Here is a 71,866-nt window from a genome sequence, read left to right on the forward strand (position 1 = left end):
CAGTAACTGATTGAATGCCTCTTAGACAGCATCAAAGTACCCACACATTATAACATTCATGACTACAGAAGTTTTAGTCCAGTTGTAATGATAATCATTTAAGGTTCTGTGTGATACCAGAGACATCCTAAAAACATGTTATCAAATATGTCATTATACACTTGCTGTACTGACCTTTCTTGAGTTTGCGGCACCTGTTTTTTTTTGCCATGTCGCAATTTGGTAAATGTGTGTATGGCTAATTGTGCATCTTGTAACACCTATTTATTCTTTTTAGAAACACACCTTTTTTTCAATATATATTTATATAAATATATATATATATATATATATATATATATATATATATATATATATATATATATATATATATATATATATATATATATATATATATATATATACATATATATATATATATATATGTATATATATATATATATGTGTATATATATATATGTGTATATATATATATATATATATATATATGTGTGTGTGTATGTGTGTGTGTGTGTGTGTGTGCTCATATTTATTCATACCCTTTCATGAAAGAAGAAAAAAAAAGCTGCCTCTAAAATGAGCTGAAATTGACAAAATTAATAATAAATAAAGATTTTATGGAAATCATAACATTATTTTCTCATTCTGATTCAATAGAAATATATATTTTTTAATCAAACAAATAAGATAATTTATTACATATTACATCACTCATAAACTAATATTTTATTGAAATATCCGTTAATGTTTCTGCTCCAGTCAGGTGTTTTCTGTTCCTCTCAGTCAGACTTCTGCACCTGTTGACAGGTATTTTGTCCCACTGTTCAACAGAAAAGTGCTCTAATTTGTCCAGGACCAATTTCTTTGTTTGTGTTTTTTTTTCTTTTCTTTCTTCAGCTCAATTAAATGAAAATACTGTGTATTATATGACCAAATAATATTTTTGCAAATTTTTAGTTATTGTTCCTTTTTCAAGTCTCCAGTTATTTGAGTGACTGTTGTAAATTCAGCCTTTTCTTTAATGAAAGACACATGAGCACAATTGTGTGTGTGTATATATATATATATATATATATATATATATATATATATATATATATATATATATATATATATATATATATACCCTTGCTTTTTGTTTTACTTCCATAATACATAATACAACAAAGCATATAGTTGTATTTCTTTGATAAATTATTTATTGTTAAGTGTATTCGATATGCCTCGCAGCCCCTCCCTTCTGTCTGCAGCGGTGGGCGGGGCGTAAGCGCACATTGTGTTTGGCTGGCTCCGGGGGGGGGGGGGCGTGGGGGTTAGGTGGATTACCGCGGCGGGGTAGCTCGGGAGAAGACCATATCGTAGCCTCAGCGGGTCGGTTTCCACCAGCAGCGGCAGTGAGAAGACGGGGTGATGGCATCTGCTGTACCGAAGATGTCAACGATCACTTTTCTTGTTCGGAGCAACGAAACTGGAGGTTCAGGTTGAGTCAGCCGATTATGTCTGGAGCTGGCGGTGCGGGTGTGCTGAAAAGTTTACCAGAAGTGGGGGTTCAGCTTCATCCACGGCTCTAACATGGTAAATATGCATTCTGTGCTGTTTCAAAGTCAGCAAACGTTTGCAAATAAACGTTAACCACCGTTAGCACTGTTAAAAAAAAAGGAGCGTGTCTGAACTCGTCCACTTTATGGGTGCCGTAACCTCTGTCCACGTCGATGTGAGTTGATTTGCTCGTTAAAAATGCTGATGTTACGGTATCTTAAATCTTGCTTTCCTCTTAACAAACAAACCTCCGGGTTTGTGTTGTCAGATTTTATGTTGTTCCCCCCCATACAACGTATAGTTTAATTGGAGATCCACGTCACACCGCTTTATGGCAACTTTATCCCACCAGAGTTCATAAAACTGATCTCTTATCCTGAAAATGTATTGAATGTGTAAATATTTATATTTTTCTGGTGGGTAAGCAGGAGCATATCGACTTGGCATCGTTCCAGTACTCTCATCACTACATGATCTATATCTTTTTCTCTTATTCTACATTATTTTTCAGTATCCTGCTGTAAACATGACTAATAAAATACTGCTTGCGTGTCCTCTCATACGCTACAAATCTGTAATAGAGTTGGAGAGAGATAAACTAATTATCTGCTGACCAGACAGTGAACTTGTCATAATGCTCCATGTAATTTTGATTCACCGCTCATGCTTCATATTTACAAGAGGATCTAGATGTCTTTAGTCTGTTTGCATTGTAATTTATACTGGCCAACTGGGGAAGGTCACTGGAGGAGCTGGTTTATCCAGTCTCTGCACAGGTGTTTTGGATTTACGCCCCCTTTCTGGGCTTGGTTGTATTTTGTTATATTTTTGTGGTGATTAAATACCAGCTGTTTTCATAGGCTGTGTTTAAGTTCCTGTTGGAAGACGTCGGCTGTCCATTCAGCTTGTGCCTTCCTGTTCTGTGCTGCACAAATGCCACACATGCTATGTTTGTGCCAGTATGTTATACCTCTTTAAGGCTGAGTAACATGAGGTGTTATGACAGTAAGACAGATTCCTCTGTGACCCAGTTTGTCAATCCATGTGTGGAAAAATCAAGCTGATTTTGAAGCTTTGAGTTATGTGACAGCTTTCACAAAGGAGGTGAGGTGCACTGACTGTTGTGCAAAAGTGCAATTTACAGGTGCTATATAGGGTTCCCTCCAAAAAGCCTTTTGACGTGACCGTTTTCTCTCTAAATTTGACTGGATTTGGATGAAACTGTCAGAAATGGCCACAGTCCTTTGAGATATGGGAATGACATTTCTGCCAGCTGACACCCACATACACAACTGTGAGCAGTGTCGCTGAGCAGCAGGCTCAGGTACACGAGGTAACGCGCAGAGGCATTTTTCAACCAATGACACCCTTTATGGGCTGTTGGGAGACTGGAGGCAGACTATCCTGTCCACTCTTGTTAACCTGCATTTGACAAAACTCAGGGGATGCTTGTGATCGGCTGAGCATCATCGCAGCAATGCTTCACATTCACAACTGGGAGCACTTTGCTGCCTTCTTAGTGCAGATGAAGCCTTGCTCAAAGGCATCAAAGCACATAAAATAGCCTAGTAAATAAGCAATGAAGAAGGAGAGGAAACCGTTTACTTAAGTTTGGAGTCACACTGAAGCGTGTACAAATATTTAGTTTTGTTGACCTACATTTTCTGACAGAAAATCCCCAAAAGAGTTTTCTTCAAAGCAGGATTTCTCAAACGTTTGGAGGCACTATCAACTTTTCAATATGGCATGAAATAACTAATAAAATTAACATGTTAATTTTCAGATTAACATGATGAATCCCTAATTTTTTTTTATGAATTGGGAATATATATTTTGATCATCAATTTTGTTTTTGTTATGACATGGCAATACCATGAAATTATTTTAGGACCCCAGTTTGAGAAAGCTAGCATTAAACTTTTAAGCATGACCTAAGACAAAATTTGAAAAAGAATAAATTGATATACACATATATATATTTCGATCCTTGGCTGGGGAGGGGTTTGGTCAGTGGCCTTTCTGTGTGCAGTTTGCATGTTCTCCCCATGTATGCGTGGATTCTCTCTGGGTACTCCGGCTTCCTCCCACCATCCAAATACATGCACATTAGGTCGATTGGTTACTCTAAATTGCCCATAAGAGTGAGTGTGAGCGTCAGTGGTTGTGTGTCTCTGTGTGGCCCTGCGATGGACTGGCGAGCTGTCCAGGGTGTTTGCTGCCTGTCGCCCAAAAGCCAGCTGGGATAGGCTCCAGCTTCCCCGCGACCCTGAATTGGATTAAGCGGTTCAAAAAATGAATGAATGAATATGTATGTATATACATATATATATATATATATATATATATATTAGATAATATGTTAGGGCTGTGACGATATGCTTTTGTCCCGGTTCGATTCTGAGTTTTTAGAAAAAAACAACACAGTAACCAGACCATCATTTTCTGCTGCTATAATGCCCAAGAAGACAAGTAAAAAGATCAATAAAAATAATAAAAATTACCCAAATTTTATAATGGATTATTTTTATTTATTTAAAAAAAAAATCAATTTTAAAATTGTGAAGTAAAGATGCTGATATTTGATTTTTCGATTAAATTTTCCCACCCCTAATATATATTAATATGTTTTTTAAAATATTTGATACCATGTAATAAGTCAAATAACTGTATCATAGTCTTGTGCTTTGCGGTATCCATGCGGTCAAGGAGACAAGTATCAGATGGTTTACAACAGAATTTTGAGCAAAGTTTCTACCATAAAGTGATGCAAAAGGTCTCAGAAACTTCATGTGCGTTTGGTTTTATAGGGTTAATGCATGTGGGATGTTTTTAACATCTGGCTTCTGGTAGTGCTGGTCTAAAACAGTCCATATCAGCTGCTGTAAAGACTTGATATGTGTGTGTATGTGCAGTGTCTCCCACACACTCACGATGAGAGATGCTGAGCTTATCACCACATCAATCAAAAGAGAAAACAACTGATATCGGTGAGATTGATTGATGTGATTTCTAAGAAGTGTAGTTGGGTTCATTTATTCACATACCCAGAAAGGTCAGTCATGTTTATATCCGCAGTGTTAACATGTGTGTGTGAGAGAGCGAGGGAGGTGTATAATTCATTAATCAAGCAGTTGTTACTCTCACTTTTCATGAGATCGCTTTCAAAGATTTCCTTCTCTGTGAGTTGGTTTGTTTGTGTGATGTTGAACAGAAGAAAGGTACACGGAGGATGTGGGGGGGGGGGGGGGGGGGGGGGTTGCTTCCCTCCCTGAGCTCCCAATTCTCTTCCCTGTGGGCAACAACCTGTTTGTTTAACTTCTTGTCCCTGTAAAGCAGAGCTTCAATTCAACTTTGATAGCACATTCACAGGAGGAATTTATTTACTGTAACTATGAATAGCTGGAGTCTCACTCAAGTCAAGTTTGCTCATGCATTTAGTTTGTTTGTGTTGAGAAATGCATCATGGGCAGCTTTTTGAAAGCCCCTCAGCTGTGGATTGTAAAGCACAACAGCAGTACAGATGATCTGATTTAGCATGAATATAATTCTTTCACTTCTCTTTCTCTTTTTATTTACATTCTCTACATTTTTAGCCAATTATTTCTGTTTCTGGAAGAAAGATGCCATTCTGTTTGAGCCTCTGGATGACGGACAGAAAACACCCAATAGACATTCATCTTAAGTATTCCTTAAATATGAATTATTTATGAATTAGGAAGAAAAATGTTGAAGAAACTTAAACCACTTTTCTAAATGTGATGGATGAGAAAATGAGCTATTCTAGCCTAATAAAAGTCTAATTACTCTTGTCAAACAAGCAAAACATTGTTTTATTCCAGCTTCTTATAGGTTGAGTCTTTTTTTGGCTTGATTTACAGTGAAAATTATTTGTTTTTAGCTTTTGTTTTTGTTCTAAACTAAGTATTTCTTTTTTAACTTTTGTTTTCTTTTTCAGGTAGTAATACATTAATCTGTTATTTAAAAAATCAGCTAACTAGTGATAACTGAAGGAACTAGGTGACAAGGAAAAATAATATTCAGCTCTTCAGTCCATGAGAAGAGGGAACTTTCTGCAAGTCTCTCTCATTGACTCGATTACATTACCAGGCTCTGTTTTAAGACTTAAAATTTGACCCTGATAAGGTGACTTATTTAATTTATCAATTAAAATTTTTCTCAAGCTGTTTGATAATCTTTCTGGTTGTTTTCTTTAAACAACATGTTTTCTAACATTATATTATTTAATAGATATAATGGTTAATGAAACTGGTTTGGAGCTTTTTCCCTTCTTTTCAGTGGAAACTAAAGATTTATTTATGGTAAAAATAATTCAGGACTTTATTAAATAACTATTTCAAAGCATTTTGTAAAAAGTGATGACAGATTAAATTTGCAGCCCTGTTTTCCAGTCAAGTTTTTGTGTAGTTTTGAGCTATTAAATAAAAATAAATTGGATTTCAGACTAAATCCATAGCCGTCGCTGCGCAGATGAAGCATTTAACTTTATTTCTCAGAAAAGCACAATTTTCCCAACATGAACAAGAGACCTGAACACAGAAGCAGCTGATTCATAGCAGCAGGTCTGATCAGAGCTTGATGTTTGCTTTGTTTCTAAAAGATACAGAAGAGCTGCTTTTTTGCAGCAGTGGCTAGTTTTATGGTAAAAACGCACTCAAACACACTCATACACACACACACAGAGTCCCCATCGACGCCACAATCCACAGCGATGAGCCGAGCTCCGGCCATTGTTTGGCCATTCAGAGCGAAGAAAGTGGGAGGAGTGGATGTTGCTGAATGGAAGCTGACTGCCCGTCTTGGACTCCCTTCATTGGTGATTACGGTGCGGTGTGAGGCTGGCTCCACTCAATCGCGTCTGTTGTCAGGGCAACCGATGGAATCCGTCTCCATCTATCTGCTGAAATAAATGATGCTTAAAGTTATCAAGAGGAAGGAAGATGTGAGGCGGAGAGGAGAAAGCCCCACCACAAGACACACAGTCTGTGAAATTTAGCTCATTGGCATGTTTCACGTGTATTTACTCGGCTTTATGTCGCCGCCTCGTTCTCGCAGTTCATCCTTCACTCTGTGCTGTTGGATTACTGACTGAGTGGGCTGACAGTGAATAGAAACACACCAGCACTGCTGCTGCGTGTGTGTGAGTAACACGGTGCGGATTAAGGAACACACAAATGCTGCATCCATCAAAGACATCGCATACTGGGCTAACACACACACACAGCTTTTTAGCCCTTAGTCATATGATATAAACCTGATTCATTGCCAGTTTTTACACTTTGTGGGCACATAAATTAAATTTGCTGCACTCAGTCGAGCATTTCATGTTCCAACCGCTCAAAATCAGCAGCGGTCTTCCTGTTTCATCACTGCTGCCTGCTGTAATGACAGCTCAATCAGAAGCACATGGGGTAGAAACTGGAACCCGCAGGTTCATTCACAGACTCAGTGCTCCTTGAAGGTTTGGTTTTGTGACTGGTGGTTGTTACAGTCATTCACTAAGGTAATAACACAGCAACATCTCTGACAAAACAACTCAAACAATACGCATAAAAATGAACTCAGATGCGTTGATGTTAAGATTCATCGGTTTATTTAACGTTAAGCTGGTTGTAATTTGATTCTGGAGAATTCTGGGGATGTGTTTTACATGTGAGCATATTATTCAACCATCCATTTCTTCATGGTTTGAGGGATGTGCTACCCTCAAACCATCCATTTCTTCATGGTTTGAGGGATGTGCTACCCTCAGTTCTCCAACACACTGATATACGTAGGCAGGATGACATTCATATCCAGGTCTTTGCTGCTCAAAATGGGAGAAATTTAGCACATTTATATTAGGGCTGCACTATTAATCGGATTTTGATTGTGATCACAATTTTGGTGCCCAAAATTAAACAAACCTGATTGTCAGCGATATTTACATTCAAAAACGGGAGCTCTGTTGGATCACTCAGGTTCTCAACCAGCAGTCTGCCAACCACCAGGGGGCGAACGCGTTGGTAAAGTTTCATGAAGCTACCTACATACCAAGCGTGCAAATCTTTTACCAGCAGCCAGTTAAGTATTGTTGGATTGGTTGGACATTTGGGGTCCGCATTTTTCCTGTTAGAGGTAAAATGGATTGTTTTGATTGAACAGCTGATCAAGGTGGTAAAAAATACCAACACGTGGCATTAAAATACACAAACCCTGCCATGTGCACAACCTGCCCTGCTGCAGACAAAGTTGCTCATTAAATATGAAATAAGCAGATTCATTGCACAAAAAGCAGACATCGCCGTCCCTTTTGATCCCACCCAGCTTCAGACGAAGCTTCTCGTGGTGGATGTAACGAGTTTTAGACTGATGAGAGCAAGTCATGTCGAGGATAGAAAATACAGCTGCATCAAAACACTAGATAAGAAATATGACATTATTTCTCCAAAGGGGTGTTGCCTGCGCTGTATGAAAAATATTGAGGGCATAACGAGGGAGCGCTAATTTTATATATATATATATATATATATATATATATATATATATATATATATATATATATATATATATATATATATATATATATATATATATATATATAAATGTATATATATAAATGTATTTAAAATACATGTTTTCACAGACACAATGAATGATTGTGATTGATAGTTGTGATTGCAATATTGCTCAAAATAATCGTGATTATTATTTTGGTCATAATCATGCAGCCCTAATTTATATAGATATTTATATCATGAATCCCATTGTAACTATGTTGTTTTAAGCTAACCAGCATCAACTTAATTAGCCTGTTGTAGAGTTTCTCTGGACTCCACACATAACAAGCTTGTTGGATGCTCTCTAAGTTTGCCATGCTCATGAGATTAGCTAATGAAGTTTACATCTCTTCGCGTTGGCGTGCTCTTCATGTGCAGAGCAGATGCGTGACAGCAGAACAGTCTGCCACCGCTGCGCTTCTGGAGGCATGAATGCCGGTTCAATTAAGATTTATTTTAAGTCCATGTAAAACTATTAAATTCTCTGGTGTTTTGAAGCCGTGGTGCCGACAACAAGCTAGTCAGTGTAGAAGAAACACTGAAGTAATAGCTCTTTATTGGTCGACCAGCTCACAGCCAAACAAGAGCAGCATAAATATATGTCCTATATTTAATATGGGCTGAATGTATTCTTAGTAAAACAAATCGGTTATTTCGGTCCTGTCAGATTGAGGAGTTCCTGCCCCACACACACCTACAATTCATAGTTATGTAATTACAAGGAGGGGGGGGGGGGGGCGTTTGAAACATGCCCACACAGTCTGAAAGAGTTGTCACACAACCACATGCAAAGCTACTATGCATGGTGAGTGCTATCACAATAGCTCTGGCTCATTCTCAGGCCAACGTTTCAGTGTCCTCAGCGCTGCTGAGTGTGTTAGTTCATCGCTGTGTGAGTGTGTCTGTGTTTTTAGTTCAGAGCAGGGTTGTGTTCTGAATCAGGCTTCCAGAAATAGTCCCTGCATGGAGGTCTCTTTGCTTTTGACATTTGTTCTCTAAATGCTAACTGAACTGTCTGGATTATTTCAGTGCAAAATATCATTGTTTTTCTTTAGTATTGAAAAATTAAAAAGAATTGTTCTTATGAGATGATTTTAAAACCCTTAATTTGAAGATGTTAGCAAAAATCCTGGACTATTTTCTGTTTTTAAAATGCACCAACCAACCACAAAGTGATGATCATGGGCCGACAAATGGAGGGAAACCTTCATTTTTAACCAAATTACTTACCTAAACAGTTTTTACAGACTAGTCAAACTCTTCCCCATAACAATCGACTCCCCTACTGAAGCTGCCTCCCTCTGCAGGACTGAAGTGGGCTTCACAAAAACTGCTTATCAGACACACACACACAAAAACTAATGAGTTTGAGTCGTTCACCTGATATCAAAACTCCTCAGATACTAATCTAAAGGGATCTGATGGTGTTTCTGAGTGGCATGCCCAGTCCACATACCATCGTGTGGTAACATGCTGTTAGCAGGTCCTCACCGAGAGCCCAAGTTGTTTGGTTCCTCCGGTCAGTGATCTTTTAGTGGCGAAATATTCAGCAGGCAGTCATAATGTTAAGTTTTTAACTAAGATTCTTTATTTGCTGCTACTAATAGCTTAGATAATTCTAGTTTGATGTTTTCTTTTTATTTAGTTTGGTATCTTTTTACAAACAAAGTCATGGAGTTGGACCTAGAGGTGCAGTAGGTGGAAACTGTTTGATAGCAAGATGCTGAATCACATTTAGTATTTAATATTTAATCATCCTTTTAGGTGAGAGGTAGAAAACTATGGAAAACATTGCCTGACAGAACTCAAGGTTTTTAACACACATACGAAGAAATAGTTGAAACTGAAACACATCTGTGGACATTGAATACAGTAATACAAGATCACACCCATGCAACCACACCCTGTACACAGGCAAGCACGCACACATAAACACATTCACTTCAAACTTTCATTTTATCCCTATTCTTATTTTATTTCTTCTTCCATCTTTATACTTGTGCGCCTTCCAACGTTTTGCATTTTATTGTAAACACAGATCTCATTGTATGTTTTTTTAATAGCTGATGGTGAAGCTGGAGCTGAACCAACAATAGTTTGTTTTTCAATCTGTTTGTCCCAGATTTGCCGAGAAACCTCTTACGTGTTGCTTCTAACAATAATACCAGATTTAGCCCCTTTCTTAAAGATGTGCCTGTTAGCTTCCTCTGTAGCCTGAATCACAGTACATGTTATTTAAATACAAAGTTCACACTTTGTGATGAAAGGGATCTTTCTGGGTTCCATTCATTGACATTGCTGCTGCAACCTTTTCCAGTTTGGTTATTCAGACATCACACTGACATGCTCTGTTATAGTCAGAAGAGTAGAAAGCAGTGCGAAATAGGGCTGCTGGTACTCTCCACTGGTGGTGTTGGATAGAATAGTGGGTGTGTTTTTCATTTCCTCTCTTTACTTTATGTTTTAAAGCTGTACTTTACAGAGTGTGGAAGGTGGAGCGGCATGAAAAATTAATCGGTCAAAGTGACGTGCGTCACCAGCTAAAATGAGTACAGCACTCAGGACATGAATGTGTGCTTTACTTCTCCAGGCACTTTTAGTTTATGGCATTAATTTCAATTATAATACAATTCAGCTGTCAAAATGATTTATCTGGTTGGCCTCCTGCAGGTTTTTGTTTACCTGGCAAACAAACTCTGCTCAGTAAATTCAACTCGTTTGGTGACTGGTTGAAACAACTGTCGGACTGGACTTTTACTTTCTGGACCAGGAATTGCCACCTCTGCATAAATATAATATAGTTTAATAACATCTCAGACTACTGCATAACTACCTCTGTACTTACACACTGGGACAACTGTGTGTCTGAACTGGATGTCAGCTGCTGAGAGGAGAAAACAAGCCTTCAAGTCACAGATGAATCCCGCTCTTCCAGTCATGGGATGTTTACATTCCATGTGGAATTGTAGCTTATTTCATTACAACCGCTGCCTACATGTTAGATTTGAGGATGAAACCAAAAAAAAAAACAAAAAAAAAAAACAATCCTCCTTCATAATTCTCATTATGTTTATCTATATCAGATTCCCAATTAATATTTCTGCTTTCTTGTTAGTTTAACATTCTGAATAATCCCTTTAGGAATGGCCTTCAGGATTATTCGAAAAGTCTTCTTGTAATGGATCTGAATGGAAAGCAAACATTTACATCGGGGATTCAGAGAGCTTTGTGAGCAACCTGTACATTGTGATTAAATTTTAAAATGGGCAAACATTCCCGTAAAGGCCACGGTATAAACTCTGACCTTAACTTTTGTGTCTTTTGAAGCCGTGATCCCGTTCTGATGCTCCACCTGTGAAGTTCAAACACTGACCTTAAAGCTTGTTTTAGCAGGTTGGATTTTTTCTTCTCTGCCACTTTCTGTCTCCATCATCGCCTCCTCCGAGCCATCTTTTACTCAAGATTACAGCCTCTCATGTTTGCAACCTCGCTGTTGGACCACTGAACGGAAGCAAAGGCTGCTGGATAATCTTTCCCCGGGAGCAGAGATTTAAATCTCAGATTACAAGAGGAGTAGAGAGAGAAGAGGGGGGATTACAACTTCTTTTTCCCTCATTGCGTCCCAAACTCCATGTGATCTTGTAAAACAGGTCATATACAAACCTACACGTGGCTCAGACTGTGCACAATCTTTCTGACATGCTGGCCAACTCTTGCAGCTTGCGTTGCGAATTTGGTTTTAGTTTGAATGATTTATGGATGTGTGTTGTTGCTGTGTATTTGTTTAGTTGCCAAAACATTAGTTCATGCCAAGCTCCTGTAACGGTAAATGAGTTGCCAACTGGTTTATTGATTTTTCAGCTCGATATCCATCCTCAATTCCCTCTTACTCACCGTGACGTTGTGACCTATCGATCTACAGCACCTGTAGTTCTTCTCTGATGCTGTTTGCCGACCGTTGCAGCGAACTGATTGCCTAACAGTACACATGACCTTTGATTGCTACCGTTTTGTATATCTACATTACGGAAAATGCAGATTTCAGGTCTTCGATGATTCTGGGAATTGTTGAAAATGATTGGCATATTAAATAAATTAGCTTAAACACACCTCTTATGAAATTCCATTAATGCTAATAACACAGAAACATTAATGTAATTGCTAAAAATACATAAGAGCAGATTACTGAAAGAGCAGCTTAACAGTGTATATATTTGATCTGTTGTCTGAACTAAATATGTCTGCTGTCCTGTGTGGATAGTTTCATATTCAGGGTTTAAAATGCCTCGCATTTATCACAGACTTCTCATGATGCTTCTTACCCTGCAGCACAGGAGTCCTGAAGACTAGAGACAAGTACCTTCATCCTCTCTGCATCCACAAGCAAAATAATTATAAAAGTTTATGATTTAGACAGATATGAAGAAATTCAGAGATCACTGTTTTTAGAATTAGGAATGGCAAAAACTCAGACCTGTTAAACATCAACATTTAGCATCATGTGCGGTCTATTTCTCATCCAAATTTTGGCACAGAGGGGGATATTGTTAGTCAGTGGTGCAGAATCATCATCAGGATTTGGCTAAACAAGGACGAATGATGAAGACTCTGCAAGAAATCATTCATGAAAGAACACCAGCCAGATTTCTGAAGACTGAAAAAGTATTTAAAAGGCCAGAAAATGGCGCATTTGTGTGCCCCTCAAAGAGCTGATGTTATAGTTGTTGTGGGTTCTCTAAAGAAACACGTGGTGTCTCTTTGATCGCTCATAGGAAGCTAATTTAGGGTAATTAAGCGATTTCTCTTGTGGCTTTTACTGAAAACACTGAAATACAGGAGAAAATAATTGATCCTGCATCTCTCATTAGTTGTTAATGAAATGCCCGGTTAAATGACGGATAAATAAAAATAAATACTGACTTAGTTTCTAGAACAGCTGCAGTTTCTCTTAACTGCAGATGTCTTTTTTAGATGAATTCAGTACCTTAAGAACAGAGTGTTTCCTCTTATTAGCCTGGCAGCAGCAAGTCCAACGCCATCCGTCCCCTGTGGGGACTATAGTAAGTCATCACAGTTCAAATTTGCTCTAAGAGCTGAGGGAAAAGATTGAGAGCAACAGTCTCAGTCAGCCTCTTGACATGTCCTCTTCCTCCTCATCCCTCCATCTGTGCTTTGTTAATGAGGCTCTTGGGGGTGGTGTTTTCCAAAGCCATGACACTGTGAAGCTTTCAGTGTGTGGACATCTTGGCCTGAGAAACCACTCGGCACTGCTTCAAACTCACTCGGGTTTCATGTCATATCATACAGCACATATTGCACACGCTGCTTACTAAGACTGAGTGAAATGCAGATTTTAAGCTGCTGCTTTATAAAATGCCATCTTCTCCTTTGAAACTGAATACGAGTCTGTTACACATGATAGTTTGGGAAGCAGAGATTCACTCCTTTTATTCTGTTTTATCATGTATAATCCTCTCAAACACCTCACTGTTTTGCCATTTACACATTTAGATTTTTTCCTTCATTCCTTTTTTATTTGGATGTACTTAGAAATAACTTGCAGCAGTCTAGATAGCCAAACAAGCCTCTTCGTCTTCATTAAACTCTTATAAATGACGCATGTATTCAGTCGAGTTAATAGATTTGCAGCAAAGAAGTAATCCAGATGTGCCCGTTTGATTAGTTAATTTAACATCATGGTGAAAACAGCAGCGATTTGTCTCAATAAAACACTTTTAATGTATCACAGCAGACATAAGCAGTGAACTGTCAACAGTTTGACATCATCTTTTGCTCAAGGATATGTTGCACAATATGTCCGTGGCACTTGGTAAAGAACATAGACATGTCTTACTCTGCCTGCTATGAGTTCAGGGAATCTGGGTGTGAGCGGACTGTTCAGACTTGAAGTGGCTTACCAGTCTGTGTTGAGTGGGACTTATGACACATTGTTTACTTTTCCTCAGCCCCACCTGAAGTCTGGTCTCATCGCACAGCTGCATGTGTATGCACTTATATGGACATAATTGAGGGTGGAACCCTACGGCATATTTTTAAGAGTCATTTATAGGTTTAAGACACATAAAATGATTGAGGAGTGAGACCAAAACTTTATAGTATATTGTGCAGATTTGGTTCAATTAAGATATTTCACTTTTTTCTAATGGCAATAAATTGCCACATTTCCAAGGATTTTACAGCCCATAGCATCTGTTTTATTAGAGCCTCACATCGGTTACGTAATCCTTCCCTCAACAAATGCTTCAATGAATAACAAAAGGTTTAATTTTACCTCATTTAAAGGTCATTATGAATTCCTGAATACTGCTTTTTTTTTCTAACCCGCCTCCCATTTCTTGTCTGTTTTATGGCTGTTTTGCTCTGTGCTAATTCCCCGCGTAATTCTCTGGTGAGTCTCTGGAGCCCCATGGGGAGTTGTGCCTGTCTGCCAGCTCCTCTTCACCACAGGAGGCTCTTCTCTCTGGTTACAGATTTATGGCTCATTCACCCTCCAGTCAAGACACTCTCCAGTCTAGTTCACACGAACCAAATGTCTTTTCTCGCCTGAAACTGTTCCTTTTTGGTCGTAGGTGAGCTGGATTTTTTTGCTTGTTTTTAAATCTCTCCGTGATTTGTTGGTTGTTTAGAAATAGCAGTGGTTGGAAGAACGTGTTTGTTTGGATCTTCTAGCACTAAAAACAAAAACTAAGTTCCTGTATTTAATGGTTGATAAATGCAACATGATCATTCTGTAAATCATTTGTTGAAATTTAAACATAAATCATGATGAATCTGGGAGATTTTCTGTTGTTTTTCCAGGAAAAACTTGTTTTACTTTTAAAAAAAAAAAAAACCTTCAAATCACAGCAAACAAAAAGCAAATCCACTATTAACAGAGCTGGAGTTTCATCCTTCTGAAGACAGAAGAAAATACACACACAGTGTGTTTATTAGACTATCAAGTCAAATGAATGATGCACAGCCCTGTGAAAACGCAGTGTGAGGCTGTTTCATCTATTATTAATTCAGAACAACTATACTTTTGTTCCCATTTCTGTTTGATATTTTCCCTTAATGGCTTTAGTAATTTCCCAGCACAAATAGTTTCCTGTGTTTTCATACAATTTTCAGTGATTTCTTACTTTTGTGTTGAATAGATATGAATCCTGATGCAGGTGCAGAGGTTGGTGTAACCTCTGCCTTCTCCTGTGGCAGCATGATGCATTCGGGCTTAGTGTACGAGCTTTCTCTGAAACCCTCAGGAAGTACAGTCATAAATAAGCAGTGATATGTTGTATTCTCAGGGCTGCTGGAACAGCGTGGCCTTGGCAAATCAAAACTGGGTTTGCTGTATTAAACCTTTCTAAAAGTATGTAAATTGTGACTGAGAATAAATCAGTATTTGTCCAGTGAGGTGTTTTTTTTTATCTCCTGCCTGGCGATAAATCAAGATTGTAGGAGGAGGTCAACATGATGAACATGACAGGAGCTGGTCCTTTGTTTTCAGTGTTGTTGTAAAGTATCACATGGTCATTGTGGCTAAGTACAGGAGAGAACACTTAAAATCAAAATTATTCATTGAGGCGATCATGCAGCTATGGGGATAACCGTGTTAGTCAGTCGGATGGTCAGCATCCCCAAAGAATTTCAGCTTTTTATGGTCGACATGGGACGTTCCACACACACACCTTTATTTCTCTGTTGCATTGTTTTGTTTGTTTGTGAAAAATATTCACGGTTACTTTTAGTTTTATAATTTGATTCTCCTAAAAAAAAAACTAAATTCAGAGCAAATGAGAAAAAATAGCATGATCTGCTTACCTGCACATATGTTCATACAGGACATCCTGACAGAGCTGAAGGGATGGATTATATCAAATTAACATTCAGCTTGTGTATTTTAAAACTGGCAAGCTTCTGGTTCTTCTATTTTAAGCTTCGATGTTGTTGCCATGGTTACTTTGCAGCTGTATCTTCTGGAGTTAGGATTTTCAAGGTCTCTCCATCATGAAAGTACTGATCTCCACCTCCGGCCGTGTATGAGACAGTTGTTGTTAATGTGACGCAGCTTCCTGTGATTGGCTTCAGTAACCCGCTTATGAACATCTCTCCCTCTAAATCTCCTGATCTGGATTCTCCCAATCCCATTATTTCCTCCCCAATGCTCAAACACACACCAGTTTAAATCTGCCAGCATTAATCCGGCATGCTGGTTCAGACAGTGCGTGGCCCTGTGTGGGGTTAGAGCATGCTAATGGATGACTAATCTGTTACACTCACTGCTTTGAGCACTCATTTGTAAGAGAGAGGACCCATGCAGGATCAAGTGTGCTAAATCAATTGTTTAACTGTGACATGCTTAATTATTGTCTCTTCTGTGTTTATCTGTTTAACTAGCAGGGTCATTTTGCACGTTGGGTGAAATTATGTAAGTTATCCTCTGATTGTTCATTATTTGATGCTGAATAACATCTTTAATCTGGATTTATATTAATTTCAGATTAAAATCTGATTTTTTTTCTAAAGCAGTAAAATAAAATGAACTGTGCTTGTAAATGTGTGTAATTTGAATAAAGAAGTAGCCAGAAATGAAGCTCAAGAAAGACCAAAACTGGATGCTATGTCCGCGATGACACAGGTCAGTTACGGGAGAGTCGATCAGTTTAATCTGTGCTAAATCAGATTCTTAATCTGCAGAGTTGTCTCCATGTCTCATCTTCAAAAATGGGGAAAGGGGCAAAAAGTGTGACGTAGGTGTAATTTTTGTTCTTTTGTTGTTTTTTACCTTACACAGACTATGACTACAGTTACATGAATTTTTTTTTTTCGCAATTAAAAATTTGAAATTAAATTATTCAGAATTAATGTATTCTCCTACGAGTTTGCATAAAAATAATAATTCCGAATGAACGTTTACATGAAACACGTCCTCACTTAATTCCTCTTTAGAGCGGTGGGATGGGAAGGGTTCTGATTGGACAGAGGGTGCACGTGACGTATGACGTATACTGGAAATAAGCAAAGTGGCTCCCTGCTTCTCATCTTTTCAGTCGTAACTTATAAAAACTACATAATAAGTACCAGTTTCACCGCTATTTTTATTAGAATTTTGAAGTACCAGCTCAACACGAGCATACTACTTCACTTTTTGCAGCAGCTGAGAAGGAGAAGAAAGATAGACCACCGAACACAGGAGGCAAAACGACGCACGTCATTGGGACAGAACAAGGTAATGAGCATGCACAGAACGACCGGAATTAATTCAGTTTAATTCCGAATAGAAATTTGCATTAGGAATTAAGTGTTTACATGGTCATTTTAAAGCGGAGTTACCTTTTATTTAGAATTAAACAGGAAATAAAACTCCCATGTAAATGTAGCAGCTATGAAAGAACTGCTGCTGCCACTTTAAAAAGCGTTAAGAGTTAAATTATGCAACAATAAATATGCAGACATACACAGATGGAGCCTTCTGTGCATCTTCTGAGTTTATTCCATCCATATTGCAGATTATTTCAGAGAGCTTGCAGATTGAGAACAGAGAAGTGTTGTGCAGTATATCTCACATGCAACCGGGAAATATAACGGCCACGCACCTTCCACAGCACTCCTTCTTGTTATAGCTCTTCATAAAGACTGTACATTCCCCAGTCTCCTGCATCATATGTGTTGTTGTCTGTTGTGACTGCTGTAGGAACTCTGTGAGCTCTGAAGTCTACACTGCCTTCAAGTGCAGTGGTTTGCAACCTGTGGTACCTGGACCCCCCAAGGAGGCAGTCCCCAAAGTGTAGGGGGTCTCTGAGGTTTTGACTGTTCAGAGCCACTGTGATTTAAATTAAGACCATGTCCACAGACAACCAGAGCTGTATATACTTATTTTAATCATTTGAGTGTTTCCTTCAAATGGAACTCGTGTTTTGGAGGCCAAAAAGACACTGACTTTGAACATTTCAGTACAGAAAAATGTCTGAGAAATGCCACATGCAGATGATTTATCCCTGAAGAAGCAAGGCTGTGTGTTGATAATTATCTGAACCTTGGTTTTATCAAAGGAAAGGAGTCAGTCAGAGAGCATCAGTTATGGTAAAGCGCGAGATGATGAAAGCATTGAAGCAAACATGGTTTCATTATGGGGTTGGTGGGGGGGGCACAGCAGGACGGGGGGTCCTCAGGGAAACTGGGATTGAACCACAGCTCTAGTGGATGCGTTGCCTAACAACATAGAGGACACATCGGACAGCAATGATGTTTGACAGCTTTAAAAACTTGAAAAACAAACCTGTATACATAAACTAAGCATAAATAGTCCCCAGTTCTTATATTTTTATTGATGGCCTGTCAAATATCTTCTCATTTAATAGTTTTGCTTTAAAAATAACCAAGATGACACGTCCAGACTGGGTGTATTGAAGACAGTGACAAAGCTTTGAATTCTCTCACTATGAATCTGCAAGCATCACGTTTTAGCATGAAAAGTGTTATTCTAAATGTCAACAAGCTAGTTGTAGTTTAACTTTCAGTCTAAACAAAGAGTTCTCTGTTGCAGCTCTGTTCCATGGTGTATTTTATTACACTTTACAACCTGTTATTGTTCATTTTCTATAGGCGTTTCAGTGTCTTATCAGGTCATTAATATTCATTGCTTGGGTGTAAGCAGCTTCGTGTTGGACTGTTGTTGATGTTGACTAATCACATTGATTGATGTTTGTGTAGTTACCTTGAGCAAGGGGGGCTTTCAGATTTCCTGTAAACAGCCTTGAGTTGATGGAGGAATGTTTGTGATCAATATGTTCATTAGTTAGCCTGAGACATAAGCTGATTGGTTTTTGACAAAATGCTACGTTTTACCTCTGCATATTGAATTTTTGTCTTTCTCAAAGTAACATTGATTAGCCAAGGGGGGAGGATTATGTCTTTGACGAGGGATGGCATGTTTATAGGTTTGTCCTACTTCGGCTTTATGTTAGTTGAAAATGAATCGATGGGTTGGAGGCTGAGATAAACGGCTGCCTGTTTTGTTTAGTAAACAACAAGAGTAAAAAGGTTTTCGTTGGCAATTTCCGGCGTTTGTGCCAGCCTGTTGTCTCCCCCCGTGGCAAGGTCCCCCCACTCACATCTCCAGTAGATGAGCTGGCTCTGCGAGTTGGAGTAGTACTTTCTGGCACACTCCTCTTTTTCTCTGAGCACACACAACACAAGCTTCGTCTCCAGTTTCTAATCGTTCTATTTGAATACAGCAAGGCGATGCACACTCACCCTGGCAGATGCTTCTCCTGCCTTATCCTATATCTTCTACATCAATATGTTTGTTTTCAGCTTTAAATGATGCTAACTTTCACTAACTTATAACTGACGCTAAAGGCAAAAATGGGAATTTGCTCGTCCAGGCTGAAATGTTGTCACTGTTAGTCGGATGCACTGCTGCAAAATGTAAAATGGACTTTGTGCCCACAGGACTTTAAACAAATCTATCATTGATTAATTTCCTGTTGATCAAGTCGTTAAAATGTTTAATTTGCTGCTGCTTGTAAGATCGATATGATCAGTGTTCCCCGACAGAATCAGTCATGGGACGCAGTGGAGATGGGACATTTATGCGAGGCGAATTGTAGTGTTGTTGTTTGAAAGCAATGTTTGTATACAAAGCAAAATACATCTCATGAGTTTATAATTTTAGTCAACATCTTTATTTGTGAGCTGCGTGCTGGGAAACACCTGGTTTGCAGCACATTTTGGCCTTTATTCTCTCAGGGGAAATCAACTTCAGCTTCCCAATAACTGCAGGCTTGTTCGTTTATCTCCTCTTTTTCTTTTAACTGAGGTGACATCTTATATTTCCCAGATTCAGACAAGCGAAAAGCTGTGTACTCTTTTTATTTCCCAGTGGAGAAATTCTGTGGTCTGTTGTGTTTCAGCTCCACGTCCCCCCATCTGTACGATACTCTAAACGTCCTGAGTGTAAAGCAGAGTCACAGAATGAAGTTGCCAGATATTTGCTCTGTGAAACAGATTTGTGTGTCCTCTTAGACATATGGTCTCTGTGTGTGTGTTCATGTGTTCATAATTTCCTACTTTTGCCATCAGAAATCCACTTTCCAGTGGATGTTTGGTGGACTGCCGCAAGGGAGGCATTGACATTTGAGTATTTCCACACAGGATTCCAGGCTGAGAGACTTCCAGACCTGATGACAAACTATTTTATTTGTATCATCAGCTATGTTTTCTTTTTTCATGTTTTACCATCCTCTTTTCCATCCAAGTGACATGAGCTCTTTATATGTTCCCGGTGTGGGAAGCCACAGCCATATTACCATGGAGGTGGTAGTTGCCATAGAAAATATTATTTTTGGATATTCAGAAATTAGCTTCTGCACAAACATTATAATTCCCCCCACTGGAATAATAAAATGGTTTTTCATTTAATTATAGTGGCCGGTTATTAAAGATTTTCATGCAAGCCATCAGTCTCAAGCTCACTTTCTTTTTTACCGGCAGACTTTTTTTTTCTTCTTTTTTTTTTTTCATTTTCAGAGCCAGACCGCCACTGTGAATTTCATAAACATCTGTTTTCACCCCTTCATGCCTGTTGTTCCAAAGAGGTTAAGAAATCAAGGTTAGCTGAACATTTAGTGTAAAAAATGCCCACAATATAAATAAAAAAAATGTAGAAACATTTTACAGATTTCTTGAAGGGATTTTGTACATTGCAAGATGATTCTCAGGCCATTGCTACAACTTGATTTACATTAATTGATTATTTGAATCAAGAATATTTTGTGGATTTTTTAGGAATAAAAAGAATCAGGATACAAACAAGGTAGAAGAAAAATGAAATTTAGAAATGAATATTATTAAATTTTATTTTAAAAGAGGAAAATTGTCCATTCTGCTGTCACATCAAAGAAATTGTTGCATCCTTTAACAAGCTGCCATACACATCAGTGCTGTCTCACAGGATGAGTATGTATTTATATAAACACCTTCATAGAAGTACATCACATGCAGATTATAGGGGTTGGAGATTAAGAAAGTTGTAGTAAAGAGAAATTATTTTTAAAAATTCTCAAGAGCTTGAGATCAGGGAAACTTGTCTTCCGGACTCGGAGTAGATCTTTTCAATATCTAGTCATATCCACACGTGGATGTGTTTAATAGATTGTGGTGCAGTTTTTTGTTTGAATGTTTCCTCCACACAGAAGTGGTGTTTTGGGAATGTGGATTCTCTGCTCGTCTAAAATGGCTCCCATCTTTTGTAAGACGCGACGCCATCACTCGAAAGCCCTTTCACAACACCGGCTGCTGTATTACATACTGTGTTTGAAAGGTTTGAAAACTAAAACAAACAAATGCCTGACCAGAATGAAGAAGGAACCCCACAACACAACAAAAAATTTGGACAAAAGGGGGACCTGGATGTGGTGCTATATGTATATGTTTCCAGCTAGAGCTGGGCAATATGACCTTTTAGTAATATCCCGATATTTTTATGGCCTGTCACGATATACGATATATATCTCGATGTTTACCTTAGCCTTGAATTAATGCTTTGGTGCATACAATCACATCAGTAAGATGATTTTGTGTCTCCATTAAAACATAATTGTTCATACTGCATTAAGATATGCTGATTTTAAACATTCATGCCAAAAGGATGAAATTGTAACGAAGCAAACTGATCAAAACCGTATTTATTGAACAGTTAAAGCAGTGGCAGAAACATGTCATTTTAAAACAAAATAAAGTGACTTTGCATGATGTAATAAATGCAACGTATTAAAATAGGTGCTCTGGGGTGGACTTTTCAAATGATGAACTATTATAAGGCTTTGCTTTATGGATACGATTTTGAGTTGTCGTGTATATTTTTTTAATCGCACAGTTTGGCCTAGAAATCAGTCTTATAATACAGGCAGAATGTCCTCGTATCGTCTCCAATAAACGGCTTCAGCCAGTTTTTAATTCAGGATTTGATTCTCACTGCTTTCTGTACTTTCTAGAGACATGACGAGCTAGATAAATATGCTTGTGTCACACACAGTGGATGAGGCGAGTAAGTGACAGAGGCTGTGAATGTAATCAAATAGAATTAATTATTTTTGCGTGACGTGAAAAACTTTGTAATTTACGTCCCACTCTGTGATCCAGAGCGGGATCAGTGGTGGATTTGGCTGTTCATTGTGACTGTAGGTGGAGTCGTGCAGGTGTCCTCTCTGCTCCTCTGACTGGCTGCAGCTGCAGCCGGAGCGACTGAGTGCTTTAGGACGGGGAGAGACTCTCGTTCTGACAATAACTTTACAATATGTGCTTTAAAGTCAGTCGCCAAAACACCAGGAAAGTCTCCAATAACTCCAGTAAAAGTTGCTAGATTTGTCGCTAGTTGCTTTTCACAAAAAAAGTCACCAGATTTAACGAGAAAGTCGCCAAGTTGGCAACAGTGGCTACACGCTGCCTCTCATGACGGAGCACGTAGCTCACGTTATGTACGTAACGAGGTGCGCTTGCTTTAACTCTCTGTGCAAAGCGGTGCAGAGTCGAGGAGGAGTGAGAAAACCCCGCCTACAGCTAAAAACAACTGTGTGACAACAGGATACTCGAATATGACGAATATAGGCATTTTCTATATCGCACAGGGGACTAGCCACGATATCTCGAGTATATTCGATATATCGCCCAGCCCTATTTCCAGCAGCATTTTGTTGCCAGGCAACCAGTTGAAATTTCAGTATGTAATTTATTTAAGCCCATGCTGACATCCTGACAGCTAATAAAATTTAGTCAGTCATCTTAATGTAGCCTGTTGTTCATTTTTGGCAAACTGTGGATGTTTGTTTGTTTACTTTTGCTGGCCGGTTTGCAAGAATGCTCTGAGGATCTAAGACCTGAAAACAAAGCCGCAAAACGGACCATGTCAATTTGAAAGCACTAATACAGACCTCCCTCCTACTCGCTGCCAGGGGTTTGCATCTGCACATTGCTCCATCTCTTCTCAGATTGTGGTACAGAGCCATGCGCAGGCCTGACATGGCAAAACAAAAATCATTTTGTCCTGTGTGGACGTGTCTTCAGACATGCTGTTGGACATTTGATGGTTGGTTGAATGATGTAATCTTGTTAAATCTCTTATCCACTTTGGCCCCTACTTCTCTGGCACTTGAGTGGATAATTGAGGGAATAGTCTTCTGATATTTTACATTTTGATGAATATCTATCAATATATTAGGATGTAGTTGATGATGATAAATGGAAGAAGCCTCTAAACGTTGATCCCATGTTAAACTGCAGTTGAAGTTGTTCTTTGACCCTCACTAACAGCTAAACTTTAAGACTCCCATAATAGTAACCAGATGGCTGACTTAATTTGTCTGTTAATGATGGCTGTAATGAGGAAAAACTATGCGTGTAAAATAAGCATAATATTTTATGTGCTCCTCTGACGTAGCTCAGTCCAGATGCATGACTTGACATGAATAAAGAGATGCAAAGTTACTGTTTTGAGTAGAAATGTTACGCGCTATGAGGGTGGATGACTGCTGAGTCTGCAGGATGCATCACAGTCTGCACGGCTAAAAACCACAGGACACAGTTAAAATGTCATGCATTCGGGTTGTCTGTTCGCGAGATGCTAAAAGAACTGAGGCACAAAAACCCACCCCTGGGGGGATGTCAGCAGTTTGCTTCTGTACGTGTGTTTCAGAGCCAAGTCCGTCTGCGTGTGCTTTGCTGCCGTGGCAACTAGAGTTACCAATATTTTAGGTTGCCTTATGTAATTGTCTGCTTTTGTCAGCCTAGAGAACAAGAAGCACTGAAGGCAGGACTCCTCGCTGCTCCACTGACTGGCCACTGTGCAGCTTTAACACAGCTTTACTGTCCCATCAGCTGCCTTTTTTCTCTTTCTGAGAGTCTGAACACAATAATCTGCTTAAGACTTCACTCTTGGCTCTCTTTGGATGCCTGGTGTTATTCCTTTTTAAGCTTGTTGCTTTGATTTCTGTCTGTTCCCACTAAAAACAAAGGAAGAAACACAGAAGATAAAAGAAGAAGATAAAACACACCTGACAGATTATATCAGTAACAAGAAAACGCAGCAGGTCTTTGGTGCATATCTTTGCTTGAAATCTATAATAGATGTCATATGAAGTCTGTCTTTTGTCTGCAAAATATGCTTTTCTGCCCTGATTACACGTTAATGTCACTGCACTGAAGAGTTTACGCTTCTCTCCGGTGTTGGTGAGTGAGTCATGGTAGTTTTGCACATTTCAGACACTGAACTGTCATGTTAGTGATGTGGTTCAGCCTGCTGCCTCACCTTAAAGATGTGTTGGATCCTCACACTTCATCATGTCATCACTTGTTTCTTCTTGACTCCATCATGCTCAGGTGACGCTGATTGACAGAGGAGTCGATAACCGAGGCCATTTTATTAACTATTATTTAGGAAAACAGTGAAAATTGAGTGTGTATGTCTATCTATAAAGACATTTATGTGTTCACAGGCAGAGCGCAGCGCCTGCGACACCAACATCCTCAGCATCCCGGTGCCCATTCGGCGAGGTGGCTCAGAGTCCAACTTGGATGTGGTGGACAATGGCGTGGGTCTGGATTTCACAAAGGGAGCACTGGGCATCGACAGCCTCCAGCAGAAAATCCTTAAGGTCAGAAAAAATCTTTCTCACCTGCTTTGTAGATTTGGTCGTGTTAACAAATGAATTATAACACGGGGACACCAACCACAACCATTCTTACCCTCATTTCCATTGGAGTTTTTAGTAAAAACTGGGAAATGGCCAACAGTGAAATTTTGTTGAAGAAAGATATCAGAGCTAATTAACATCCTTATAGTTCTCCAGAATCTCAAACACAAACAAGTATTTTCCTCCCTCTACTTCAAATTAGCCTCATGAATGGGTTGTTTCGTTAAGATCATACAAGCTTTCTCCCCGTCACCCCTTCTCCCTCCAGATGATGAGCTTCAGGATCATTTCAATGGTAAAATTACAAGCATTACTGATGTTGTTGCTCCTATCAAGGTAAAAGTGATCACAAGGGAAAATGCCAGACTGGTCAGAGCTGAAAAACGATAATGTCGGAAAGCTGATTGTAGGTTGTGGGAAAAAAAAAACCCCACAGGTTCACCATGAAGTCTATAAAGAGAGATTTAGGATTTATAATGTGGAGCTCAGAAATGAAAGAAAATCTTTCTTTTATCATATCATTGCTAAAAACAGCAATAACGCTCAAGCCTTATTTGTCACTGAAGACAGACTAATTCATCCTCGTGTCAGTATCCTCAGAACTTCTGTCCAACCAGGCCTGTAGTAAGTTTGCTTCTTTCTTTAGCAACAAAATTCAGAAAATCAGACAATCAGTTTGTGCTTCCAGGCCAGGGGCAGGACCAAGCAGCAACCTCCGGCGGTTAAAGTGAAGCCTATACGGAGGTGCATAAAACTGCAGTTCTCCCTTCATCCACTAGGGGCTGCAAAACAGAGCAAATCCCCATAGACTCCCATGTTAAAAAGACCTATGGGTGACGTCACAGAGGCTCCGTCTATCTTTTTATATACAGTCTATGAGCATGACTTATGTCCTCGCTGCGTCCATTAAATGTCCTGAATTTCCCTCCTGGGAATGAATAAAGTATTTATCAATCTATCAATCAAACTACATGACAACCTTCTCTCCAATTAGTCAAAAAGCCTTTTGCTATGACTTGCTGTCTTGATGCCCTCCCAACAGGGTTTGCCAAGAATATTTCTCAATGTATGTCCTCAGATATTTTACAGACTCTGCTTTCAGGTGTCTTCCCTCAGGCCCTAAAAACAGCTGTCATCAAGCCGCTACTGAAAAGGAAAACCTTAAGACTCGTCCCTCATCAGCAGCTGCAGGCCCATATCAAACCTCCCCTTTCTTATTAAGCTTCATTATAACAACTGTTCTGATGTCTACAGTGAGGTTTTTGGCCACGCCACAGCACCGAGACTGCTCTAGTTAAGGTCTTAAATGACATCCGCTTAAGCACAAATAGCAGCAACATCACAACCTTGTACTACTGGATCTTGGTGCTGCATTTGACACAGTCGACCATAACATCTTCGGCTGCAGATCGGCTGAAAACTGGGTAGGACTCAGTGGCACAGATATTAAGTGGTTTAAGTTTTATTTAAAGGACAGGGACGACTTTGTGTCTATAGGTAACTATATTTCTGAGTAAACTAAAATAATCTGTGGAGTTCGCCAAGTCTTCATTGCTGTTCAACATGTACAGTCATCCCCATATTTATTCATTCCCTCATTACTTCTGGTTTGTTATGAACCAATTAGATCCCTCAGGTCATCAGGAACAGGTCTACTTTCTGTTCCCAGAGTAAAAACCAAACATGGAGAGTCAGCGTTCAGGTTTTATCCCAGAAAACTGCAGAAACTCTCAGCTGTTTTAAATCAAGATTAAAACTTTTTTATTTGCAGCCTTTTATCAAAGTAAAGTTTAATTCCTCACACTGCCATTTTTATTTAAAGCATTTTTTATGCCCTCTCTTTATTTAATCACTTTTTTCTTTTAAACATTTTGTTTGTTTTAATGCTCGTTTCACCCTGTTGTAATGCTTTAATGTTTAAATGTGCAACAAAATAAACCTGCCTAAGACATAACTGCATTTACGCCAGTATCACCAGCAGATCAGCAGGAGTTGAGATCATGTGGGTCCTTATGTGCAAAACGAAACAGCCTTTTGTTGACATCCGTCAACTGAAGTGTTTCTAGAGGTCAAAATATCAGCTAGATCACATTTTTCTCTGTTTACAGTTGATGATTTCCCACTTCAATGCAGGCATTCGCCACAGTTTATTTTCAACTTTTAGTCCAAGGCAAGTTTATTTGTATCGCACCTTTTATGTTTAAGACAATTCAAAGTGCTTTACATGAAACATTAAAAGCATTACAAATGGCGTAAAACAGACAAAAAAAAGCATAAAAGAAAACACAAATAGCAATATCACAATAAAATTATATCTTATATCAAAATAATTAAAAGCAGAATTAATTAAAAGTTAGTGTGCAAATGCATGAGAAAAGAAATCTTATTGATTTTTTTTTTATTTATTTATTTTTTTAACATGGATTTAAAAAGTTTCTCCATTTGGTGAAAGTCTGAGTAGTCCAGAGGATATTACAAATGTTTCTATTCTATAGTCATTTAGCAGAGGCTTTTATCTGAAGCAATCTGAAGCAACATGCATATATATATATACATACAAACAACATGCATATATATATATATATATATATGCATGTTGTTTCAGATTGCTTCATATAAATATATATATATATATATATATATATATATATATAACAATAACTTATATATATATATATATAATATATATATTAGGGTTTGTGTGTGTATATATATATATATATATATATATATATATATATATATATATATATATATATATATATATATATATATATATATATATATATATATATATATATATGCATGTTGTTTCAGATTGCTTCATATAAATATATAAATATATATATATATATATATATATATATATATATATATATATATATATATAACAATAACTTATATATATATATATATATATATATAATATATATATTAGGGTTTGTGTGTGTATATATATATATATATATATACACACACACAAACCCTAATAGGGACATTGGGGGGCAACTTAGAGTTCAGGTCTTAGAGTTCAGGTATTGCCTTTTTGACACTTTGGCACACAGTCAGGGGAAGCCTAGAATCGATCCCCCTCACTATTGAGTTGAAAGACAACTGCTCTTCCTCCTGAGCTACAGCCGCCCTAAAGAAGAGAGCAGACCCAGGTCACGCTGACCTTTGCATCACTAAATGTGCTCCAGGTGAGGTTTGAACTCACAACCTCAGCATTGCTTGCAAGTATCTGTCTTAAAAGTACTGCGCGCTGACCAATCGGTGCATCTTTAAATAATTTAACATTTTTTGAGACTGCTTTCATAGAAATCCGTTTCTATCCCTGTTATTTCCACCTTAGGTGACGGAGCAGATTAAGGTGGAGCAGGCAGCACGGGACCAGAATGTCGCGGAGTACCTGAAGCTGGTGAACAATGCCGACAAGCAGCAGGTGTCTCGGATACGTCAGGTCTTTGAAAAGAAGAACCAGAAGTCTGCGCAGAACATCACCCGGCTGCAGAAGAAGCTGGAGCAGTACCACCGCCGCATGAAGGACAGCGAGACCAACGGGAAGCACAGCCAAAAAGACGGCGGCAGCAAAGAGTCGGGGACCCACAGCAAGGAGGGCAGCCTGCGGGACGTCAGCAGCACCGGAAGACACCCAGCAATGGACAAAGTGAAGACGATCGGACCAGGCGTGTCGCTCTCGCCGCCGTTCTTCTTTAACAAGTCGCGGGAGTTTGCCAACCTCATCCGAAACAAGTTCGGCAGTGCCGACAACATCGCTCACCTAAAGAGCTCGATGGAGTCGGGGTCGGGGCTGCAGGTGGATAGCGGCGCAAGGGGTCTGAGCGGCAGCGCCACAACAGTGGCCAAGGCGACCAAGTACCACAGTGACGACGAGTGCTCCACCGGGACGTCGGCTTCTGCTGACTCAAATGGAAACCCTGCAGGCGGATCTGCAGCGGGGTCTGGCGGTCCGGGGAGGTCAGACTCTAATAACCGTCTGATGGAGGTGTTGGACATGGTGAGGGAGATCAGGGAGGCACAGCAACAGCTGGCGGATGACATGGAGACTTTAAACACGCAGTTCAAAAGAGATTACAGCTACTTCACACAGGTGATGCAGGAGGAAAGATACAGGTAAGCACAAGAGAGGAAGATGATGGAGGAATAATCTTGTCAAACACACTCATCTTGTTTCAGGTAGCAGCTTTTAATTCATTGTTATGAATTACTCAGTTTGTTGTTTCTATTTTAGCTGTATTGATTTGGTAAAAGAACCTGAATTTGCTATCATCAATATGCAAATCAAACCCACACTGTTACAATAACTTACTGTAAATGATTAGTTTAGGACGTCAAAAGAGTCACAAGGCTGCCTTTCCTCCCTTTTCCATGATTCATCTCTCCCCTAGTCTCTTTTATTTAACTTTATTTTTCCATTTTGTGCCACAAAATACTGACGTAGAATAAATCAAATAACAGCTAAAAACTACAAAAAAAAAAAATCTGTAAATATAGACAAAAAAAGAAAAGATTAACCTCAAGACATACACAGAAAGAAGAAGTATAAAAGGAAATAAATAAACAACTACAATAAACAAAAGAAAAGTCTAATTAAATTCAGATAAATTTGGCAATAAACACAAACAAATTGCACTAAATGAGCATCATGTAAAAATGTAACTTTTTTTAGGCTCTTGCTTATCTAAGTGTTAAAAAAAGTACCAACAATCCTGACTCTGGAGCTCATCTAAATAATAGATGAGTCTGAGATAAACAGACTTTTGGTCCTTTGCTGTAAAGCCTCGAGAGCAGCTCATTATTGTTCATAAACACGCCACGGACTGTGGCGCGCTTAACAAAGGCCGATCGCTTCTCCCTGCCTGCTTCTTCACTAATTCTGACTGGAAAAATCTGCCGTTTAGACACCTAAATCCTCACAAATGCTCAGGGAAAAAAAAGGAAAGGGTTCAAGTTAAAAATCTAGTCTTGTAATATGCTGTTTCTGTTTAAGGAATTAACATCTACATTTTTAACTATTCATTTAAGAGAAAAAATAACAAAAAAATTTTCAAAATATGGTGATGTCTAATTGCTGCTACTACCCACCCGAACGCACAACATTCACTCTCTTCTCGCAAACAGAAAAAAGAAGTAACCAACAGTTTATTCAATACTAAAAATGACTACTTCCTTGATGAGTATAAGATTAAACATCCCCTACAAGCCAGAAATATTTAAAAATGAAGACTTGGTCTGTAGTATGTATTAAAGATGAGACCAATGACAGTAATTTTCCTGACATTTTATTTCTCCATGAGCTTTAACAAGTTCTTGACAGTTTAAAGGTCATAATTAAAAGATGTTGCGCTCCAAAAATAGACGGCAGAGCTCACACACTGTTGCTGAGTCAACCAATGGCAAATGTTTTCCCAATTGCAGCAGCAGATAAACTGCTGTACTGTTTGGTGCCCACGCACACACTCAATTATGCATTGTTTCTCGCTCTCTCCTCCATGCTCTGCCTCCACCTACTCTGCATGCGCGTGGGCGTCCGTCTGCCAGGTATGAGCAGTTGGAGGACCAATTAAACGACTTGACTGAGCTTCACCAGCACGAGACCAGTAATCTGAAGCAGGAACTGGCCAGCATCGAGGAGAAGGTGGCCTACCAGGCCTACGAGAGAGCCCGGGACATTCAGGTAACATATGTTTGTGTGATATGCATGCATATAACACACAGGTAAAATGTTGCAACACATTTTGTGGGTTAAATTTACAGGTAAACTTAATATTTTGGAGAGTTTAGTAGCTTTGTGCTAATTGAAAATTTCGTGGCTGTTAAGAAATTACAAAAACATTCATTGTGCTCCACCGTTTAACTTTGGTACAGCTTGGATTCACCATGCTTCATTTTGATTTACTTCTGCCATGTCATAGATTGTGTTTTCATCCAGGGTTGCATTAATCTGCTTTAAGACAATGAAAGTGAGACTACTGTGTAAACGCCGCCTGAACCATACTGTTGCAGCGTCATGGCCAGGATCACTGGATGTGGAAAAATATGGTCATTCTTCACGTCCACGTTTTCAGCCGACCTCATTTTTTGGGCAGATAATACATCTGAACTGTGACCCGACCAAATGAATAAAAGTGGACGTTAGGCTTGATGGCTGCAGCTCTTAATCTGCTGCTCTTCTTACTCGGACGTACGCTGCACTGTGGAACGGGGTAAATCTGGACCCATGAGGACACATGACCCAGAGTCCTGTCTGTATGCTCCTTCGTAAATTGAATTGCTTGTTTGTTTGTTTTTTAAGCCTTACTGATAAGTTGTTTTCTTAAGGCTACACAGCTGCTTAGTCCTAATACTTTGAGCTCTGCTGACATTGTTTGTGTAGAAACGGCCACAGTTTAACTGAGTTTCTTCCATTTTATTTTACAAAACATTTGAAATAATCTCTGATTACATTTATTACAGATTTTCTACAGACCACTTACTTTAATGCAAAGTGGAGACTTTTTTTCCTGGTTTTTTTGTGCAAACAGTGCGACAGGAGCTTATTGAATTCAGTTGGGGGAAGAAACGTTTTTTATGAATGAACAAGATCATTAAAAAAAAAGTCTTATTTTTACGAGATAAGGTGCTCTGCTCACCTGCTTATTAACAGGTGACATCTGTTTCTTTTTCACTGAGTTTGACACATCTGGAGATTCACTAGTCTCCAAGTTATGTGGATGGGATTGTTATTGTTTGCCAACTTTGCTCGAACACCTGAGGATTTCGGGTGATGGTTTAAGCCATTGCTCTCCAGAACCAGTTGGTCAGTGCATTCAGGCTACGTTGTGACGAAGGAAACATTCAAGAGATGCTGGAATTAGGCTTCTGGATCCCTGCAGAGTGCAGCTGAGGCAGAGCTGACTTTATTTCAGACATTAGCAGATCAGGTTCTGACGGAGCGCTACAGGTATCAAATGTTTTCCTGATGTATCACACATAATTCAAATTATTGAGTTATTAACAGACTCATGCATGACTAGAAAACATGCTATTTTATTTTAATCAGGTGTGCTGCAGAAAGGAAACATGTAAATCCTGTTTTCCCATCATCAATACAAACTCGTTGTGAAAAATGAATGCAACTCTCTGGACTGAGTTGAATGTTGTTGCATTAAGCTGATCCAAACTCTGTTAACTGTGAATGTGTGTCACACTCCAAACTCAGAGTTTGGAAAATCTCGTGTCACAGATTCCACTAAAGGGAAAACCTCAAAATGTTCCTATTGTCAACATTATCTCAAACAAATACCTCCCACTTTATGCTGCTTGTATTGAGACAAGATGAATTTATCATTTGACTGTTTTTTTTTCTGCAGAGATATAAGATTTTCTTTGATTTGCTTTTAATAGTAAATTTTAAAAAAACTGTAATTTTTGTACAAGTTTAAGATTTAAAGCAGCATTACATAAGTTTCTAATCTTAACTCGGTCCTTCTGATTTGTTTACATCCAAAGGCACACTTATATTCAGTATATGAATTCATGGAGCCCCATGCACACCTACTGGATATCAGCACACTGGGAGAAAGCAACATAAAAGACAAGAGTCAACATTAGACAATTAGACATTAGACATTAAACAATCAAAACTTTGAGCAGAAGTGGCAACATTTTACCAAAGGAGTAAAGCAAACGTACAAAGTAAGTCTTTACTTCTACAGCCCTTTTCAAGCATAACTGCAACTCAAATTGTTTCACACAAAAGAAAAATGGTTTTAAAGATGAAGTTAAACTTTACAGTGGTCTGACATGACAGCTAAGGGAGGGATAATGCCCTCCGAGGTGTCCATTATCAGAAATTGCATTAATTTCTGATAATGGACACGTTGGAAGACATTATCCAGCTTATGCCATAGTTCCTCACAAAGGAAATAATATAAGATCAATTACTCATGTTGTTTTTACTGTTAAAATAATGTTTTTAATAAGAAGCGGCTGAGGGGACTATTTAATGTCTTTTGTTGTGGTGTTACCAAGGTATCCTACACCTGCAACTCGTTCGGCAGCAGATACTATTGTAACAAATCACCGATGATGATGATGAAATATGATAGTGTTGCGGGATGTGTGTGACTTTGTGGTCTAGGGATCTCAGTGTGTATGAATGTGAGTTTGTGTGCACGGTGCGCCATCAGGTGATCGAGCCTGATAGATAAGAGTGTTGAACGGAAGTGCCACCCCCTCCTTTTAACGGATTCCAATAAAATATGGAGATTTTCTGAAAATGTATATTATAAATGTATATTTCTTCACAATATGAATGATATGGGGAGGATGTTTAATGGTTGGTTTCTATTATAACATAAGAAAAATTTGGCCATGGAAAAATCTGAATGCCTTTCTCCCTTTTCTACTCTGGTTATTGTTCAACCGATGGTCTAAATTTGTCAAACTCTGGTCCGCGGGCCAATTTTGGCCCACTGTGTGATTGTATTTGGCTAACGAGGCAATACTAAATGACTACAAGAGCTTAACTGCCAGTATTATACAGCACATGTGCTGCAATTTTACAAACCCCTTGGTGGTTTGGTGCGTCAATCATGACAGGACCTTCTTCTCTGTAGACAGTAGTCATAGCAACTTGAAGCTACTGCATCAGATGTGGCAAAATAAGCCCTTCAATGAGAGAGAGTTTGTGAAAAAGTGCATGATGAAAGTTTGTTAACCCAGAGAAAAAAAAACAAGCATTTTCAAATGAGAGCCTGAGCAGAAACACAGCAGCTGATTACACGGGATTTTGCCACCGAGGTTAAATGCGGTTTATTATCATATTCAGAAGATTTTTTTCAATAAATATTAATGTTGGCCCTCACGTTTGTCCAATTTTAAATTTTGGCCCACTGTACATTTGAGTTTGATGCCCCTGGTCTAAATTAACCTGAAAAAATAAAATAACTTAAAAACGGGCAGATCAGGTAGATTCATTAGTAACCATGGGCCGCTGTTTGACATAGTCTTCACAGATATTCTTTCTGCTTTCTGTTTTGTCCATTTTGTTGCTAACATTTCTGTTGCCACGGTTACCAACTTGCGTTTACGCCACCGCAATGATTTAGAATAATTCTGCTATTTGACGGAACTTTTTTTAACTAGTGTCCTATATCACTTTTTAACGGACACCCTGCAACCAATCAGAATCGAGTATTCAGCCAGACCATGGTATAATAATTTATAATTATCATCACAGTTAAGAGAAATCTGCTGCGTCTTCTCATTTATTCTACGATGAGCAAACTCCTTTTTTCCACTGCAGCTGATGTCATTTCATATCTAATCTGGCTTCGCTGCCCTTCCCCCTGTGACTCATTGCTCTCTCCAGTTTTTCCCTGATCTTTAACCTGATTTGTGTGTGTGTGTGTGTGTGTGTGTGTGTGTGTTTGTGTTTGTGTGCGCGCGCGCGCGCACATGCGTGCAGGAGATCCTGGAGTCGTGCCAGACTCGTGTGTCCAAGCTGGAGCTGCAGCAGCAGCAGCAGCAACAGACGGTCCAGCTGGAGAACACCGACGCCAAAGTGCTGCTGGGAAAATGTATCAACATCATGCTGGCCATTGTCACCGTCATCCTGGTGTGCGTTTCCACGGCGGCCAAGTTCACCGCGCCGCTGCTGCGTAGCCGCTTCCACCTGGCGCTCACCTGCGTGGGCGTGTCTGTGCTGGTGCTGCTGTGGAAGAACTGGGAAAATTTGCAGTACGCTTTGGAACGAATGCTCCTCCCCCACTGATACAGGAGCGGGAACTTCATCCGGACCCTGGTCACAATTGTCATCGTGGCGACAGGGAGGAGCTTATTTTGTAGCCTTGCACAAGATCCCTGGACCTGTGCAGCCACTCAAACAGCTGATAGACGTTAACACAGTTAAACATCAATGTGACAAATTGGTGAACAGTGACCCACTACAGGAAGATCTGTTAGACGAATAACAGATGAATCAGCTGCCAGTCGCTCTCGTCTCCACCACGAGATTCTGGTAACCCCAGTAAAAGATAACTGGGCTCATATGTGTGTGTTAGCATTTCTTGCCCTTAAAGGGAAGAGTGTGTGTTATAGCAGCACCTCTCACCTACAAACACACACTCTGGCTGTTTTTAGGCTCAGTGGATCAGCTTCAAACACACACTGAATGCCTCTGTGTACACCAGCGAGCTGTGAGTAACACTCACCTCAAGGTTGATTTGTACTGTGTTTGTACCTACAAATTTATGTGATTGTCATTTCTGTCCGTGTCTGAGACACACATAGTTTTCAATCAGTCTGAATGTGGATTTCTTTGTGTTCGTGTAACGTATGCCTTCTTGTGTGTCTTCGCTGTGTTTTATTATGCTATAGTCAAACATTTGGGGGAAGTAGGCTTTGGGCGTTTTCATGTCTGTGCTAAATGTGAGGCGAAAGCCGGGAGGCCTGCAGCTGTCAGACTGGAAGGAGATGGAGAAAGATGACCTGCTTCTGAGGATAATAAAACCCAGCCTTTAGTTTACTGATAAAATTGTTGTGAAGAGCTGAAAAATCTCTGATTCAGCATTTCCTTCATAGAACAAACATTTTTCAACGCTTGCTTCCAGAAACCTTGTGATCTAACAAAGACGAAAAGAAGTGTGTCTGTTGGTTGTAAAGCGTCCTGCTGTGATGGCAGACATGGCAGAGGTGTGACGTCCAACAGCTTCTGAAAATCTACTAGTTTTTATTTTTTCTAGATATTAGCAGAGGTGAACAGCTTCCCAGCTGGTTCTGCTGGTTAAAGTTTCACTGGAACTGGCCGGGTTTAGTTTCTAAATCAGTGAAATGTTCTCTGGTTTTACAGGCCATCACATGAGGGATTATTTATTTAAAAGAAGCAGTCACTATCTGGATCCATTAAATAGTTTTATAATTGTTTTTATGGTTTAAAGAACCATCATTAAGAATTCATTACTTTTTGTAAACTCCCATTTTCTTCCAGTCTTTATCGATGCCAGGCTGTCACCTGCTGGTTGCTTTACTCTCAATGAGCAAAGAAAAGCGACTTTTTCCCAAAATGTCAACCTGATTAATTCCAGGATAGCTTTTAATCTGCCTCTTGTTCGTCTGCTTGGTGGTTTGTTGGATTTTAATACAGGCAAACAACCATATTTGTGTTTTCAGGTAAAATTTACTCCTTAAAGCCATTTTAGGAAAAATGTGGTTTGTAAATCGACATGCAAAAACTGTGAGGAAGGAGAAATACTGCTAAGTTTTGGATGAAGCAGCCTTCATCCAAAACTTTGGGGGGGGGGGGTATAAATGGAAGCATGCTTGACTCATTAAAATGCCTTTTTAAGAGGTAACATGAACAAAATGACTTGTGTGAAGACTTTGATGCTGTGCTGCATTCAGGTTTAATGGGAAAAACGGAAGTTTTAACAAAAAAAAAAGATGCCAACCTGTTTTAATGTGTTAGATTGATCACTCCTGTACATGTTAATACGTCATTTCAGCATCTCCTCACAGCTGGGATGTGATTTATTTCAGATTAAATGTGCTCAGAAACTGCTGCCATGCTGCAGCTATAAAACATACTAACTGTAATTTCATTATTTCCAGCAGCATTTACTTCCTGGAAATTACAACAAGAGAATATCAGTAGCATCTGTTTCTCCCAGGTGACTTGAAAGCAGCATCACAGAGTGGAGAGAACTGAACAATGTAGCTCCGATCTCCCAAACCCTGAATCATCATCATGATAAAAGGGGGTGAAATGGGACTGATGCCTTTTCAAAGCTGTTTGTTTTTTTTTTCTGTTGTGACTCTTTCATGTTTGTTTCCCTTCTAAGAAAGCCAAAAAAAATGGGATTTTTAAGGAAAATGTGATTTAATTGCATTAGAAGGTTGTTTTCTTTCTCAAATTATCCCAAACACTATTTCTGTGAGGAGAGACATCATCTACATGTCCTCAGTCTCAATTTCTGCTCTGTTTTTACTTGCTGGTTATGGGTTTTCCATAACACGTTTATTTTCGAATGATAAAATAAATATTTGTTTTTCTAAGATGATGTTTTTATTTATTTATTATTCCTTACTTCTCATACATTATAGAGAACATCATCCACCTGGGACTGGGAAGATGTGAAGATCAAACTGTTCTGAAGGCATCATAAGGATTTCATACATAAATAAAATGAGAGTAAATTACTTTTACTGACAGCAGCTGCGCTGCCTGTTGAAGGGAAAAAGATTTATTCTTGCTTTAAACTAAATCCAAGCCACAGGTGGTTTTTTTTTTGTTTTTTTTAGGGATCTGACTTTAACTTGAACTGACATAGAAAAACCTTTTTTATCATGTAAATGCAAAGTGATATACAAATATTTCTTCTCATAGACCAATTTTTTTTTTCAGTAATACCAATTCGACTTGCATATGTGATGGAGGAGCCCATTTTAAAATATCACATGTATTTATTTGCTTTTTCTGAAGAAAAATGATAAAATGATCTTAATCTCACGCTAACAGGTCTGTAATTGAATGGTTGGTTAGTGTAAAGAAATTATTAATGTAGCAAAGAACGACACCTAGCGGTCAGATTTAAGCAGTGCATCCATGATGATAAAAGAATTACTAAATCATTTTATTTCAAATATAAAAAATTTTAATTGATTGCTTATATTTTTTTAAACATTGTGTTTATGTGTATTCAGTGAATTAAAAGTAAAAATGCAATATCAATATTCAAAACATTTTATCTATGCTTATAAATACAGGAAACAAATTGTGAAAATTTTTGCACAACCTGTTTGCAGATTATGTTTTGAAATAGGCATATTTTCTCCCCCTAATGCATTAAGGCTTAATTATAATCAAACATAACTAAGGTTTAGTTTATTTATTTATAAATAATAATACAATAAAGAATATTAAATAGAAAAACATCATTTTTCTCTCCTTGTAAAAAACAGTAATATTGCCACCACTGAGATTGTGTGCAACCTTTTCTAATTTAAGAATACTAATAACAACTAATTTAAAAAGACAATAATGGACTGGGGAAAATCATATTTAAAAATTATTTGATCTAGATGAGTAATAAATAAGTTAGTCACATTGTAGTTAATATTACATAAGCGATATGAACTGTATAAATGCTGTGAAAATTTTTCGGATTTAATCAGTTATCTCTCTCCTTTATTGATAGCAATTAGTGTAGTTGCACGCATAATTGGAAAGCTTAATTAGCCACCATTATAACAAAGTATACCTTTTAAGGATCATTCTTCTGTGGAAGGAGTAACAAAGCTGACTAAATCTAACCAAAATAAGTGGCTTGTTCTCCTGGTGGTGGTGCCCGATTGGCACTTTATTCATAGACAGATATATTGGAATGAGACTCTGGAGTGATGGATCCCGTATTTCCAGATTGAGTTAGATTAGGTCAATGGTATCGCTGTCCCCCAGAGAACCAGGATCATCACATAGCCGCACAGTTTGTAAGGGGAGTGGATGGAAACGCATGCTGAGAGTACAGACATCAACATCTTGTGAGATCAGCTGGGCCGTACTCCATCTATTTTCTAAAATGCTTACTCCAAAGTTAGGGTCACGGGGAAGCTGGAGCCTATCCCAGCAATTATTGGGTGAGAGGCAGGGTACACCCTGGACAGGTTGCCAGTCAATCAATGAGCCAGCTTGGTCGAACTGTTTGATTAGAAAAAATAAAAAAACTATATTGATTGATGCTCAAGAACTCCTAGTGAGAAATGGGATGCCATTCCACCTTAAAATGTAACCAGGCCATTGATCAACATGTGGAGTTTATGACAAGCTGGTGTGGCTGCATATCTTTCACAATGCTGAGAATCTTAATAGTGTAAAATGAATAAAGTGTAAAAATGACCTGTATGTTTAGCTTTTTCCTTATTACAGCAGGCGAATGCATTTATCAATTTCACCAAGTAAAACCAAGTGCTACATTTATTTCCCTCCTTCCATAATTTTTAGTCTAAAGCAGTGTTGCATGCTAGTGTGCCGTCATGACCGGATTATCCAATGGGCATCATGGGCCCACGGGCCCAGGGACATCTGCCCACTTGGGGCCCATTTGGAGCCAACCCCAGGGCAAATCCCAGCAGTTTGAACATGAAACAAAATGTACATAAAAACCACATAGTTGCACAGCAGTATATTGTATCGCTATTGGCACCACTGGTAGAGCAAGAGCGTCATTCACAATTTTCACAATGTCGAAGTGGGCCCCTGGAACACTCTGGGCCCAGGGGCCTGTGCATTTTTAATCCGGCCCTGTGTGCCGTGAGAGATCATCAGGTGTGCTCTGAGAAATTATCCAATTTCACCAGATTGGTCTAAATAGCATCTCTGTGTTCCAAAGAGGCCCAGGTGAAAGATAATAAAATGCCTTTTTTCTTGTGTTCATCTTATTTCTATTCAAGACAGTTTGACAAGATGACTTTATATTAATAATATGGGCTTCTTTTAAAAAAGATGAAAAAAAAAAAGGTTTGCAGTGTGCCTTGTGAGTTTTCAGTGAAAGAAAGTATGCCTTGGCTCAAAAAGGTTGAAAAACACTGGTCTAAAGCACTGTTTCTCAAATGGGGGGTACGCGTACCCCTGGGGGTACTTCAAGGCATTCTAGGGGGTACCTGAAATGTTTTGAAAACATATGTTTCTTTAAAACATCCTTAAACAAAATTATATATAAAATATATGATATCAATATTGTATATATTTCATCCAATGTAAGTATACATTCATAAACTGAATTTACATATAGATTTACACGATTTCATTCCTCCCAAAATCCCACATTCCGACGTGAATTAAACCCCATCCGTGACGAGCCAAACGCATATTAGTCAAGTATGTGGAAGCAAACATCCGGGTCACCAGGGGGCGATAGTGAGCGCAGCTGTTTTGGCGCAAAGCGGAAACAGTCATAACTGTTTGTCCATCTCTATAAAACTAAGTTTAATATCTTCGGAGGGTAGCTTACAGACGTTTAAGCTGTAACTTAATAAAATAATTGAGATATTTCAACTTTAAGTGGTTAATTAAACATAGATGGTTTTTTTTACTTCGCGTTTTAGCTGCGAGGAATAAGAAAGTAAAGGAGGAGGAATGTTTGGCGTCTTGTTTGCTAATTTTAGCAACTTCAGCTAACTCAACATTATTTACATAAATGCGCTTCATTTAAAATAGCTAACTAGTTTTTCTAAAAAGATTCAACTTAAATGGAAGAAATCAAGGAGAACATTCACGCTAAGGACGTCAACGTGAATATGTCTAACGAAAAAGAAGCGGAAAAGGTTGGTTGTCTTAACTTTGACCCTGACACGTTTTGTTTACGTAGCATTTAGCACCGAGTCAAAGTATTGATACTGCCATGTTTATATAGCTAGTATTGATTAAAAAAAAAAAACCAAAAAAACTGTAAAATCTGTTTATGATTTATTAGTGATACACACTTAAAATAATCGAGTTTGCGTTTGCCTTAATGCTGACAATCTCATGTCTGACATATTGTTTACCCAGTAAAAAAAAAAGTCAAGTAAATGTAGTAAACTTAGATGCGTGTGACTGCCTTCAATCAAAAGTGTCAATGGGATTTAAGGATTTGTTATGTTAGTGTCAGCTGCTACAAATATTTGAAATGCAGTTTAAAATGTGCACATCTTCTGGGTTAAGCAGCATCATACAGTAGCTATGTTTACTCTCATTTTGTATCTAAACTCCGGTTAAATAAATGGGAAACTGAGCTGAAAATCTGGTGGGTGGTTAAAGTAAATATATTTTATCCTCCCATGTGTATAGGTAGCTCTATATTGTCGCATAATGAATAAATGAATAACAAACAAACCGAAAAACATAGTTTTTACCTTTTCAAACATTCAAACGCATAGGTAGGGTACCTTAAAATCCTGCTCTCAATGCAACAATCCTGCAGGTTTTGGTTTATTTCTGCTTCAATACACTTGATTTAAATTAAATTAATGTTGAAGCCAGACCATGGCTCTCAAGGACCAAAGTTTGAGGTTCCAGGTTTGATAAAAACCATTTACAGTTGTCCTTAAACATGTAGACTTATTCTAGACTCAGAAAGGAGTTTACTGTCTTTCTAAGCTGTTGACATTTGAGTTGGTGTAGAAAAATAGACTTGGATACTTCTGGAAAGAAAGATTTGACAAAAGTATAAAGACCTGGATGCTTGGGTTGGGTTTTCCATTAATAATGTAGATTTTACTGCAAGGATGTATTGCTTGTTTTCATATGACATCAGCTGCTTGAACAGGAACCTAATCATCTGAGACAAACCAATGTATTTAAACACCATATTAATACAAACTAATTGATAGATGCAGTGGTATAGGAGGGATCTTTCATGTTCTGCAAAGTAACATCACATGGCGTTTTATCATGATGCCAATGTGGTTTTCTTCTGTCCTTGTTATCTTGGGGAAATTTGCTGGGATTATTATTAAACATGCTGCACTTGAGAGGTAGGACTAGCTAAGTTTACAAATACCATCCTTTTTCTTGGCAATCTTCTCAGCTCGATATTTCAATCTCATCTTATTCAGTTTCACTAAATAATTAATAATTATTCACTCAGATCCCAGATGTCAGAATGCAGACATCTCAGGGCCTCTACGCATAATCCATGTCTGTAAGGTTAGATAAGCAGACATAACTAAGCTTAAGTTCATCATGACTTTTTCAGAAAGCCCACAAAGCCATCATAAGAAATTTATATGCTGAGGATTATAAAATAAATGAAAATATAAGTTAGAACATAAAATTTCCACAATACATGGCATTTCATATTTCCACAGCCCCTTTACTTTTGCTATCTTCTAAATAAAGTCAATTCACTGTGTATCTCTCGCTCCGTCTTTGTTATCAACATAAGCCAAGCTGATAACACGAGTTTGCTGCCTCACATCCTTTACTTGCATTGTTTCCTTGCATTTACTTCCTCCCAACAAGGATGCAAGACAAATTTGAGGAAGAGCTTTGAGATCAGAGGAGCCAAAACAACCAAATCATTTCCTGTTTCCTTTGACATCATCTTAAAACTATTTAAGTATGTGCAACATGGAATTTACACGTCATTACGCTTCACGAAAGACCATTGCACAAGATACACCCGCGTTTTCCTGCACGGAGCACCACTAAAAGCCTTCTTTCCCCTTACCTTTCTTCTCTTTGATGTGCTTTTAAGCTATTAAAAATCTTTGAGGTTGTGTTGAGCGTCTCCTTTGTTCTGTTGTTAATGGCGTTAGGTGGTTCTGAGGAGACCAGTTTTACTGTGGCTGAAAGTTCAGTGGTGCTTGTGCATTGGAAAAGTTTGGAATTGATATTTATGCAAGGCCTTGTAAATCCAATATTGGTCAAGTGTCAACTAGTGAATTAATTATTTTAAGCTTTAAATGGATTGTGGTTGTCCATGTAAATTTTTCTGTTACGCATAACGAACAGCATATTTCTTTTTCAGGAAAAACCTTGCAGCAGAATATGTCCTGAGGAAGAATCGGCTTCAGAGGTGCCCCCATCGCAGTCAAATGGTGACTTCAGTCATCCAGTTTATAAAGAGATAGCTTTGGCCAATGGACACATTAACCGCATGTCCCGGGAGGAGCTGAGAATCAAATTAGCAGAGCTGAACCTTGACACGAGGTATGGTCTTCCTATTATCTCTAACTATGCCAACTAAACCTGGCTACTCTGCTGGTAGCGCAAAATTAAACTTAAATCAAGAAAATGTATCATGTCCTGGATTTTGATGACTATTTGAAAGCCGCTTTATATTCTGTATTTATGAAGAGGAGTGAAGGATGTGATGAAGAAGAGGTTGAAGAGCCATTATAAGAAGCAGAAGTTGATGCAGTCTGCAGCGGAGGGGGGGGCCACTGACACCTACTATGACTACATTTGTGTGGTGGACTTTGAAGCAACATGTGAGGAGGATAATCCCTCAGGCTTCCTTCATGAAATTATTGAGTTCCCCATGGTCCTCATCAACACTCACACGTTGGAGATTGTGAGTCCAGCTTCCATTTGAGGCAGGATTTTTCCTCTCTTTTTATAAAAGAATACTTTCCATCGTTGAATGTGCCCTGGTTCCATTTCCCATGCAGGTGGATACCTTTCAAGCCTATGTGAAACCAGTGCTGAACCCACAGCTCTCAGACTTCTGCGTGAAGTTGACAGGAATCACTCAGGTTGGAAGAGTTCCTCCACTTTTCAACTCTTCGTCGATAACAGTGTGTCATTAAAAAGTTAACAGAAATAATTTGTTTTGGACTGCAGAAAAATGTGGACGAAGCAGATCCATTTCCAGAAGTCCTACAGCGAGTCGTGGCTTGGCTTCAGGAGCGAGAGCTCGGGACAAAGTACAAATATGCCATTCTGACTGACGGGTGTGTTTCGCGTCTGTGCTGCTGCAGGATTTGTGTCTCTTCTTAGTATTTTTATACTTATTTTGTCAAACATCTCTTTGTAGAGCGTGGGATATGAGCAAGTTTCTGAACATCCAGTGTCGGATTAGCCGGATCAGATATCCCCAGTTTGCCAAGAAGTGGATAAATATAAGAAAATCTTATGGCAACTTCTACAAAGTAAGTTTAGCATCTTTTCAGTCAAACAATCCATTTAAATTTAAATGCAAGCATGATAAAAATCTATATATTCTGTAAAGGCTTTGAATGCCAATACCCCATTCAGGGAATATTCTACAAGCTTATTCCTGTTTAATATTTATTACATGTACACATGACAAACAATGTTGGTGTCACTGTATCTATGTTACAAATGTCAAGGAAGCTTTTAACAGTCAAATGTTATCAAGGAAACATGGATTTAAATTAATCTTGAGCACATTATTGAGCCTTCAAACATGCATAGAAATATGTCCCTCCAAATATTTGCCCTTCTAAAGATTAAAAATATTATCCATTTATTTTAAAATAGAGCCCCTTTTCACAGTGTGATAATTAAGAATTCATTGAATTTTATTATGTTTATTATGTTTACTATGTGTGCAGCAGTCAAACGGCTAAAAACCAATTGATTTTTTTTAAACCCTAAACTAAAAAATAACTTAGTTTTGTTTGATCAGTTAAAATCAATAAAAGTTTATGTGAGGAAAAAACAATCTCAAATTGACAAAATGCAATGTTTTGTTTTCATTCATTCATTCATTCATTCATTTTCCAAACCGCTTAATCCAAATAAGGGTTACGGGGAAGCTGGAGCTTATCCCAGCTGGCTTTGGGTGAACGGCAGGGTACACCCTGGACAGCTGGCGAGCTGTCCAGGGTGTACCGGCATTTAAAAATATTGCAGTATTTAATAGAGATGGGAAAATCAAATTGAAAAATAAAAAATTGGGATTTTTTTGCTTCACAATTTTAAAATCAGTTATTTTGTTTTTTAAAAAATTGATATATTTTTTAAATAAATAAAAATAATACATTATAAAATTAGTGTCATTTTTGTTGATTTTATTGATCTTTTTATTTGTCTTCATGGGTATTATAGCAGCAGAATGATGGTCTGGCTACTGGGTTGTTTTTTCCTCATTGAAATCAGGAAAAATGGCGAGCAGAAAAAAAAAAGTCTTAGACATTTTGTTTGTTTTTAATCTACAAAAATGAGCAATATTGAAGAATTGTGAGAATCACAATTTAAATTGAATCGGCTCCATAAAAATCTGAATCGAATCAAATTGAATCGGGACAGAAGCATATAGTCACACCCTAGTATTTAAAGTGGTTAAAATCTAATTCAAATCCGTATAATAGTTTGGGCGCTTTAAGTCAAATTACATTTCTGTGTGTTTTGTATGACTGAAAAGACCTGGAAAGAATGTTTTATCAGACACCTCACATCAGAAAACTTAAGTATGTGCTAAATAAAATGAATTTTCTTCCAGGTGCCCCGCACACAGACAAAGCTCAGCACCATGCTGGAGAAACTTGGTATGAAGTACCAAGGCCGTCCTCACTGTGGCCTGGACGATTCCCGCAACATTGCTAGGATAGCTATCCGGATGCTTCAGGATGGATGCCAGCTGCGCGCCAATGAACGCATGCATGGTGGTCAGCTGCTCTCAGTTCCCAGCTCGGCACCAGTGGAAGGAGCGCCACCGCCACATAACCCCAGCAGCAGAAACTAGAGCCAGAAACACAGGTTCAACCATACCAGCCTCAAAATCTGTCTTATCCCCATGAGTTACAGTGAAAAATAATTTTAAGTGAGCTTAAAGCTGTAAATGAGGTCAGACCATTTACTTTTACACCGGACAACTAAAAACGCATGATTCCTGTCTTTTAGGGAAGATCTTTCTCCACAGCTTCTGTTTTAGATGCTTCATTTTGCCTTATTAAACAGCTAATATCCCACAGTTGGCCTCTTACAGAGGGCCTATAATGGTATCCTTCAGTAAACTGATTTCTTCTCACCCTGCAACCCTGAATTGGATCAAGATGCTGTATAAAATAGATGATTCATTCTTTTTATTTTAAGATAAATAAGATCTGTAGCCTCACACACACAACTACATATATAACAACTGTGTTAAGGTAAACCTAACATTGCTGCTGTTGGTGTGCTCTTTTTACTTCCACATAAGATGTAATTGGTTTTGTAACAGTTCTGTGGACTTTTGATTGTATTTTCAGATTTTGGGGTAACGCCGTAAACATTTTTTATAAATGGATGACAGACATGGGATACCACTGCTAAAATGATTATCCTTGTGACAGTACAATACCAATTAAACCCATGTTGTATGTAGTATGGTCATCTTTGATTTCAGATTTTATTCTTTATTTCAGTAAGGTGATTGATATCAGAAATGAGAATTTCAGAATGATAAGTTCAAATAAAATATGTTCTCTGTTATCTTTTTTTCTCAATACACGCCTGCATCTCACCTGCTAATTATATAGCTTCTCGTGTCCAGTGTTGTCTATTTCGCTTTCCAGTGGCCCATTGCTCATCACCACACCCTGGTTCCTCGGTGTGCGACACAGACGTTGTTTAACCGGGCGACGTCTGAGCCGGCATGTCGTTTCATTATGTCCACTCATCATGAGGTATTCGCCGTAGCGCTAAGGGTCTTGCCCAAGGACCCACTGGATGACATTATTTTGGAGCTATGTAATTGCCTAGCACCATGTCCCCTGTGGGATTCGAACGCGGGCTTCCTGATATAACTATATATATATAGATATATATATATCTATATATATCTATATATACATTTTTTTATTTTTTTTTAAATCAAACTTTATTTGTATAGCACTTTTCATACAAAAGCATATCAAAATGCTCAACAAAAATAAAACGTTTCACACTGAAAAACACACGTTACCCACACATGCACACATCCCAACCCTTCCCCTGACCATTAATACCAAAATAACTTCAGAACTAGTAACTTCAGAATTCTGTCATCTGTGTGTGTATACACACACACACATGTACATTTTCCATCCATCCGTCCATCCATCTTCTGCCGCTTATCCGGGGTCGGGTCGCGGGGGCAGCAGCCTAAGCAGGGAAGCCCAGACTTCCCTCTCCCCAGCCACATTTGCCAACTCTGCGGGGGGGATCCCAAGGCGTTCCCAGGCCAGCCGAGAGATATAATCCCTCCAGCGTGTCCTGGGTCTTCCCCGGGGTCTCCTCCCAGAGGGACGTGCCTGGAACACCTCACCAGGGAGGCATCCTGACCAGATGCCCGAGCCACCTCAACTGGTTCCTCTCGATGCGGAGGAGCAGCGGCTCTACTCTGAGCCCCTCCCGGACGACCGAGCTCCTCACCCTATCTCTAAGGGTGAGCCCGGCCACCCTGCGGAGGAAACCCATTTCAGCCGCCTGTATACGAGATCTCGTTCTTTCGGTCACGACCCACAGCTCATGACCATAGGTGAGGGTAGGAACGTAGATCGACTGGTAAATCGAGAGCTTCGCCTTCTGGCTCAGCTCCTTCACCACGACAGACCGGCGCAGAGCCCGCATTACTGCAGACGCCGCACCGATCAGTCTGTCGATCTCGCGCTCCATCCTTCCCTCACTCGTGAACAAGACCCCGAGATATTTAAACTGCTCCACTTGAGGCAGGACCTCACTCCCGACCCGGAGAGGGCAATCCACCCTATTCCGGCTGAGGACCATGGTCTCAGATTTGGAGGTGCTGATTCTCATCCCAGCCGCTTCACACTCGGCCGCGAATCGCTCAAGCGAGAGCTGGAGATCACGACCAGATGAAGCCAACAGGACCACGTCATCCGCAAAAAGCAGGGACCCAATCCTGAGGCCACTAAGTCGGATCCCCTCAACACCTCGGCTGCACCTAGAAATTCTGTCCATATAAGTTATGAACAGAATCGGTGATAAAGGGCAGCCTTGGCGGAGTCCAACCCTCACCGGAAACGAATCCGACTTACTACCGGCAATGCGGACCAAGCTCTGACACCTGTCGTACAGGGACCGGACAGCTCGTACAAGGGGGTCCGGTACCCCATACTCCCGGAGTACCCCCCACAGGAGCCCCCGGGGGACACGGTCGAATGCCTTCTCCAGGTCCACAAAACACATGTAGACTGGTTGGGCAAACTCCCATGCCCCCTCCAGGACCCCAAAGAGGGTATAGAGCTGGTCCACTGTTCCGCGACCAGGACGAAAACCACACTGCTCCTCCTCAATCCGGGATTCAACTATCCGGCGGACCCTCCTCTCCAGGACCCCTGAATAGACCTTACCAGGGAGGCTGAGGAGTGTGATTCCCCTGTAATTGGAACACACCCTCCGGTCCCCCTTCTTAAAAAGGGGGACCACCACCCCAGTCTGCCAATCCAGCGGTACTGCCCCCTGATGTCCACGCAATGCTGCAGAGGCGTGTCAGCCAGGACAGCCCCACAGCATCCAGAGCCTTAAGGAACTCCGGGCGGATCTCATCCACCCCCGGGGCCTTGCTGCCAAGGAGCTTTTTGACCACCTCAGCGACTTCGGCCCCAGAGATAGGAGAGTCCACCCCTGAGTCCGCCAGCTCTGCTCCCTCATCGGAAGACGTGTTGGTAGGATTGAGGAGGTCTTCGAAGTATTCCTTCCACCGACCCACTACGTCCCGAGTTGAGGTCAGCAGCTCCCCATCTCCACTGTACACAGTATTGATGGAGCACTGCATCCCCCTCCTGAGCCGCTGGATGGTGGACCAGAATCTCCTCGAAGCCGTCCGGAAGTCTTTCTCCATGGCCTTGCCGAACTCCTCCCATGCCCGAGTTTTTGCCTCGGCAACAGCCGAAGCCGCATGCCGCTTAGCCCGCCGGTACCCATCAGCTGCCTCCAGAGTCCCACAGGCCAAGAAGGCCCGATAGGACTCCTTCTTCAGCTTGACGGCATCCCTCACTGTTGGTGTCCACCAACGAGTCCTGGGATTACTGCCACGACAGGCACCAACGACCTTACAGCCACAGCTCCGGCCAGCCGCCTCAGCAATAGAGGCACGGAACACAGCCCATTCGGACTCAATGTCCCCCGCCTCACTCGGGACATGGTTGAAGCTCTGCTGAAGGTGGGAGTTGAAGCTCGCTCTGACGGGGGACTCAGCCAGGCGTTCCCAGCAGACCCTCACAACACGTTTGGGTCTGCCAGATCTGACCGGCCTCCTCCCCCACCACCTGAGCCAACTCACCACCAGGTGGTGATCAGTTGACAGCTCCGCCCCCCTCTTCACCCGAGTGTCCAAGGCATGTGGCCGCAGGTCCGACGATACGACTACAAAATCGATCATCGAACTGCAGCCCAGGGAATCCTGATGCCAGGTGTACATATGGACACTCTTATGTTGGAACATGGTGTTCGTCATAGACAATCCATGATGAGCACAGAAGTCCAATAACAAAACACCATTTGGGTTCAGAGGAGGGGGACCATGCCTCCCAATCACTCCCCTCCAGGTCTCACTGTCATTGCCCACGTGAGCATTGAAGTCCCCCAGCAGAACAATGGAGTCCCCAGAAGGAGCACCCTCCAGCACTCCCTCCAAGGACTCCAGAAAGGGTGGGTACTCTGAACTGCTGTTCGGTGCATAAGCACAGACAACAGTCAGGACCCGTCCCCCCACCCGGAGGCGGAGGGAAACTACCCTTTCATCCACTGGGGTAAACCCCAAAGTGCAGGCACCAAGCTGGGGGCTGATGAGAATGCCCACACCTGCTCGGCGCCTCCCACCATGAGCAACTCCAGAGTGGAAGAAAGTCCAGCCCCTTTCGAGGGTACTGGTTCCAGAGCCCAAGCCATGCGTCGAGGTGAGTCCAACTATATCTAGCCGGAACCGCTCAACCTCGCGCACAAGCTCAGGCTCCTTCCCCACCAGAGAGGTGACGTTCCACGTCCCTAGAGCCAGCTTCTGCAGCCGGGGATAGGACCGCCAGGGTCCCCGCCCCTTGCTGCCGCCCAGCTCACACTGCACCCGACCCCTACGGCTCCTCCCGCAGATGGTGAGCCCACGGGAGGTGGGGCCCATGTAACCCTTTCGGGCTGAGCCCGACCGGGCCCCATGGGCGAAGGCCCGGCCACCAGACGCTCGCTCTCGTACCCCGCCTCCAGGCCTGGCTCCAGAGGGGGGTCCCGGTAACCCGCGTCCGGGCTAGGGAACATTCATGCCCAGGTTGGTCGTCATCGTAGAGGTCGATGAGCCGTGCTTGGTCTGGTCCCTCCCCTAGACACCTGTTTGCCATGGGTGACCCTACCAGGGGCATAAAGCCCCCGACAACATAGCTGCCAGGATCTTCGGGACGCACAAACCCCTCCACCACGATAAGGTGACGGCTCAGGGAGGCTTATATGTACTTTTTTTTTTTTTTTTTAAATATTATTTATTGATAGAACTTATCTGTGTTTTTCACAGTTTTTACTAGTTGCTTACTATTCAATTTACAATTTATGTTTACATTTAGAGCATTACAATTAGTCAAAAGGTATGATATTATCATGCCCGCCTGCCATTGAACACAACAGGGGGGAAAAACGCACGTGCGTTTAACGCCCTCTATCAATAGAAATCTAGTCATTTGTTGTTCGATTCTACTTGATGACCTATAATATAGAATGATATAATTAATTAATCAAATCTTCGTCCCTTTGAATGTAATCATTTTATTCAGGACAAGAATTAAAGTTTATTATTATGTTAGCTGCGAATAAGTTGTTAGCAAAAGTATTCAATCGACCCCAGGAAAAAACACGACGAGAAAAGTAAACCACAGGTTCACTTATGGCGGTATTTAACCACATAGTCTAATGACTACTAATGACTTATTTTCTCAAACCAACTTGGTATGTTAACCCTAAGTTGATGAAGACCAGAAAGCGAGGTAAGTTTTTCCTGAATCTGTTACCATGGTAACTGACTCCATTAAGTAAATCTACTCCTTGGCAGGGTTACTGAGTTGTTTCTTTTGTTTTGTTTTGTTTTTGGAGCTGTGTGTGTGCGCGTTAAAACATTTGTTGGTGATTTAGGTTATTAGACATTGAAATAGTCTTTGAAAATTCACTTTGATTATTAGCCAGTTAAAAAAAAAAAAAAAAAAAGATTGTCGTCTAGTAACATACCTTTTTTGTTTGAAGGATGTTTTATCCTGTTTTCAGTTGCCTGCTTCTATTTTTCCCTGGTTTTATTTAGCATAAGTAAAACCCAGCTTTCATCCTACACATCAATATTTTAACCAACCTGCTAAAATTGTAATCAAGTTAAATATTCAGAAAGATGGAGTCCAACTTCCACGTAGACTCTGGTTGTAAGTTTCTTCCCTGATCTTTCTCTCTCCTTAACAGCAGCAGCTTTATGTACTTATGAATTTCTCATCAATAATGTCTTGCTTCAATTGGATGAAATAATTGATAGCGTTTTCCTAGCGGTTGCCATGGTGAATCCAGGTGGATTTCCATTTATCATGGCTGTTTATTGTGGTTCCCAATTTTGGGTTAAAAAATAATTGATTGAACAACTCAAAGCAGCTATTCTAGCACCAAAAAACTAAAAGAGTTTCTCAATTCAAAGTAAACCCAGAGTTTCTTTTGTAGAGTCAGTTTGTCGGACCTCTTTTCTGGAACAGGTCCCAAGTCCTAAAATGAGGTAAACACAGCATAAATGTTAACTATGTCATTATTAACAAAAAACTAAACCAAAATGCAGATGCTGTAACTGTCTTGAATGTTTTCAGTTTGTCAGTATGTAAAGATGGACTTCTAAGTTGGTTGAGCAGCAGTAGTATCTGTAAGGTAATTGCCGATGTATTTCTGTCTTGGGACTGTTTAATACATACCTGAAAACTCAGTCTTTTCAAAAATACTCACACATCCAGATCAAATAAATGTGCATTAAATTAACACCACCTGCATGCTGATTACCCTCTTAATTACTATAGAAGCAGCAAAGGTGCACTAAATGACACATTTAGTAAAAAAATGGGTAAATGTATTATTTTATTGCAGATTTTTATGCGTAGCAATTAATTTCCTCAGATAATCAAAACTTCAATTGTGAGAACATTGATCCTGATAAACCTCATACATGTGGAGGTGTGGAAATGGTGAAACTAAATCCAAATGAAAACAAAGTTAATATATTCACTTCTGGATTATGTATGTAGAGTGTAATAGTACAAACATAGCTTGATTTGCTTCAGCAATTTCTTTTATATTGCAGGTCAATTTTAATTTTTTATGTGTTATAGCAACATTCATTAACAGTAATTCTGAGTCAATTACGTACATGTTAAATTTTAATATTTTTATACATATGTTCAATCATACAGTTAAACACATTGTCGTAGCTTGTGAAACTAAAAAAACATTCTTGGTTTTGAGGTCATGTTGGCTTCTAGTGGTATCCTTTGGGAACTCATTTAATACTTTAATAGCCTCTGGCAGCTTGTTGCTGTTGTTAAAACACATTTTGGCACTGACAGTGTCATAAAAATATATATATCTATATATATTTCGTTTAAACAGCTATATACTTGAGCAGTCATCTGGGAGCATTAAGTTAAAATATTTTATGAGTAGCAGTAAATTTGCAGCCGGTGAATGTGTCATTACAGACAGGTGCTGTAAAGCGTCACTTTGTGGCTGATCTCCTCCAGGATGCGGCGGGCGGTTTCCTCCAGCTTGGCCAGCTCTACAGCTTTGCTCTCCAGGATGTGCTGATTGACCTCGTAGGAGCGCTCCAACTCTGAACAAGAGACAACAGGAGATGTGTGTTTAAAGTAAGAGGAGATTTTTCATTTGTGCTTAATTGTAACGAATGTTGTGTTCAAGATTTTAATTTTGTTTGCAGTAAGATTTTGTACAGTTGCTAAGATTTTTGATCGGTTCAAAGTCAGAGATGAAATCAGAAACAATCACCTCGAAGTGTGATGACTATGACAAAAACTCCAAATCAACCAACAGACTTTCAGCAGGAAATGTGACACAATGAACCATAATAAACTCAGAGTTGATAAAGATAAAATAAAAAAAATGCAAAACATAATATTTGTAAAAACTTAGTTAACTTGTTTCAGCAACTTATGACTTGTGGTAAACTTGTACAAGTGGAACATTGTGGCTTCTTCAACTCCATCACTGCTACATTTAGCCTGTTCCATTCGCATTACATGTGTGTACAAGATCAATAATTTGAGCTTATTTGAGCAAAATCTGAATAGAATTGTTATAAGTATTACTAGTAATAGTTGAACAACCCTGTGAACGACTTGCACTAGTTTCAGCTTGAAGTGAAATGTCATAAAATCAGATGTAATACTATTTTCCTTTCTTTTATGACTTTAATATTGTACCTGATTTTTATTTGCCCTAAAAAGGAAAGTTTTGAAGCTATTGTGGCTAAAATCCTTTTACAGTAGTTGGACAGAAAAGGGGACGATGTGCAGCAAAGATCCCCAGGCACAGTTTTAAACCTGGGCCAGCAGCATAAAGGAGCTGGAGCTCATGTAGATGTTGGGCAACTGCTCTACCAGCTGGGCTAAACATTACCCACAAAATAAGCTTTTATCTTGATATATTTAAATATATATCTTTTTTTCAATTTATTACAAAAGAGGCGAAAGAAATGCAATAACATGGTCACCTCCGAGACTCTGCAGCTTGCTGCTGCTTTGCTCAAGAAGCTCTCTGGCTTCCTTTTGCAGCTCCTCCGCTTTCCTCCTCGCCTGCAGCACCGACTCCCCCTTATCCTCTACCTGCTCCTCCACCACCTCAAATTTATCTTTCACCTCCTCATCAAACTCCTGCAACATGAACACAGCAAAAAGCACAGGAACGATGACGACTGAAGTAAACTTTAAAAATAAGCCGTAATAGTGAAACAGTGAGTAACCGGTGTGTGTGTGTGAGACCTGCTGCGCCTTCTCTGCGTCCTGTCTGGCCCGGTCGGTGATGTGCTCAGTGTTCGCCACCATCTGGTTCACCTCCAGGTTGTTCTGCCTCAGGAGGCCGACGTCCCTCTCGAGTTGCACCAAACGACTCGTGGTGTTACTGAGCTTGAGCTCCGACGTGGCCGTCTCCGACTCAACCTGACACACACAAGCATGCGCATTAAAAGACACGAAAGATGCTAAAACATGTCAAACTGACACAACAGTACTTGTTGGATGCAGATCTGCAAATGTAACTCTTGTTGTCTCATATCTACTCACAGAGTTGAGCAGATCCATTGTGCCTCTAGTGTTGTTCTGGGCAAGCTGGATGGCGTCCATGGCAGTGCTCTGAGCACGCTCAGTCTCATCCAGGGCTGCCTTTACCACCTCTGCTGTTTCTTTAATGTTTGATGCCTTCTCACTGATGGACAGAAAGTGTACAGATAAACTCTTCATCAGTGAACAACAGTAACAGACCCAACACTAATATTTCATTGTGGCAAATGTTTACTGGGACTTTCTGTCGATAAACTTTTAAAATTTCCCACTTATTTTCAACCAGTGTTGCATTAATTTATGAGCAAGCTCTTGTAATGATGATTGGTGAGTTTAACCACTGCGAAAAGTCAACTTCTCAAAGATTCTCAGTGGGGTTCAAGTATGGAATCTGTGGTGACGTCTCTCATGCTCCCTGGACGACTCTTTCACAATTTGAGTCAGATGAATCCTGACATTGTTGTCTTGGAATATGACTGTGCCATCAGGGAGGAAAAAGTTCATTGATGGAATAACCTGGTCGTTCAGTATATTCAGGTAATCATAAGACCTCATTGTTTGGTCAAATACTGTTGCTAAACTCCAGGTCACACACTGCTTCCACAGGCAGCATGCTCAGCATGACGGCTGCATCTCTTCATCCTCTTCTTTTTATCCTGAATATTACTCTTGAGCAGATTAAATCTGGACTCATGAGACCACACGACCTTCTTCCATTGCTCCAGGGTCCAATCTTGATGCTTCATTGCTAGGGATGCACCGATCCACTTTTTGGGAGTTCCAATCCGATACAGATGTCTGAAATGTGAGTATCTGCCGGTACCGATATTTGCAGATACCAGATCTGTTTATGTGAACGTTATTGTGACTATGGTTATTATTGCTGTTATAACTGTGTAATACTTCATTAGGTTGTAATAAATGACCCATCCTTTCTGAAGTTACCTCACCAATACAAATATAATAACATTATAGATCTAACAATTTCAACAAGTTTTATTCTGATTTGGCACATTTTACCTAAATACAACTATAAGTGTGTGGTTTTGAAACAAAGATCTTGCTTTTAGTGGAACAAAAAAATGTCACATTTAAACATTCAAGGCATTTATTTCTTTTAAAACATGTCCAAAGCATGTCATCAAACACATGCCGACTTGAACAGTGTAGTATTTTGGTTGTGGTATCGGTACACTTTTATTAATACCAAGTACGAGTACACGCTTGTTATTGAGCCGATACGATACTGGCTATTCATAATCTTTATGATAATAAGTAAACCCCATTTACCTTTTTTATTTTTTATTTTTTACGTTTACAGTGAGGAAAATAAGGAGAGCTTGCAATATGGCAGGGTGTTCAATTATTTTCTTCCCTGCAGCTTTTCTTATGTTTACACACCTGTATAGCTCGAATCCCTTCACATTGGTATTTCATATGGAAATTTTACTACTTTCAGTATTGAATATTAATATTCTGACACATGTCTTCCTCTGAGATGATGATTCCCCACTACCCTTCCAGATAATAATGAATCAAACAGTTCCTAACCCAACTTTAGTAGTTTCAACAATCTCCTTACATGTTTTCTTAGCTTGATGCCAGTTATTTCACCCTTCTGAAACAGACTAATGTTTTTTCTACAACCACACGATGTGTTTTCCAGTAAGTTTGTTTAAGAAAAGAGAAGCTGCTTACTGAATCAGTTAGGGTTAAACAAGCTGTTACCAGCTGAAACATAACCGTCCATGCACTATGGGAGGCGCTCTTTTCTTAATGGTGGTGACTTTTTTGGAACGGACAGTGTACATGGATGTGCATGTAGTTTCTAACCTCGCTGTCTTGGCTTGTTTCAGGAGTAAGTCAGCCGTCTGGATGTCCTGAGTGCTCTGACTGAGGATCGTCTCCACACTGGAAAGAGTGCTGACCTTCTCCCTGATCTCCTTCGTCAACTCCTGCAACTTTGCCGTCGAGGTGGGCATCTCCAGAGCCAACACCTCGTTGGCCACCGCCTCGATCACGGACACATCCGCCTTTTCATCTGGATTACCAGAGAGAAAACTCAGCTGTTGTCTGCCTCTCAAGCAGAAAGGTAAGATGATTTCAGAGCTGCTGTAAAACTCAAGTTGTACGTTTGTGGTGCGCTGACCTGTCAGGAGGTCTCGTATCTCTTTGATGAGGTTGCGGAGCTGCTCGTTGCTCTGCTCCACTCTCTCTTTGCTGTGGTTGGATTTGGTCAGCACCTCCATCGCATTCGCTTTGGCCTCATTTGCACGCATGTTGGCTTCCCAGACCTGAACACAGCAGGTCCTGTGATTTTTTTTCACATCTACCTTTAATTGTTTTACTCTGCTTCTAAGACATAAAAATAATCTCACTCACCATCCTAGAAAGTTTGTCCACCTCCTGCATAGCTGCTTGGATCTCCTCGTCCAAGTTCTTTGCTGATTTGAGAGAATTTTTGGAGGTTGTGACGAGGCCACTACACCCTTCACCTCCACACTGAGGGGCTCCGTCCTCCCTGAGACAACCTAACCCACCGCAGGGGGAGCAGTTTTCTCCCTCATCTTTGGGTGCACCACCACACGTCTACATGAACATGAACATGAAAATATAATCTCGGTTTCAGCGAGGGCGATGCAGCAAAGATTTTGCATTTGCAATCTTTCTCACCTTTTCACTGAGTAGAGACATGTCAAATGATTCCACTTCTTTGGACAGTTTGTCCATCTTATTTGTGTTTCTTTGGTGCTTTCGGTCAAATTCCTTCTGACTGCTGCTCAGTTTGTCCTCCGTGGCTTTCCGTAGTGCTGCAGACTGCTCTACTGTATTGCCAGGATCACTGGTTGAGGCCTTAACAAGCTGTTCTGCAATCCTGGACTGCATGTGTGCACCAGAAACGGTTGCCATTGCACCTGGGAACAGTAAATTTAGGCAACTGGTTTAATAATTTAGGTGCTTGTAGGTAAACATGCACTTATCGTTTGTTAAAAGAAATACTCCACCGCTTCTCTGCAGTTTAACTTCTCACCGTAGATGTTGGCGTTCTTGGCGTTGTGCACCTGTTGTCTCAGCTCCTGGACGTTTTGCTCCAGCTTGTTGGCCTCATCGGTCAGCACATCTAAGTTTGTCTCTGTGGCGTTAGCATCACCATCTAGAAGGGTCAGTGTCTCCTCGGTCGTATTCAGCTTGCCATTGAGGTAGGACATCAAACCTCTGAGAAAACAACAACAACATATTGATTAAAAGGCTTCTCTGGCCTCTGTGCAGCTCTTTTTCTTTGCATACGTACGTAATCTGATGCATCAGGTCTTGTACATGCTCCAGGTTCCCTGCTGCAGTCTTGTTCTCTACTATCTCTCTGACAGCCTTGGCGTTTCTCTCCAGGCTGCTGACTAACTGTTTGTACGGCGCTGTGACCCCGCTGGTCAGGAGCTCAGTCACTTGGGCTTCAAGACGTCGACTCTGATTGGTCAGCTCACCAACCACAACATCCCAGATGGCAAAGCACTGGTGGCAGCGTTCACAGGCAGGGAACTCTCCCCGGTAGCCCCTGGCGCATTTATCACATCGCATGCCTGAAACACCTTCCACACAGGTACACTGCCCTGTGGCGCGGTGACACTGCTCGCTGGAGATCCCCCGGGGGTCGCAGTCACAAGCTGGGAGAAAAAAAGGAAAACAAGACATAGATTTGAAGTCAAAGGGAACGACTGAATTAACTAAAACAATGAACTACAGCACAGGTGGGCAACTCTGGTCCTCGAGAGCTGCAGTCCTGCAAGTGTTTCCCTGCTGCAACACAGCTGACTCAAATGAATCGCACACTTCTGCAGTAGGGGCGGGAAAATTGAATCGGAAAAATAGAATATCGGGATTTTTTGCTTCACAATTTTAAAATAGATTTTTTTTTTTGTTAAAATAAATTTAAAAGAATTTCAAATAAATTAAAATAATCCATTATAAATTTTCTGTAATTTTTTTTTGTTTTTATTGATCTTTTTATTTGCCTTCTTGGGCATTATAGCAGGTCCAGCTAATGTGTTGTTTTTATCTAATTGAAATAAGAAAAAAATGACGAGCAAAAAAAGGTTTTGTACGTTTTTTTTGTTTTTCATCTACAAAAATAAGCAATATTGAAGAATTGTAAGAACCGCAATTAGAATCGAATCGGCACCCAAAAAAATCAGAATCGATTCGTGACAAAAACATATCATCACAACCCTTATTGTGAAGTTTGATGTCATGTTTTGCACGAGTCTGCTAATTAAGTCTGATGTGTGTCAGGTGTGTTTCAGCCGGGAAACTCCCAACTATTGCAGGGCTGTTACCCTCAATGACCAGAGTTGCCCACCCCTAAACTATAGCATGCTTAGACACTGAGGACTTTGGTTGTATTATGCAGACAGACTTTAATATAAATATGTTTTAAAACAGCAACTTTCATTTTCTTCATTTCCACATTGGGAAAAAAAGAGGTAAATTACATAAATTGTTGGAAATTATTTATCTCAGGGGGAACTTGGACAAGTTCCCAAAAATCATTACAAGTAAAAAATTAAAAATTAATATTTTTCAGATTAATAAAATGATGTTAATATAAAAATGAAAAAAAGAAAAGAAAAATTAACCAAAAAAAACCCAATCAAATGTTTTAATTTAATTTAAGATGGATAATTAACCTGAATTATTATTATTATTATTATTATTATTATTATTATTATTATTATTAATAATAATAGTAATAAATAAAATTATTAACATTATAAACATCAACAATAGTCACTTCAGTAACTATAAATAGAAAAAACTTGTAATAAATTGAATTTGCTCAATTATAATTTAATGAAAAAAAAATTGCTTTTGAACTTTTGTTGAAAAAAGTAAAAACACTGGTTCAGACAGTTTAGAGCACTTTGCTGATGAGCAGTGGGACAGAATACCTGCCAACAGGTGCAGAAGTCTGAATTAGGTACAAAAAACACCTGATTGTAGTGATCAAATATCAGATTTTCATCCATTTTTGTTCATATATTTTTGTCAATTTCAACTAATTTCAGTGACAGCTGTTTTTTTCCTTATTTATTGGGAAGCGGCTTGAATGCTGAGCAAAAATGTAGATGAAGTGACTTGTTTGTTTTATTCTTATTATTGGAAATGAAAACTTCTTAAATATAAAATAATGAAGCTTTAACCTTTTTTTCACTCTATAAAAGTATAGGTCATCTTTTTATGTTTCCTAAAGGGAATAAGCCAATTGGATCTGAAATTTATCTAAGTCTCTCTGCCTACAGTAAATAAACAGACCCTGAAGGTCCCGCTGATCCCTTGAGTTTGGGTCAGTGAACAAAAGCAAACAGCAGGACTTCCGTTCCTCCCCCAAAAAGGCAAAGGAGGATCCTGGGTCAGATTCAAGGAATGCAACACTTCACAGGTTTCCACCAGCAATTCTGCTGCATTTCTGCTCTATTTATTGGTGTGATTTATGAAGTAAAAATGTCTGGCTGAAAGCTTTGTTTCCGTCACGGTGAAATACAACACATTATGATTATGGGCTGGCACATGATGAAGCTTGTTTGGTTGTTTTAAAGATGAGCATTAGACATCTCTGACATCCAAACCTGTCCATAATGATGAACTCTACATGTCTGAGATACTCTGATACAGATCAACCAGCATCTTTCCCACTCATTTCCCACTGAAGTGGCCTCAGTTCCCATGAACGCAGCAGCATGTGGACATCATCTGTGCAGATAGGAAGCAATGAACAGCTGGGTAGCTAGCTTAAGAGAACATGAGGGTGGGCAGCTGGAATAATTTAAGAATACTGGGATCTCCTGGGTGTTGGTCCATGACAAAAGTGGGATGCCTGGGAGTCATGGAGAACATCTGGTTCTCATAAGGGGGTCATTCCCATATCCCCTCCCTCTCCTGCTCTGGGTTCATTTTTTACTCTTTCCCGCTAGCACTCACTTTCTGAGGTTGAGCCAGCTACTGTGAGACTCATATCACCAGATGTTCTCTTCAGCAACTTGTTTAGTGAGCAATACAACTTTGTTTTTTTGAGTATACATCTCAAAATGATGCTGAGTGTCTTTTCTTTTTAAGTATTGTGGAAACTACCGAACATCACCACTGGCGTGTTTCATTGTATGCTACAATCGGCAGAAAACTAAGGAAAAACAATATAAAGCAGTGACTCAGGAACCACATGAGCTCTTCAGATACTTTGAGGAAAAAGTTTTGGAGTATTTAAGGCAAGGTGGTGAAGTCCTGGTGTTGAGATGCTGATGTTTCCACTCAGATACTTAATGGGAGGTAAAACATGAAGCTGTCTGACTGGGTGTTTATTGTTGAGCTTTTTTATACGTAGTCCTCCTGAGTCAAGAAAATATCCAAAACAAGGCAAGTGTAGAGTGTCTCATGTGACACATGATCCATTAAAAGCCAGTCCAGATGGCCATTTATTTTATCCATAAAAGGCAAAAATCTACTAATTGTTCCAAGCTGTTAAAGTAAATGTGCCTAAAGTCCAGACCAAGTAGACTTTTAAGTTTGCCAGTGTCACTTTTGGCCATGTTGTAATGCTATACGAGTCGAGGGTTTACAGAAACAAGCTGCAAATTTATTCCTTTCAACAACATATTATGTTCTAGTTATCCACATCTGGTCTCTCCGATAGCTTCTGTCCTGCCGATTTGACATGTTTCTGCACTGACAATATGCCTAACTCAAAGTAAAAGTTCTACTCAAGCCTGTTGATGACCCATTGATTAGAATCGGGTGTGTTGAACCAGGATACATGTAAAGCCTGCAGGACAGTAGTTCATGAGGGACAAAGTTGGGGATACAGAGGCATAATATTAACTTCCCAGCTTATTAAAATAGATGCACATTCAATCCCTGAATAAAAAAAACCATACTTTTTCTTGTACTGTACATTACTTCAGTACTTTATGCCTGAAACATTTGGTCTGACATCGTCTGGTTAAATTATAAACAGATAAAGTTAAGTTACAATACAGTAGATGAATTAATGCACCAATCAACAGAAATGTCCACACTCCTGTTGAACAATATGACGTTCTCTCATATTGCTTTCTTTTTACCATCTTGACAATGTGATTCAGTTTTGTTTTTATATATATTTTTTATTTTAAAAAATAAGTTTCTTCTAAAAGTGTTGTTTTAGTAGGTATTCCTGTAATATCTGCTGCCACCAGGAGCAAACTGGTATTAGAAAACTGCAGATGTCTTTGCTGAAGATGACTTTCTACACTCCCATCGCTTATGGTCATAAAGCTGGTTAGCAGGCACACTCCAGCACACCTGTTACAACAGGTTGTATATGGTAGCGTCAGATTCTAGTTAACAGCCTGTAAAAGCTGTCATTTAAATCGGATTTGGCAACACACTAAAATACATTGTTTTCATGGAAATACAACACCATTCTGAAATTATTTGTTTTAAAAGCACCGTGTGTGTGAGGTGCTGACATTATTTAAGGTTCATTAATAGCATGGGGTTATTTTTTGGCTCCTTGGTTGTGAGATGATCCACTGTATTAATACAATGTTGCTGTGGTTACAGATGCTGCTGAAATGATTGATGGCAATTACAGTTGTGCTCATATTTATTCATAACCTTTTATTAAAGAAGGAAAAAAACAGCTGCCTGTAAAATAAGCTGAAATTGACTAAAGTAGTCACTTACATTTGAGGGTGGGAACAACATCATAGTTAAAACAATTCAGCTAACTGAGCATTAGCTTGTATGTTTGGATTGTGATGTATATAATACTTCAAAATGATATTATGAATGCAAAACCTTTACATTTACTCAATATGGAAGAAATGTGAAGTCATAAGTAACCACAGTTGTGCTCATATTTATTCATACCCTTTCATTAAAGAAGGGAAAAAAACAGCTGATTGTAAAATAAGCTGAAATAAATTTGATGAAAATCATTACATTATTTTCTAATTCTGTTTCAATAGAAATATTTTTTTAAAAAGCAAACAATTAAGATAATTTATTACATATTACATCACTCATAAACTAATATTTTGTTGAACAATCCTTTAATGTTTCCGCTCCAGTCAGGTGTTTTCTGTTCCTCTCAGTCAGACTTCTGCACCTGTTGACAGGTATTTTGTCCCACTGTTCAACAGAAAAGTGCTCTAATTTGTCCAGGACCGATTTGTTTGTTTATTTTATTTTTCTTTCTTCAACTCAATTAAATTTAAAAAAAGGCATCTTATCTTACTAAATGATATTTTTGTAAATTTTTAGTTATTGCTCCTTTTTTAAGTTTCCAGTTATTTGAGTGACTGTTGTGAATTCAGCCTTTTCTTTAATGAAAGGGGATGAATACATATGAGCACAACTGTATGTAGTAAATGTTTGAGGGGTGAAGTCCTACCATGGCACTTGACCTCTGGATTCCCCCAGAAAAGTTCTTTGCACTCCCGACAAGTCCTGCCACCAAAGCCTGGTTTGCACACACACTGTCCTGAGACCTAGAGGGAAAAGAACACCACATATCAGGTCAATGATGCAAAGTTGCATCACGCTTTGTGCAGCAATCAGACATTTTGTGCAGTCTTCAAACCATTTGTTTAACATGTAGACACAATGGAGCTTTGTAGTTTGATAGCACTCCCCCCTCGCTTGGAAAAAAATGTGTATTCAGTTATTCCATGAAGTATTTTGAGACTTCCTTCCTCTGATGGATTGCAGCCAGTAAACACAGAAACCCAAATGTTTGTGTGTGTGAGAGAGAGGGAAACCCAGTATTCAGCTCTTCTCATGCACATTTGTTTGGGTAAAACTGAGCTGCAGTAAAACAACTAAAAGAAGCAATCCCCAAACAGCTGGAGTCAATATATCAAAAGAATTGTATAACCACAGCCAGGCCTGTATTATTAGGTGGGATGGTCGCAGCCCTGCTGTTTCACTGTTAGTGGGAACGGGTTTTTTCTTGCTTGTCTCCACATGGTGGAAGAAAATCTCTGGTAACAACTATGAATTTAGAGACAAGATTTAGTGGTTTTGTTCAGCTGTAGACCATATACAGGAGGAGAAAATTGGAGCAACAGCTGTGACACTAATGCAGGAAATAATCACAGGACTTCTGGGTTTTAATAAATAATTCAGGTAAACATTTATCTTTCTACTGAATATGTGTAGTTTCTTAAGATTCAGATGAAAACACTTAAAATAATTTAGTTCTTTGGTCTTGATTGGATGAAACTATATAGTTTTTCATATGAAAGCAGTATAATGACGGTTTGGTGTTAACAGCTGGACCTGAGTCACCTCATTGCAGGAGGACCTGACGGAGTGGACGGGGTCACAGTCGCAGGGCTGGCAGCCTGTACCGCTGGTGATGTTCCACATGTCAGCAGCACAGCGGTCGCAGTTCGGACCGACCACGTTGGGCTGGCAGGGACACTGGCCGCTACGCTGATCACACTGACAGTCATCAGACGACGAACAGGCCTGAGGTAGCGTTCCCACCGAGGAGCACATACACTCTGCACAGAGGAGTCCGGGTGGTAATCATATATCACAATCCATATTTAGCAATTATTATTTCCCAAAAACTCATTTGAATGAATTGAGTTTTTATAATATATACAGTCATACTCACTACTGCAGCTCTGTGTGGCAGCGTTGCCGTAGTAACCCAGTTTACAGTGTTGGCATGTGTGGCCCTGAGTATGGTGCAGGCATTTAAGGCAGGCACCTGTTCGGGCGTCACAGGACTCGGGGTCGTACATGTCGATGTTGTTGTTACACTGACAGGGAATGCAGCGCCCTCCTGGAACCAGAGGGTTTCCATAGTAACCTGGAGCACACTCGTCACACCTGGCACCTGGATGATGACAGAAAGCAGCGCTAAACAAAGTGATACACCAATGAAAAGCTTTTCCTGGAGAATGGCTAGAAAGAGGCCAGCGTGGTAATTACAGAGGGAAGAAGTGTTGTTTGGGTTTGTGACCTGACCTGTGTGTGAGTTGAAGACGTGACGACAAAAGCTGCGCCTCTGAGATGCTTACAGACAAACAAATCTGTGACATCTTGTACGTTTACACACCTTTGTAGCCTTGGCTGCACACACAAACCAGCTGGTTGATGTCGGCCAGAAGATAACAGCTGTCTGCGAACTGCCGACCGCTGCGCGGCCCGTCTGGACACATGCAAGGGCGACAGTAACCCCCTGATCCCAGCTGTGGGTTACCATAGTAACCATTCAGACACCTGGAAGTAAAAGAAATGAAGTCTGAAGGATTCTTTTTTTTTTTATTTTTATTTTTATTTTTTTTTGTTTTGTTTTTTTGTTTTTTTAGTCTAAAGGATTCTTTTTTTTTATTTTATTTTATTTTATTTTCATTTATTTTATTTATTTATTTATTTATTCATTTATTTATTTATTTTTTAGTTTATTTATTTATTTATTTATTTTAGTCTGAAGGATTCTTGACTGAAATGTCTTCAGTTTAAATCAAATTTTTTTTTTTTTTTTTTTTGTTACACATCATGGTGGACATCATACACCCAAAACTTAGCTTTTATCTGAACTACTTTTTCCCCTTCATCATCATCATCATCACATTGTACCTTCCACAGTTGTGTCCAGTGGTAAAGTCCCTGCAGCCCTGACACTCCCCAGTTTGAGGGTGGCAGTACTCGCTGTGGCCGTTACATTGGCACTGTCTGCACTGGGGGAAGCCCCAGAACCCTGGCAGGCATTGGGAGCACTGGCGACCCATGGCTCCTGGGACACAGTCACACTGGCCGGTTGCCTCATGGCAGAAGGCGCTGATGGAGCCCAGAGGATCACAGTCACATGCTGGGAGGGAAATTAGGATGAATGAAAATGGTGATTTTTAACAAGCAGAGACTGAGCTACAAGCAGACACTCACGTCTGCAGCCGGCGGGGCTGAACAGGAAGGTAGCCGGAGCACAGTGGTCACAGTTCCTCCCGACAATGTTGGGTCGACACATGCACTGACCTCCGCTGGCCTCACACACAGTGCTGAGTGAGCCCTGAGGGTCACACTGACATGCTGGTAGGAGGTAGAAAAACATGGGAAAGTATAAAAAAAAAACTTCACAGTATCTGTAGAGATGTTATGAGCATTAAACAATGAAATATTAAACATATTTAATAAAACAAAATTACCCTTAAAAGGCTTGTAAGATTTCTCATTAAAGCCAGCTTACTACTGGAATAAGCTGCTTATTAGTCCTAGTTTTAAGAATTTATCATTATAAATGAGTGTTTATCTAGTTTAGTTTATTAAGGATCCCCATTAGCTGTAGCAAGCTACAGCTATTCTTCCTGGGGTCCGGCACAATTCTATCAAAAACAAAAACTTGTAAAAAGTTACACCACACATCAGCACTTCAGTTCAATCCTGGAATACAAGCTTTTTACATATTCAAAATCATCTCTTTACATCCATTTTTACATCAGTAAATGCATGCATGTAATGGTCATTCATGTTACATCCTATCATGTAAACTATTCATTCACAAAAATACGCTTACTTTTAATTAGATATCAACCTATATATTTGATTATCTATAATACAAATCTTCTAGTACACCTCTGACCACGTTATCAATTAGTTTACTAAACGAGTTTAGGTTCCACGTTTTTATATACTAAAAAAAAAACAAAAAACATTTCCAGTCTTAATTCTGATGTAAAGCAATTTTACTTAAAGGTCCACCAGAAAAATATCTTATACAGACACTGATGGATCAATGGACCACATCATTTTGACTGGATAGTCAGAAAACTCAAAGATCAGAGGCGACACAAAATGACCTCAAATATAACATGACAACCCCGGAGATGCAGAAAATCACACCAAAGAGATATAAAACTTCCTCAGAGACATGGCACTACACACCAAAATCACCCCAAAGAGGCTGAAGATAGCATTAGAAACACAAACCCACTGTTGAAAGACACAAAGCAAGTCAGTGAGGAAGATGAAGATAAAAACTCTGGACTCCTTCTAAATATTTTAAGAGGAGCACAAAACATTAAAAAGAGATTTAAAACATCAATAGCTAAAAAAAAAAAATCACAGTGTGAGACACAAATTAGCTTAAGCGGGAAGCAAAACCACAGCGAAGACACCAAAAATCCTGAAAAATGAGTCAAAGAAACACCAAGCAGCATCAGAAACACACAAACCAGGATGCTGACTGGAGAGTAAATAATAAAAACATATCTGTTTCATTTAATCACCATTAATAAGCATTTTGTTTACAGTTAAATCATATATTAACATTTATTTTGTTTTAATTCTTAAGTAAAACTACATCAAAGGAACTTCATATAGACAAAACTCTGCAAAAGAAGTTGTTTTACTTTATTAATATGTGAATAAAATAAGGACAGATGACACATGCTGATATCACAACGTACCAATGGCCCCTTTGTGCAGCAGAGCAGAAACGCTGAAGATGTAGTCGTTACAGATGTCCGTCATTGGGCTTTTGACGACGCTCTGGCTGGTTTCCAGACACCGATAGCGCTGGAAGGTGTCCCACGCTCCTTCGCCCTCTGTCCCATGAAACATATCCATCTCTCTGACTCGAGGCATCAGCACCAACTATAAACAGAGCACAGGGTCACAGTCTCCATGGAGACCACATCAGAACCACTGGTCTAAGAGAACAGAGGAGTAGAGTCATTTTTCTGCGTCTATACGGAGCATTTCCAAGTACTGATGGTCTTACAGGTGATACATACCGAGTCGATGAGCGTGTACGGACTCTGGACGTGGCTTTCTGATGAATACAGCGGCAGGGTGAGACGGATCGTATAGTTCAATCCTTTCTCAAAACACACCGGTCTCACCAGCAGCACATGCCTGAAACACATGTCTGGATGAGTGTGTGTGGGGAACCTGTTGCTGGGGAGACATGCCGTGGCCTAAAGTAACGTTTACCTGGATCCAGGTGGGAGAGAGATGGACTGTTCGTCTCCACTCTGGATGGAGTTGCTGCAGTGGGCGGAGTAGTGTGGTGGGTTGAAGACGGGACGCCTCACTCGCATGTTCACCTGCTCCCACTGCTGTGGTAGCTGTCAGGACACACACACACATGAATTTATTAGTAATTAGATGAACCATTTATCTAATAAATTAGATGCATAATTATTAGTTGCTGCAGGAAGTTTTTTCCCTTTTATTCTGTTGCAACCATATTTGCTCAGGAAATCTGATGCAATCCTTACTTGTGGTTTTCTTAACTAGAATTATAAGAGCAAATTCATTATAATTGAGAGTTTCAAATGATGTGATGATGGCCGCTGACTCTGGTCGCTACACAGTTTTGGTTTTACTAGATTTAACGTCTGCCTTTGACACAGTGGACCATGACTTATTGATTGATCGACTTAAATCAGAGATGGGTTTTTCTGGGACTGTTCTTCAGTGGTTCTCCTCATACATAAAAGGTAGAACCTTTAATGTTGCGGTAAACAATATAATGTCTCATGTGTCTAAACTGTCGTGTGGAGTGGCCCAAGGTTCTGTCCTGGGACCTGTTTTGTTTCTTTTGTACTTATTGCCTCTTGGCCGACTTATTTGTGGTTTTGAAAATGTATCTTATCACTTTTACGCTGATGATATTCAGTTGTACTGTTCCTTCAATGATTCAGAGTTTTATTTTTTATCTATGTTGTTAGAATGTGTGTCCTGCATTAAAAACTGGCTCTCCTCAAATTACCTTCAGATAAATTCTAACAAAACAGAAACTCTGATCATTGCCCCTGATAAAAAGATACCTATGATCAAAAACTATCTTGGTGCTCTGGGACCGTCTGTGAAAACCAGTCTCAGAAACCTTGGGGTTGTGTTTGATCAGGCCATGTCTTTGGAGAGTCACACCCGACAACTGACCAAAAACGGTTTCTATCATCTAAGAAACATCTCTAAAGTAAGGAGGTTGTTGTCAAAATCAGATCTTGAAATGATCATCCATGCTTTCATCTCGAGTCGCATTGATTACTGTAACTCTGTTTTCACTTACATAAATAAGACAACTCTAAATAAGCTTCAAATTGTGCAGAACTCTGCTGCCAGACTTTTGACAGGTGCAGCCAAAACAGCCCACATCACCCCTGTTTTGACACGTCTTCATTGGCTTCCTGTTAAATTTCGCATAGATTTTAAAATTTTAGTATTGACCTTTCGGGCGTTACATGGTCAGGCCCCTCAGTATATCACCGACTTACTATGTCCATACTCTTCTGGACGCTCTCTTCGGTCTTCTGGCCAGAACCTCCTGAAGGTTCCAAAAACTCGTTTTAAAACTCGTGGTGACCTGTCTTTCCAGTCTGTTGCTCCCAGACTCTGGAATGAGCTGCCTCTGTCCCTTCGTGTGCTTGACTCTGTGGACTCTTTTAAAATGCAGCTAAAGACTCTACTGTTTAGAAGAGCTTTTGGTTGATTCTTGGATGATTTTAATTTTTGCTGATTGTTGCTGATTGTGTTATTGTACCCATTTTTATGTACAGCACTTTGTGATTTTTATCTGTGAAAAGCGCTTTATAAATAAACTTTACTTACTTACTATAAGTGGATTATTGTGGGTTTAATTGTTATAAGTGGACTGAAATAAATTGCATTTAACTGGACTGTGTGTGTACAGTTCCTTCAGATGACTGTTGTGGATTTTGGCACTACACAAATAAAACAGAATTATGCTTTTATCTAAATCAATCTACACAAGTTGCTTTATTTGAGCTAGCATTAGTGTGTTAACCTGGACCGAATGCTTTATGTTTTTATTTATCCAACACAAAATATGTAATTAGTTTAAACTGACTCAACTATTTTTGTTTTTAGGTAACTATATATATTGTTTTTAATTTAATTTAATTTAATTTAATTTAATTTAATTTAATTTTGATGTCCCAAAGATTTCCTACAAAATCACAATTATTTTTATAATTATTGTAGGAAAGATGACATCCCTACGGAGGCCTGGTCTGGTGCGTTGGTGGTTCTAGGAGTGAATCTCATCAGGAGCTGATTTCTGGTTATTCTAGCTTCTTCCCAGAGTCCTAAATCAAGCAGGCTTGATTAATCAGTGGTGTAAATGGACCATGAGTGTTGGCAGAACTAGTTGTTTATCTCATTTGTCATGCGGTAACCCTGTCCACAGTCTACTCCAACTCTTATCTGATGCTGGTGTAACTTTGAACAGGATGAAGTGGATAAAAAAGAAGTGGATCACTTTCGCCTTTCTTTGCTTTAGTATTCACCTTAGCAAACATTGCTTGTTGTAAGGGCAAAAATTAAGGGAAATTTGTTAGAAATCTGACATTATGATGAAGAGTTACTTCTGAGCCTCTGAAAAAGCAGCTGGTACTGGAAAGGAATGAAGGCAAAAACATGAACAAACAGCAATGCAAGCTGTAAGTTGAATGAAAAATAGCCCATGACACATGTAAAGTGTATGTTACCTGTGGTTCATAGCGTATTAGGAGGTCATAGTCCATGGACTCTGGGACATTGTTGACATTAAACTCTAGATATGCTCCTTCTGGCACATTAACAAAGCCCATTCCGGTCCATGTGGGACTTCTGTCTGTAGGATAAGGCCTTGGTACCACCGTTACACCCTGAGAGACAAAAACACATCCTCAATGCTGCTGTCTTCGTACTGTGAAGGGGATGCAACACAAAATAGATGGGATGAATAAACAGACTCACAGGTCCATGCTGAGCATCCTCAGCTTCATAAGTGTAATGATCCAGAGCGATGAAGTAGAAACCGGATTGGACCTTATCACAGCGGCGTCCAAACATATGCTCCCTGCACACACACTGTCCTGACTGAGGGTTACAGCTACAGAGAGACAGCAAGGACAAAATATTTACTTTTCTGTTCGTCATTTATTTGATATGTTAATGGCATTTTTTTCAAGTCATTAAACGAAGCAGATGATGTGATATGCACAACCTGAAACTGTCTGCATCTGTCTCTGATGTGGTCTAATACACCTACTTGTTATCGACAGCCCCACCCTGGTCACAGTCGCATGGTCTGCAGCCGTCCATGTCATTCGACAGACCCCAGTGCTGCGGCTGCAGAGGACAGGAAGGAAAACAGACGTTTGACTCACAACCAGAGGGACAAGTATCAACAGTGCGTCTGACAGCAGTGTTGCAGCCATACCAGACACTGATTGCAGTTGTGTCCCTCAACAAGACGTTTGCAGAAGCACCTTCCTGTTTCTGACTCGCACGGATTTCCTCCCGGCAGCGTTCCCAGCGGGTTGCAGGTACAAGCTGCCAGTCCATACACGAAAACAATGCAGCAACACAGAACTGTACGTTTGTTTTCATGTACACTGTTTGATCTCCACCAGTTTCACGCATTTTCTCATCAAGAGTCCGACTTTGCAAATGCAATTAATGGGATTCATATGACTATATAACAGAATTAAAATGTGCATTTGAGACTTACGCAGGCAGCCGTCAGGCCCTTGTCCCAGTCCATAATGTCCATGTTTACAGTGGTCGCAACGCTCTCCCTCCACCTTGTCTTTGCACCGACACTGACCCGAGATCAGCCCGGCAACCACATCAGTCCGCGAATCACACATTCCTCCCAACAGAGACCCCGACGGGTCACAGTTACATGCTTTGGAGACATGAAAGATGATAGTAAAGTAAAGATAAGGTAAGAAAAAATAACTAATAAACCAGATGAAAATTCCAGTTGCATCATAAAACCTTCACACAATAAATAATTATAATGAAATAAAGCAAAACAAGGCAAACACAAAACTGATTAAAATGTCACTAAATATAAAACACGTACAAAAAAAAATGTAAATCTCATTATCAGTCTGTTTAGTCCAAAGATGACATGTGAATACGTCTGAGGACATTCCCTCTAAATCTGAGAAGATTTTAATCTTTTTATGAAACTTTTACCCCGTTTTTAAGAAATATTTCAAAGAGATGGGCTTCCACATGAAGTTACAGTTATGACAAACACCAAAGACTCCAGTAGCTTGTTTGGAGAAAAAAAGACATGAAATAGAAAAAGCTTATCTTATGATAACATCATTGTTTCTGTAAGTTTTGTTTTAAGAGCGGATGGATGAGATCAGACAGAGCAAAGAGCCAAACAGCTGGTTATTTATGTCCTGATGAGGGTAAAACAGGGGAAGATAATGGAGGAGGTGCGTCTCATTTTACAGCTCTATTTCCATTATTACCTGGTACTTTGTAGGTAATTACAACCATCCTGCAACAACTACTTTCAGCTTCTTCACTACAAAGCCTTCAGCAGTTGGCGGGAAGTGTCCAGATGGTGTTAGTCTGATACTGTAACATGGATTTTACCGCAGGTAGTGTAAAATCCATGCCGAGTTGTGAAGGGGTGACGTACGTTCACAGATGCTCGGGTCCCTCAGGTCTTTGTTGGGGTTCTGGTAGAAGAAAGGTGCACACTGCTCGCACTGTCGGCCCACCGTGTTGTGCTGACAGTCGTCGCACACGCCACCGCTCACGTTGCCCGTCGTCTTGTACACGGCGAGGTCAAAGTGACACGACGCGGAGTGCTGGTTACACTCGCACTCTGAGAAAGACGTGGAAGTGTTATTTTCCCAGATGAGGCCTAAAAACTGCATCTATAATCCACAATTTTCAATTGTAATTCTCTTCTCTCAGTTTATTTTCATCTCTGTTGTAAATATAAATTTATATGTTTAGTTTTTTTTTTTTTTTTTTTTAATAATGTGCCTCAAACTTTGATTAATTTGGTATTTTAGTATATAAAGTGTCAAATTATCAGTTTAAAATTAGAAAGACTTGTTTTACTGTGATATATGTCGAGACAAAACCAGAAAACCTCGATTCATTTCAGGCTCAGATAAACAAAATAACTATACTAAGCAGTTAAACATAAACTTGGAAAAGCTGGAAATGTTCAGTTTGGGAAATCTGCTCATTCACAGACCAGAACCAGACCAGAAAGAGGATTCTTACGCTTGCAGGAGTGGGTGTTGCGTCCCTCTGCAGGCCTCCACGGAAAATCGTGGTAGAAGTCTTGACAACGTTCGCAGTTCAGTCCCACGGTGTTGTGGTTGCACACACAGCGGCCATGAACCTACACACACACACACACACACACACAAATGAAAACTCATTCAAATTCACAAAAATGTTGCTTTTTGTCACCGTATAATGTAAAGTCAGACTTCCACCTGCGGTGCTTCTTTTATTTACAACTCCATTTTCCATTATTCACCTTAGATGTGTTCGGGTGACTTTATTTGTACCCGTAGGCAGATTTGTTGTGCAGCAATTTCA

General features: G+C 39.7%; 3 protein-coding genes across 3 annotated transcripts in view; 2 read left to right on the forward strand and 1 right to left on the reverse strand.

Moving 5' to 3' along the window:
* The first annotated feature begins 1,361 nt into the window (after positions 1-1,361).
* tmcc3 (transmembrane and coiled-coil domain family 3) lies at positions 1,362-36,032 on the forward strand. Its single transcript, XM_079263232.1, has 5 exons — positions 1,362-1,575; positions 24,590-24,748; positions 28,140-28,921; positions 30,350-30,485; positions 34,260-36,032. The coding sequence occupies exons 1-5, from the start codon at positions 1,573-1,575 to the stop codon at positions 34,563-34,565; spliced, it is 1,386 nt and encodes a 461-aa protein (XP_079119358.1). The 5' UTR covers positions 1,362-1,572; the 3' UTR covers positions 34,566-36,032.
* A 3,727-nt stretch (positions 36,033-39,759) lies between these two features.
* Positions 39,760-45,636, forward strand: eri1 (exoribonuclease 1). Its single transcript, XM_079262844.1, has 7 exons — positions 39,760-40,111; positions 42,298-42,479; positions 42,627-42,843; positions 42,941-43,024; positions 43,113-43,222; positions 43,306-43,420; positions 44,737-45,636. The coding sequence occupies exons 1-7, from the start codon at positions 40,037-40,039 to the stop codon at positions 44,977-44,979; spliced, it is 1,026 nt and encodes a 341-aa protein (XP_079118970.1). The 5' UTR covers positions 39,760-40,036; the 3' UTR covers positions 44,980-45,636.
* A 5,650-nt stretch (positions 45,637-51,286) lies between these two features.
* lamb1b (laminin, beta 1b) overlaps positions 51,287-71,866 on the reverse strand; it is a 32,455-nt gene continuing 11,875 nt past the window's right edge. Inside the window, exons 8-33 of the mRNA XM_079263193.1 lie at positions 71,543-71,663; positions 70,944-71,132; positions 70,011-70,187; positions 69,720-69,832; positions 69,549-69,628; positions 69,254-69,389; positions 69,004-69,162; positions 66,482-66,615; positions 66,283-66,403; positions 65,956-66,142; positions 64,436-64,579; positions 64,130-64,361; positions 63,606-63,769; positions 63,159-63,383; positions 62,825-63,042; positions 61,929-62,025; positions 56,799-57,168; positions 56,538-56,722; positions 56,180-56,421; positions 55,889-56,095; positions 55,656-55,800; positions 55,340-55,547; positions 53,510-53,651; positions 53,210-53,386; positions 52,942-53,101; positions 51,287-52,044 (exon numbers count right to left, since the gene is read on the reverse strand). Coding sequence (XP_079119319.1) covers positions 51,908-52,044; positions 52,942-53,101; positions 53,210-53,386; positions 53,510-53,651; positions 55,340-55,547; positions 55,656-55,800; positions 55,889-56,095; positions 56,180-56,421; positions 56,538-56,722; positions 56,799-57,168; positions 61,929-62,025; positions 62,825-63,042; positions 63,159-63,383; positions 63,606-63,769; positions 64,130-64,361; positions 64,436-64,579; positions 65,956-66,142; positions 66,283-66,403; positions 66,482-66,615; positions 69,004-69,162; positions 69,254-69,389; positions 69,549-69,628; positions 69,720-69,832; positions 70,011-70,187; positions 70,944-71,132; positions 71,543-71,663 — 4,470 coding nt within the window. The 3' untranslated portion in view covers positions 51,287-51,907. The remainder of the gene's footprint in view (positions 52,045-52,941; positions 53,102-53,209; positions 53,387-53,509; positions 53,652-55,339; positions 55,548-55,655; positions 55,801-55,888; positions 56,096-56,179; positions 56,422-56,537; positions 56,723-56,798; positions 57,169-61,928; positions 62,026-62,824; positions 63,043-63,158; positions 63,384-63,605; positions 63,770-64,129; positions 64,362-64,435; positions 64,580-65,955; positions 66,143-66,282; positions 66,404-66,481; positions 66,616-69,003; positions 69,163-69,253; positions 69,390-69,548; positions 69,629-69,719; positions 69,833-70,010; positions 70,188-70,943; positions 71,133-71,542; positions 71,664-71,866) is intronic.

Source organism: Telmatherina bonti (assembly GCF_933228915.1).
Source record: "Telmatherina bonti genome assembly, chromosome: 23".
NCBI lineage: Eukaryota > Metazoa > Chordata > Actinopteri > Atheriniformes > Telmatherinidae > Telmatherina > Telmatherina bonti.

What these genes read in the sequence shown, in the direction of transcription:
- tmcc3 (XM_079263232.1), top strand. An exon ending in TCCAGCAGAAAATCCTTAAG is followed by an intron (nt 24,749 to 28,139) that starts GTCAGAAAAAAT and finishes TTTCCACCTTAG; the next exon opens with GTGACGGAGCAGATTAAGGT. An exon ending in AGAGAGCCCGGGACATTCAG is followed by an intron (nt 30,486 to 34,259) that starts GTAACATATGTT and finishes ACATGCGTGCAG; the next exon opens with GAGATCCTGGAGTCGTGCCA.
- eri1 (XM_079262844.1), top strand. Translation starts at nt 40,037, where the DNA reads ATGGAAGAAATCAAGGAGAACATTCACGCTAAGGACGTCAACGTGAAT. An exon ending in ACGAAAAAGAAGCGGAAAAG is followed by an intron (nt 40,112 to 42,297) that starts GTTGGTTGTCTT and finishes TTTCTTTTTCAG; the next exon opens with GAAAAACCTTGCAGCAGAAT. An exon ending in TATGCCATTCTGACTGACGG is followed by an intron (nt 43,223 to 43,305) that starts GTGTGTTTCGCG and finishes ATCTCTTTGTAG; the next exon opens with AGCGTGGGATATGAGCAAGT.